The sequence below is a fragment of the Lithobates pipiens genome, unplaced genomic scaffold (genome assembly GCF_037356315.1).
Source record: "Lithobates pipiens isolate NorthernLeopardFrog02 unplaced genomic scaffold, aLitPip1_a1.2 Scaffold_8, whole genome shotgun sequence".
NCBI classification, from domain to species: Eukaryota; Metazoa; Chordata; class Amphibia; order Anura; family Ranidae; genus Lithobates; species Lithobates pipiens.
Window position 1 is genome coordinate 28,149,310 of NW_027507903.1, and position 72,089 is coordinate 28,221,398.

The 72,089-nt window shown below is 44.1% G+C and overlaps 1 long non-coding RNA gene across 1 annotated transcript; it reads right to left on the reverse strand.

Annotated features, from left to right (window-relative positions):
• Positions 1-40,082: 40,082 nt before the first annotated feature.
• On the reverse strand, positions 40,083-49,852 carry LOC143960573 (uncharacterized). Its single transcript, XR_013270345.1, has 2 exons — positions 49,491-49,852; positions 40,083-40,601 (listed from the first exon to the last, which is right to left on the reverse strand). It is a non-coding gene; the product is annotated as an uncharacterized LOC143960573 (long non-coding RNA).
• Positions 49,853-72,089: the final 22,237 nt, after the last annotated feature.

Here is a 72,089-nt window from a genome sequence, read left to right on the forward strand (position 1 = left end):
CCCTCCGGGTGATCAATGTGCATTGCAAGGTTTTTTAACCACTTCAGCCCCAGAAGAATTGGCTGCTCAATGACTAGGCCATTTTTTGCGATTCGGCACTGCGTTGCTTTAACTGACAATTGCGCGGTCGTGCAACGCTGTACCAAAATAGAATTGATGTCCTTTTTTCCCACAAATAGAGCTTTCTTTTGGTGGTATTTGATCATCTCTGCAGTTTTTATTTTTTGTGCTATACACAAAATAAGAGCGACAATTTTGAAAAAAAACACAATATTTAGTACTTTTTGCTGTGATAAATATCGCTATTTTTTTTTTAAAGCTATTTTCTTCCTCAGTTTAGGCCAACATGTAGCTAGAAGTGATTAACCCTTTGAAAGTATCTCACCATAAATGACATTTTTGTTGTAGGGGATGCCTAAAATCTGACTTGTATCTCAGTGGAGACTCCTGGGAAAATCAGTGAGCCAATCACATAAACAGGAGATTACATTTCTAGGGACGTTTTGTACACCAGCTGTATACACAGGGCCACTGATAAGGCAGTACAGCCAGCAGAGCCGTCTTTAAGGCAGGGCAAAAGGGGCAGCTGCCCTGGGCCCTGTCATTGTTGTGGGGCCAAAAGCAGCTGCCTCATACTTGCCAACTATCCCAGTTTAAATTCCCTTGTCCCTTGAATTTTTTGTCCCATGCTGTATTCCGATATCTCAGATGACTCACCTGCAGACCCTGTGTTTACATGTAAATAACCGGAATTCATATGTAAATAGCGGCGGCATTGCTATGCATACTAGTTCATTATGCCTTTGCCTTACAGGGTGCGTTTAAAAAAATATATATAATATTTGCCTTTACTTCCTCTTTAACAGCTGGCAACCAATCGCAATTGCTACCTGATCTGATACAGTAAATAGATTTTAAGTCTAGCTGCTATTTATTGTATGTTTTAGAGCAGATGGAGGGTGAAATTGCATTGGGGGGTGGGGGGGCCCAAGACATTTTTTTGCCCAGGGTCCAATTAATATTAAAGACGGCCCTGACAGCCAGCCCTCCTGTACCTGGGCCTGTGCTCCATCAGCTGAAAACGGGGGCCCGGAAGGCTGCTGAGCAGGAGGAATGGCTGTACTGCCTATGCTGACACTGATGAGTATGCTACAAGGGGCAGTCAGGACAGGCAAGGCAGAGGCTTGGGCGCTGCAATCTGTAACACAGAGTGGAAGCACAGAAACAAACTGTAGTAGTAGCAGGGACATGCAGTCAGGGAAGGCAGGTAACGCAGAGCCTCACCTGCTATGATCATAAAAAAAAAATGAAAAATAACAAAAAATTGAAAAAACAATCGAGCTCCGAATCTGACCTGGGGCCACGGAGAACCCAAATTCGGGGGTTAGGTAGCCAAAGTCCTACCCACCACTAGTCAAAATTTTCAGATCCTGCCACCTATTGTTCTGGAGATACGGGGCTCTTTGAGCAGCCAATCAGAAGCTACATACAGAGCGGCCATTTTAAACACAAGCTGCCACACACTGTTTGCAGCAGACTGAGAGGATGAGCTCACAGTGCCTCTCCTCACTTCTTGTCAGAGGCACTGAGCTCAATGGACAGCTTGGAGTCTTGGACCAATGGTAAAGTACTGTCCAATAAAAATCTAAAAGACACATGCTCCCTTCCAGCCCAGCCCTCTTAATGAGAAGGAAAAAACATGTGTTTATGTGTATAGGATTTACCCACAATCCCATGTTTTTCTCACACAGTTATGCGGGAGAATGAGAATCTGCTGCTGCAGAAAAAGTCCGGTTTTAATCAAGCTAAATCATATATTATTATGCTATATTTTATAAGATAATAATATATTATTTATCTATTTACTGTGAAATTACTGGTTGGAAGTTATAACTTCAAACTTCAGTAAATTGTCCGTTAAGCCACCTGCTTGAGTACAGATTTTGAAAATATAGTAAATTACCTGTAGCACTGCCTCCTGACGAGCAGGCGCTATAGTTTTTTCAAAGTTAACTTTCCTGAAACCACAGTTTGGTAAATGTTGGTAAATTTACTAAATTTATGGTTTCAGTACCAGTCCAGCTGGGTTGCACTGGGTTTCTCCTTGGCCGCAGGTGTCGCTGTCACCGCCAGCAAGGGTAAGAACGCAGTCTAGCTGGGTGTATTGAATGCCACGTTTCTTTTTCGGAACCAGCCCAGTGGGAGTGTTCTTCTGCTGTGCATTCTGGGAGGTGGTATTAAAGGTGCCAACATCACGTGTCCAAGGGGTTCCGGAGAAGATTTCCTGTCTGTTTGGTTCTGGTCCTCCTGACCAGCCCTCATGGCCCTCCTGGCCTGGGGTGCGGAACCATGCATTTCCAAGCCTCTGGGCTGGCTGGCCGAGGCGACGCAACTGCAGGGACAGGCCTGAGTGGATCTCGAGCCCTATTGATTCAAAGATGGTCCGGTGCCGTCTCATCTAAGGGAGAGGTCCGGCAACTGGAGAAACCCTAGGGGAGGACTCTTCAGGAGAAGGCCGTGCACAAGGCTGGCTTCTCTGAAGGAGCCTGGAGGCTCAGTTGAAGGACACTACATGGATATACACTTATATGGTATCACCGGATCAGCTAAGAGATACTGGTACCGTATGATAGCTCTTTAAATTTGTCTATGTCCCTCAGTTATTCAAGTATTCTACACTCAAGTCTGTGGCAGAGGCTTTCCTTAGCACCCTACCGGCTGCTAGGCCTAGTGAGAGGAGGTCTATCTGGGGGTTGTAAAATACAGCTGTGAAACGGTTATTCTCTGGATTTTTCTATAAGAGACTTTCTATTTTTTTGCAGTCCAAAGAACCTGAAATTATTCCTAACCCTCTACCCTAACCTGTGAAACTCTGTTTCTGCTTCAAATAAATACACCCAAAAGAAGATTCAGTGTCAGTTTTCACAGTTCTTTGAGTCATCTACCACGGGAAACCTTAGACAGAGAAGCACTCAAGAAGGTAACGGTAAGCCCAATAAAACCAGCAGCTCCTTCGAGGGTCAGTGCTACATACCCTAAAAACAATATATAATAATTATTTTATATTACTTATGGTAATTAACCCCTTACCAATCAGGCCAATTCTGACATTTCTCTCCTACATGTACTTTTTTTATTTATTTTTTGCTAAAAAAATTACTCAGAACCCTCAAACACTATGTATATTGTTTTAGCAGACACCCTAAGGAATAAAATGGTGGTCGTTACAAATTTTTATGTTACACGGTATTTGCACAGCAATTTTTCAAACGTGTTTTATTTGGAAAAAAAAAGTTTTATGAGTAAAAAAGCTTCTAGTTCACTTAGCTATTTTCTCTCTTTCTGTCTATCACAGAGGGGCACAGAATCTGCCCAGTACCTTGCTGAAGTGCACTGATGGTGGCTGGCTTTGTTAAAGGTAGGGTGCATGGAAGGCTAAAAGAGCAGGAGCTCCTTCTACATTTTATATTTTTTTCTTTCATGTTCCTATGCCCACTATGATCCATACTGGAGGGTCTGTACTCAGATGGAGCAGGGAGGGTGGTCTGCACTAGGGGGAGTTTAAGACTGTGTTCCCCACCTGCTTTAACCACTTTCAGACCGGATCAATTTGCTGGTCAAAGACCAGACCACTTTTTGCGATTCGGCACTGTGTCGCTTTAACTGACAATTGCGCGGTCATGCGACGTGGCTCCCAAACAAAATTGACGTCCTTTTTTTCCCACAAATAGAGCTTTCTTTTGGTGGTATTTGATCACCCCTGCGGTTTTTATTTTTTGCGCTATAAACAAAAATAGAGCGACAATTTTGAAAAAAACGCATTATTTTTTACTTTTTGTTATAATAAATATCCCCCAAAAATATATAAAAAAACATTTTTTTCCCTCAGTTTAGGCCGATACGTATTTTTCTACATATTTTTGGTAAAAAAAATCGCAATAAGCGATTATTGATTGGTTTGCGCAAAAGTTATAGCGTTTGCAAAATAGGGATAGTTTTATAGCATTTTTATTAATAATTTTTTATAATTTTTTTTTTTACTAGTAATGGCAACGATCAGCGATTTTTATTGTGACTGCGACATTGTGGGGGACCCATCGGACATTTTTGACACATTTTTGGGACCATTGTCATTTATACAGTAATTACTGCTATATAAATGCAGTGATTCCTGTGTAAATGACACTGGCAGTGAAGGGGTTAACCAGTGGGTGGCAGTGTAGGGGTTAAGTGTTCCTAGGGATGTGTTACTAACTGTGGGGGGGTTGGGCTTTCATTTAGTGAACACTGATCTCTGCTCCAATCACATGGAGCAGAGATCAGCGTCACTAGTTGCTAGGCAGAATGGAGAAATGTTGTTTACAACGGCACTTCTCCATTCGGCCGCTCCGTGAGACGATCGCGGGGATGCCCGCGGCGATCGAGTCCGCGGGTCCCGTGACTGGACTCACGGGGGTCCCGACCAGCGCGGGAGCGCGCCGCCGGCGGCGCACTCCCGAGGGCAGGGCAGCAAATTTAAAGGGACGTACATGTACGCCCATTTGCCTGCCCGTGCCATTCTGTCGACGTACATCGTCGTGCGCTGGTCGGCAAGTGGTTAAAGAGGTTGTAAACCCTCAAGGTGTTTCACCTTAATACATTCTATGCCTTAAGGTGAAAACCCTACCTTAGTGCAGCAGCCCCCCAGAACCCCCCTCCCCCTTTACTTACCCGAAGCAGATCGCTTCAACGATGAGGATGAACACAGCAGCTCCAGCCACTGTTTCAAGGTCCTTTTTGGATAGATTGATAGCAGCGAGAACCGTTGGTTCCCGTTGTTGTCAATCAAATCCAGTGACACGGGAGCCGGGGGGTGGGGCTGAGTCCTGCTGTCTGTGTCAATGGATGCAGCAGCAGGACTCGGCAGCATGCTAGCACATGTGCCCCTTGGAAAATGGGTCTCTGTGAAGGCACTCGAGAAGAGGAGGAGCCAGAAGTGGCGATGAGGGACCCCAGAGGAGAAGGATCGGGCCGCTCTGTGCAAAACCCTTGCACAGAAGAAATAAGTATAACATGCTCATTTGTGATTCTGTCACCAGAGGGAGAATCATAACCCCCTGCTTCTGGTGAAGTGTAAAATGTTCGTAGTTAGTTGTCTATATTTAATGTTTTCTTTTATGCCGCGTACACACGATCGGAATTTCGGCCAGCAGAATACAGATGAGAGTTTTTCATCGGAAAATGCGACCGTGTGTATGCTCCTTCGGAATTTAGCTGGCCGAATTCCCACCAGCAAAAATATGAGAGCATGTTCTAAATTTTCCCGACAGAAAAACTTTCTGTCAGAAATTCTGATCGTGTGTATGCAATTTCGATGCGCAAAAACTCACGCATGCTCAGATTCAACTACGAGACGGAAGCTATTGGTTACTGGCTATTGAACTTCCTTTTTCTAGTCCCGTCGTACGTGTTGTGGAAGTTGAAAAATATATATATTGCAAAAGATAACTTTAGAACATTGTCAACAACCTTAGCTGAGTCTCGCTCCTGTTCACTAGTGCATGAAGTATCCCTACTGTAATAAAAGCTGGCCTTCATGGGTTACTTAAGGGGAGGTAAGCAGAGAAGTGTCTCATATCACAGGATCCGGCTTTACTAGGAAAGGAAGGGCACTACCACCATCCTGAACAAACAGTTTCTTTGTGATCCTTGAATTGCTCCTGTGTTTTATTTCCTTGACTGTTTGCTTATCTTGTTCTGTCAACTGTCTGTCTGCTTTTTATCCCAAATTAAACCTGTCACTTGTCTCCTAGAAAACCTGCTGCCTTGACCATTTCTTGTTTTTTAGCATTTGGCCCTGCATGTTAAGTGATCTTTTTACTTTTTTCATTATTTATGGAGAATTTTGAATTGTTAGCAAGCACTATGCAAGTGAATATACAAATTTGTAATATACGATATCTATTAGGAGTGGCTCACCGCAGGGGTCTGGAGCATCCTGCGTTCACTGTTTCAGCAGTTGGGGCCCATCCATTAGGGGCGCACAGGCGTCGCCCCCCCACCCATGCATCTGGCCCCCAATCTACCTGCAGGATGCTGGACCATGGGGGGGGGGAGGATTTTTATTTTTTTTTAAGCACGTGATTAGAGCAAGAGGCTCTAATAGACTTTAAAAAAGGGTGGGCTCGGGGCGCAGAGCATTGCACTCCGAGCCCACCCAATTGTGTGGCAATAACGAATGAATATTCGCTATTGCCACACTGATCCTCCTCCTGGCCAATCAGGAAGCATCACCCAATTGGCTAAATGGGGAAGTATTCTGATTGGCCACTGAGGAGTTAGGAGGAGAAATCACGCTGGGGAAACCTGACCCATCAGCTGTCACGGAGGAGCGCTCTATAGGCTGTCATCTCCCTCTAGCCAGAGCTCAGTATGGAGCCAGGGATGCCTGTGTGCTGTGCCTGCTGTACCCATCCCCTGCCATCTGTCAAGATGAAGAGGGGAGACAAGGAGGCCAGGACATGGAGGGGGGAAGCCACCACCGGCGGGCCAGCACAAGATAAGTTTGCCGGCATCCGGGGGGGGGGGGTCTGTATGGTGACGAGCATGGGGACGAGCTGGAGCGACGGGGGGGAGGGGGGTATCCATGGTCAGGTCCGTCTACTGTATAACTAGGGGCTTCTGCGCTTTATGGGCAATAGAAGAGGGTAAATAAAACAGCGAATGAAAGAAGCAGCAATCACTGTATGAGTTGGCTCTCAATAATGTGAACTTAGAAACAAAGTGGGGGTGTGTTGCGCTTACAACCATATAATATGAAACAATAATGAATAAAATAAATAGCCCTACTACTGGCAAAGAATAAGTGCAAATACACTTATAAGCGATAAAATAGAAAGTGCAACCGTGCATTAATAAATAAACCAAGAAGTGGCTATGTGCATAATACACGTGAAATATGCTGCATACACCAAAACGCATATATTTAAAAAGACAGTGTAAAAAGTGTAGTATCTAAATTATTTCAGCAAATAGAGTAAATTGCACAAATAGTGACAGAAAAAATATATAATAAGATAAACAGTAAAAAACAAATCTAAATCAAAGTGACGGCAGTGAATCACACTAAAGTGTCCCATACATGATCCAATCGTGCAACTCGATAAAACACAATAATTAAAGTGCAACGTGCCGAGCCAACAATCCTCCGGTGATGATCCGTGCAAGTGATGCTAGTACTAAACAATTACCTCACCGCTGTAAGGCAAACAGCGAAAATAATTCAGGGCAACCAGGTGGCAAGGGATGATCAAGGGGATGGCTGCACAACAGGCTCTTGGAGACTCCTCCAACTTCCTCGTATGTAGTAAATGGTAGGCAAGCTCAAAGGGATAAGCCAGAGAAAACCACCATGGTGTAGTATTTTAAACACATAATATTTATTAAAAATATGAATAAACTACTCACAAGGGAAGTTAGGACAATACACAGTAACATCAACAGCAGACCGGAAATAAACGTCACTTCAGGGTTCCTTTGCGTTACGTCGTCAAGACTTCAACTGGGATGTTTTCAAAGGGGACCGGAAGTGTCTTATGAGTGTACTGGGCGGGTCAGCACCGCCCTCTATTAGCATAATTTCGCTGCGTGTAACTACTGGCACTGGCGGGAGCGAGCCAATTGGGGAAAGCGGGTGTGTTCCCGACTGGATTCGCCTCCCACCATGAGCACATATAGTACAGAATAGCTAGTACGGCATACAAACAAGGGGGAGGAGGGGGGAACGAAAAAAAGAAAGAAAAAGTTCTGTATTTAAAAGCCGCTGCCAAAACCAGAGTATAGATACATTTCGCCGGCAGCTAGCATACATATATTATGTCCATTGAGAGAAAGCGGGACCGATGTAAACTGTAGAGCTCGAACGGCGGCCATTTTCTTGAAGTTTTTTCAGACTACGTGGGCAGCCATTGTTCTGGTGGTTAATATATCACAAAGCTAGCATAGGAGCGGCCATTATTAAGGAAATAGGCAAAATAATTAGAAAGGATAAGGGATAAAATTGGCAGTAAACATAGAGGACTAAAAAATCTTCAAACAATATAGCAGAAACCAAAGGTCTGCCTTAGTAACACAGCCATAAGGGATGATTGATGGTTGAACAAAACATTGAACAGATTAAAAGTGACTTGGAGACACACAAAGAGTCTGCGGAATTTCTTACGCTGACCACACAGTTAAACAAAGACCTAATAAAGAAAGACAAGGAAGTCCAAACTAGAAAGAGTAAAAAATACACCAGAGATATGGGTGATTTTAAAAATGATCAGGTCTTCAGGTGGCAGAGCCAACTGGGCCGGATAGATCCGATCTCAGCCTACTCAACACCTGAGAGACCTGCGAGACTGGAGACTATGATACCTCCAGCCAACCCTGCTGTAGTGTCATATAAGCTACCTTCCACTAGTGGACAAACGAGTAATAAAATAAACGAGTCCCCAAGGACAAACAAACCGAATGAGGGACAGAATTATCCGAAACAATCAACACCCCAATATCCAGAGAGAAGGCCTTCACAAAATTCACATACACCTAAAAAGGGATGGAAAAAAACACACTGGAAAAAAACGAATAATAAGAAGGGGAATCAGGGTGATCAGTGGCATCATCCCCCTTATGAACAGCTTAGAGGCCCCTACCACCCTCCACATATAAGGAATCCTGCCCCCTACTACGACTACAATCATAGAGAAAGAGAGGATTGGGGACCATCATAACCTTATCATCGTCCATATGATCAATATCTAGTCCCTACTTATAACCATTATGCGCCGTTGAGAGACTATCGAGATGACGAAAGGGAAGATCATTACTACCAGACTTACTATCCCGATCCACATGAAAATAGGGCTTTTTTAGGAAGAGGCCCGGATCATCACCCTCCGAGAGTCAGAAGAGCGGGAGCGAGAGCACAAGCGAAAAAGAGAATGAAAGGAGAAGGAGTGTTTAACTTGAGCGGTATCTCGTTAACAACAGAGGAAATAGCGGTATTGGATAGAGGTCTTAAGTTTGCCCCTAAAAAGAATTTGGACTAATTCCAGACCTATGTAAATATTCAGAAGTATATAAGGGGTCTGAATATGAAAAAATATTTCATGAACAACCCCAGAAATATTCATGTCTCTGTGTCGAATGACATAAAACATAGCACCTTAAAGAATAAGTCTGTTTTTAATCCTCAAATTAGCAATAATAAATTTGTTGATGTTTTTAAAAAAATTGTCGTAGAAGATTTAAAAAGTTTAGATACCAAGAAGCAGATAGAACCTAACTATATGAAATGTGGAATGAAACGTCTTAGTGAGCGGAAAGACATAGTGATCCGCCCAGCTGATAAAGGAGGAGGTATTGTAATATTGTCCAAAACTCAATATAATGATAATATGGTAAAACTACTGAGTGATACTAAGACCTATAAACCATTACCAAAAAATCCGGTTTTTAGAGGAAGAAAGGAGCTTGAGCTAACAGTACATCTAGGTCTAAAAAAATCAGTCCTGAGTAAAAAAGAAGCTCAATACCTTATGCCAGAATCAGTAAGGACACCGATTATCTACTATCTACCAAAAATTCATAAGGACAGAACTAATCCCCCTCCTAGGCCTATAGTGAATGGTATAGATTCACTCACCTCAAGGATAGGATCTTATATAGACAATTTTTTACAGCCCACAGTACAGAAGACGAAAGCCTATCTCCGAGACACTAAGCATATCTTGCAGATTTTAGAGGAGTTTACGCATGATGGACCGTTTATTTTTGCAACGGCTGACGTAACCTCACTCTATACTATAATTCCTCATCATGAGGCGTGTGAGGCCGTTAAGTGGGGTTTGAGAAAATACTCTGAACTTATCTGTTCACAAAGGAAATATCTAGTTAAATGTCTTGATTTTTGTTTAAAAAACAATTACTTCTGGTTTAACCGGACGTTTTACCATCAAACAACGGGCGTCGCTATGGGGGCTAAATTTGCCCCTAGTGTCGCCGGATTGTTTATGGCCAGATGGGAAGAAAACGCAGTTTTCTCGGATGCACCCAAAGAATTGGTGATGTATAGGCGATATATTGATGTCCATCATAATTCTTTGGAAAGGTATTAGTACTAGCCTTAATCAGTTCCAACAAAGATTAAATGAGAACAACATGAATATCACGCTGACATGGAACTCAGACGAAAAAGAAATAATCTTCCTTGATTTGGTAATTACACAAGAGGATGGGAGAATACAAACTAAAACGCATTTTAAAAGCGTGAATAAAAATTGTTATCTCCCAATAACAAGTTGTCACCACCAGAACTGGCTCTTTAATATTCCCAAAGGACAATTTATGAGACTGCGGAGAAATTGCAGCAAAAAGGAAGCTTTTCTCGAACAAGCGAGTTCCATGGGATGGAGATTTCATGAGAAAGGTTATGGCGAGAGTGTAATTCAAGAGAAAATACTAGAAGTAGAAAAGATGGACCGCCAAGATCTTCTCAAGGATATGGATACACAATGTAGAATTAAAGATAAAAAAGTAGTAGAAGGAGCTATAGTTCTGGACTATAACAACCAATATAAAAGTATAGAAAAAATAATTAAAAAACATTGGCATATCCTTTTGAACGATAAAGATTTACACGAGGTTCTACCATCTAAACCGAAGTTTATTTATAGACGTGCCCCCAGCCTTAGAGACATGCTAGTTAAAAATATACCTGATCCCCCCGTGAACAACTTCACGTTCTTCACGGGGAAAGGGTTTTTTCCCTGCAAGAGGTGCTTTGCATGTACGAGAGCAAGCAAACCTAATAAAGTCTTCCAATATCTATCTACAAGCACTGGTAACACACATAAAGTAAGAGATTTTATCTGTTGTAATACAGTAGGTGCTGTTTATGTCTTAGAATGCAGCTGCGGCCTACAGTATGTAGGCCGCACAAAAAGGCCTTTGAGGATTAGGCTGAAGGAACATATACAGAATATTCAGAAGGGGTATGATAAACATAATGTCTCTAAACATTTCGCTATTCATCACAATAGAGACCCTAAGCATCTAAAATTTTGGGGCATTGTCCCCTACGTTAAACACTGGAGAGCGGGGCATAAAGTGAGGACTTTAAGTCAAATAGAGTCTAAATGGATATTCACCCTTGACACTTTTGCCCCCAGGGGACTGAACGTTGAGTTCGACTTGAACTGCTTTATTAGCGATTTCTAGCCCCCTATAGGTATCTTTCTCTCCTGTGAGCTGACCACGCTAGGCTTTTCTTATATATACAATTCTTTTCCTCATACTCACTCTATTTCATTCTTTAAGAGATTGCTTTTATAAGGATATTCCGACGTCTTTAAAAAAATAAAAAAATAAAATAATAATAATTTTTTTTTATTCTGCCCCTTTTAATGTATATGTTATTTTAACATCCTTTTCTGCAATTTGATCAATTTTAGGTTTCGTATATATTTATATTTTTTAATTTTATACTCATTTTATACGAGGATGTTTCTTTAACCACTTCCCACCCGGCCAATGTATATATACGGCGGGTGGGAGCCGCCTGCTCCTGATAGGACGTTCAGGAACGTCATTCAGGAGCAGCGGGATCGCGCGCGCGCGCGCGCCCGCGCAGCGGCGCGATCCCGATGTGCTCGTGTCACCCGGACACGGCACATCTCAGATCGGCAGGAGGGCTCTGTGATTGGCCCTCCTGATCACATGACGGCCGTGTCCAATCACGGCCGTCATGTGATGTAAACAAACAGCCGGTTGCTAGGCAATCGGCTCTCCTCTCCTCACACGGAAGTCACCGCTGAGAAGAGGAGAGCAGAACGCTGCAGCCGGCTGATGATCAGTGAGTATGGGCTGCTTTTCACAGCTTTTTACTCACTGATCATCAGTGTAGTGTAAACACACAACACACCACACAGTGAAAACACAGTCCCCACATATGTCCCCAAAACACACATGTCCCCAAAACATACATGTCCCCAAATAATAAAAACACATGTCCCTAATAATAAAAACATGTCCCCCACATATGTCCCACTAAAATCACATGTCCCAATGATTATCTGCACACATATGTACGTGATCACCTGCACACATATGTACATGATCATTTGCGTACATATGTCCGTGATCACACAAACCAATTATTATACACTTAACGGAATTTTTTTTACCAAAAACATGTAGCAGAATACATTTTGGCTTAAATTTATGACAAAATTTGATTTTATTGGATTTCTTTTCAAATAGAAAAAAGAAAATATTGTTTTTTTCCCAAATTTCCGCTTTTTTTGCGCTTATATCGCAAAAAAAAAAAACGGAGTCGTGAATAAATAACACCAAAATAAAGCTCTATTTGTGCGAACAAAATGATAACAATTTCATTTGGGTACAGTGTAGCATGACCGCGCAATTGTCACTGAAAGCGCTAGAGCGCTGAAAGCTGAAAATTGGGCTGGGAAGGAAGGGGGTGAAAGTGCCCTGTATTGAAGTGGTTAAGAAAATTGCGATGTTTTGGTGATCTTTGTAATGTGAACGTCATTTCCGTGTTTCTCTCCGCAAAAGTTTTTTTGGGTTTCAATAATATTTTTATTGAATTAATATTTTTTAATATTCTAGTTACCTAATATGCTTTTTATATGAATTCTTTAGCCAAAGCATGCTTGTGTGTATTTTAGGGATATACATGTGTATGCATTTTTTGGGATATATATGTGTATGCATTTACATATATATATGCATATGCGGTTTTATGTAACCGACAATTATCAATTTAACTTTATATTAGTGATCATCCCTTATGGCTGTGTTACTAAGGCAGACCTTTGGTTTCTGCTATATTGTTTGAAGATTTTTTAGTCCTCTATGTTCACTGCCAATTTTATCCCTTATCCTTTCTAATTATTTCGCCTATTGCCTTAATAATGGCTGCTCCTATGCTAGCTTTGTGATATATTAACCACCAGAACAATGGCTGCCCACGTAGTCTGAAAAAACTTCAAGAAAATGGCCGCCGTTCGAGCTCTACAGTTTACATCGGTCCCGCTTTCTCTCAATGGACATAATATATGTATGCTAGCTGCCGGCGAAATGTATCTATACTCTGGTTTTGGCAGCGGCTTTTAAATACAGAACTTTTTCTTTCTTTTTTTCGTTCCCCCCTCCTCCCCCTTGTTTGTATGCCGTACTAGCTATTCTGTACTATATGTGCTCATGGTGGGAGGCGAATCCAGTCGGGAACACACCCACTCGCCCCGATTGGCTCGCTCCCGCCAGTGCCAGTAGTTACACGCAGCGAAATTATGCTAATAGAGGGCGGCGCTGACCCGCCCAGTACACTCATAAGACACTTCCGGTCCCCTTTGAAAACATGCCAGTTGAAGTCTTGACGACGTAACGCGTAGGAACCCGGACGTGACGTTTATATCCGGTCTGCTGTTGATGTTACTGTGTATTGTCCTAACTTCCCTTGTGAGTAGTTTATTCATATTTTTAATAAATATTATGTGTTTAAAATACTACACCATGGTGGTTTTCTCTGGCTTATCCCTTTGAGCTTGCCTACCATTTACTACATACGAGGAAGTTGGAGGAGTCTCCAAGAGCCTGTTGTGCAGCCATCCCCTTGATCATCCCTTGCCACCTGGTTGCCCTGAATTATTTTCGCTGTTTGCCTTACAGCGGTGAGGTAATTGTTTAGTACTAGCATCACTTGCACGGATCATCACCGGAGGACTGTTGGCTCGGCACGTTGCACTTTAATTATTGTGTTTTATCGAGTTGCACGATTGGATCATGTATGGGACACTTTAGTGTGATTCACTGCCGTCACTTTGATTTAGATTTGTTTTTTTACTGTTTATCTTATTATATATTTTTTCTGTCACTATTTGTGCAATTTACTCTATTTGCTGAAATAATTTAGATACTACACTTTTTACACTGTCTTTTTAAATATATGCTTTTTGGTGTATGCAGCATATTTCACGTGTATTATGCACATAGCCACTTCTTGGTTTATTTATTAATGCACGGTTGCACTTTCTATTTTATCGCTTATAAGTGTATTTGCACTTATTCTTTGCCAGTAGTAGGGCTATTTATTTTATTCATTATTGTTTCATATTATATGGTTGTAAGTTAGCGCAACACACCCCCACTTTGTTTCCCAGGTCCGTCTACTGTCCTACCCCCTGACTGATGGAACACCAGCCGTCATTGCATTTCAGGTAAAATTTTGGTTGGAATTTTTGGCTTTATTTGGACCTGAAATGGACCAGAAGACGCACAGGACTCCTGTGCAATTCACTCCGCAGCCGTCCTGGGGAGATGTATAAACCGGCTCCATTGAGAGCCCGTCACAGTCTCCTGACATGTGAATTGGATGCAGGGAAACCCAGATCCAATTTGCAATAATGTGAACCCAGCCTAAGGCTCAGAATTGAAAGGTACAAAACAATACGAAAAAAAAAAAAGGAAGTAAAGAAAGAAATTAGGAACAAAGGAGTGAGCATAATAAAGATCACAAGAAAACTAGGATAAGCATAATAGTATTGTGGTACTTCAGGCCATCATTGCAAAATATATTTGTATTGTGAGGGGGTTAGCTCGGCAGCGGGTGTGTGTGACTCCCTGGATGGGTTCACAACACAAAATCAAGCACAGCAGACAGCGTGGTAGGTAAAAACAAAACAAAGGTGCAGTTTATTTATGCTACGTGCAGTGCAAAATATAACAGCAAAACAAAAAGAAACATGGAAAGAAATCCTGGTCAGCTTGACCGCTTACTACACAAGGAGATTCCCTGCCTAGCAACTGGGTGCAGCCTTGTGCTGCCCCAGTCCCTATCTCTCTGTTGTAGAAATTTGCCACACAGGTATGAACAGAACAGAACAGAACAGAACCCCGGTCACTGGTTCCAGGATGGAGCATCTACCTAAGCATGCTGTTTTTTTTGTAGTTTCTTAATGAACCCACTTACTTCAGCTGGGCTCATTAACCCTTCCCCTGTAGGACTCCCAGCACTCCCTCTAGTGGTATAAGTTGGCATAAAGCCTGAATCTAGGGCATACAGTATATGTTTTCCATCCTGGTTGCAATCAGGTGATTTTACCTGCCTGCTGTCACAGTATGTATTGTATATTTGCGAAAATAGACGGAAGAGATTCTGACTGCACAGGCCAGACAAGGAGTAGACGTTTGTATATAAAATCATAGAACTTTATTAGGTAGCAAAACTGTTCAAAAAACAATTCATACAAACAATTGTTAAAACCAGTTGAACAGTAGTGTTAATCTATTGTACTGTATATTTACACCAAGATATTAGTATACTTTGCGACTGTTAGTGCTGTACAAGATGGTCTCCATGTGTCAACGTGTTTTGCCAGATATAGCTTCAACAGGACTCATGAGACTATTATAGTACTTACCTAAGAAAGAACAACAATAATAGGTAGTCAATTGTGGCTGGGCTCTTTTTGATACTCCAGTGCCTGCCAAGGGGGCTGTTGTTCTGACACACGTTGACTTCATAAATGGCTCCCCCTCTGAAGTCATAGGGAAGTCCCCGTGCGTCATAGGGGGCGGGGTCACCGGAGAACGTCACGATGTGGCCCCGCCCTCGGTTATAAAACTGTCAAAGTGAAGATGCGTCATCTGGCGGGTGCCTCCCATGGAGGCGTGTCCACCGCATTTTTTTTCTTTTTCGGACCGTCGGCAGAGCAAGAGAAGAAGAAGTCTTTGTGGGACATTTTTATTTTTTTATTTTTTTAATAAAGGACTTGTCCCAAGCCGTGTTATGTCATTTTTGCCATTTTCACACTTTTTAGTGAAATGGTAGGGGTACATTTGTACCCCGTTACCATTTCACACAGGGGAGGAAGCCGAGATCTGGGGGTTCACTTGTTAAACGGGGCTTCCAGATTCCAATAAGCCCCCCGCTCGCAGACCCCCACAACCACTGGGCAAGGTTTGTGGTGATGAGGCCCTTGTCCCCATCAACATGGGGACATGTGCTTTGAGGGGCTCTTGTCCCCCCTCTTTTCCTGTGGCCTGCCATGTTGCATGCTCGGATAAGGGTCTGGTATGGATTTGTGGGGGGCCCCACGCCATTTTTTAAAAGAAAATTGGTGCGGGGTTCCCCTTAAAATCCATACCAGACCTGAAGGGTCTGGTATGGATTTTGAGGGGGACCCTTGTGCCATTTTTTTTTAAATTTGGGTGTGGGGTTCCCCTTAATATCCATACCAGACCTGAAGGGCCTGGTATGGAATTTGGGGGGACCCCCACGCAATTTTTTTTTTAATTTTGGTTCGGGGTTTACCTTAATATTCATAACAGACCCAAAGGGCCTGGTAATGGACTGTAGGAGAATCCCACGCCTTTTTTTCTGTGTATTTTATGTGTATTCCTGGGACCGACAATTCATTATAGCCACGAGTACTTTGAAATTACTTTTTGTCCTTTAGAAATGTCATTTTGCTCTCGGACTGTACTAAACACAGGAAACATGTGTCACTTTACAGGCATACTATAGACACCCCCTAGGTACAAAATTTAAAGGAATATTTGACTTTTATTGTTTCACTTTAAGCATTATTAAAATCACTGCTTCCAAAAAAACTGTCGTTTTTGAAACTTTTTTTGCATTGATACATGTCCCCTGGGGCATGGCCCAGGTACCCAAATACTTTTTATGACAATACCGTGCATATAAGCCTTAAAAATTAGCACTTTTGATTTCTCCCATAGACTTTTAAAGGGTGTTCCGCGGCTTTCGAATTTGCCGCGAACACCCCAAATTTTTTGATATTTAGCGAACACCCGATGTTCGAGTCGAACTTACGTTTGACTCGAACATCGGGCTCATCCCTAGTCTACACCAGCCCTTCTTAACCTTTTTACCCCAGAGGTACCCTTAAATTATTTTCAGGTCTCGGGTCCAATTAATTTTGGGTCAGTGGGAAAATAAACCCTACATTGATAGGTAATGAGAAGAAAGCCTACAGTGGCGGTCAGACTGCCCCCCTCTTGGAAACCTGTTAAAAGATGATATGTGTCATGCAGCTAGCTCTTCCAAGTTGTGTTGGTCCTGGAACTATGCATGCATCATAGAGCGACAGGTCAAGTAGCCACAGCCCAAGGAACCCCTAAACTCTGGAGGAACCTTAGATTTCCACTGAACCCTGGTTGAGAATGGCTGGTCTACATGTTTGGGGAAGCGTTTTGAGGCAGATCTGATATGGGCAGCCTGCAGTTTGTATTTTGTTTAAGCAAAACAGGTTTGAAATTATGTGTTTACCAATAAAAACTTAAAAAAAGGAATGGTGTCTAGTGTATGTTGGGGGAGACAGCAATATTTGAATGGGCAAATGTTAGGTGATAAACTTAAAATAAAAAACAGGAAATGTTTGTGTTTTTAATTTTTTTTTAACAAAAATATTGATAAATGTAATTATTTACTGTCAGAAAAGTAACTTCAACCTTAATCTCAGATATTAATATTGCTCCCTTTAACAGAAATTACTTCTTGAAGGAATAAAATAACTGGCCATTAAAACCCTTTATTAAAAAAACAGCTAATTACGGTCTCATCTCTCTGCTTAACTCTGATTTGAAACTTTATGCTAAAATGTTGGAGACTCGTTTAGCTAAAATTATTCCCTTGATCATACATATTGACTGAGTGGGATGTTGTGCAAAATGTGTTCGGGTGCAAGATGTTGGTGGATTTTCTTACATAAGCTGCCCATTTTAAACCCCTCGCAACATTTCAATATGATTTAAATCAGGGCTTTAAATAGGCCAGTCCATAACCTTCCATTTCTTCAACTTTGACAAGTGAAGAGAGAGCTTCCCTTGAGGTTCTGATCTAAACACCGCGATGACAGGGAGTGCAAGGCACAAGGGGGCCATGGATGCTGAGAGACCAGTTCACCGGTGGCTGCTATGAAAGGTGATCAGCAGGGTAGCTCTCATGCAGGGAGATGAGGGTCCCAGTAAGAACATGAGGAGACACTGTGGAAGAACAGGTTAAGCCTAGCAGCTGGTGGGAGGCTAACATTTGTTGAAGGCAAAAGCGTTGAAGGATATGGTCAGCAGTGAAGAACTGGAGTAGCGTTGAGGTCAGGAGTCAAGCTGAGGTCATACACAGGTGGTCAGTAAGACTAAAGATAACAGAGTGGTCAGGAGCTAGAGTCATGCACATGGAACAGTGGGTTTGAAGACAGCAGAGTAGTCAGAAGCCAAAGCCAGGTTCATACAGTGTTGATCAGTAAAAGCAGAAAAAGAGTCCATAAAGGAGCCAGAGTCACAACCAGGAATCACACAGAGTGGAATTCATAGGCAAGCTGAGACAGTAATAGGAAGTTATAATATACGCAAAGGATCACGACACATGGAGGCGTAGGTCATGGGCAATAGTGCCAGTTCTGGAATTTAGTGCATGCACAGATGTCTGCTCAATGCATCTGCACACATTTTTACGATAATGAGCGTGCACATACAGGGCACTGGCAGAGATTCCTAGCCTGCATATTGGCGCACATTTACCATTGTTCTGGATAGCGTCCTGACAAACAGCATCTTAAAAATGACCAACAGACCAACTCATCCCTATTTTAAATGGTCTCCCTTTTGTCTGTATGAGAGTGCTTTAATGATCCGATATACACCTCTAAAAAACAGTGGCTAGTCAAAACACCTGCATTGAACACCCCCCTACACAGAGACTGTAATTTATAAGAGACTTAATGATGTGCCAATTATTGTGTTAAAATAATCTTATTATTGGCTGAGAGATGTGAATTAAATATTTTACTGCACTTTCATGTTCTGCTAATCATCAACTTTTTCATTTTCTTTCCAAGTCAAAAAATCAAATCTTTTGTCAGAAAGGTTTTCCAGCATGCAGCTTTGCCAAAACAGCCTGTATTCCCGCTGTAATGATACATTTCATAAGTAATTAGGTGTCTGTAAATTAAAAATAGATTTAGAAAATGCATGCTTTTTTTCACAAGTTAACAAGTACTATATTAGGTAATTAATGTAATTGGAAAAAAGCTGTTATGTAAGATGAGTTTAGTATGGCTCATATGCATCCAGAAATAGACAGACCTGCGTTGCCCCAGTTTGGCTTACATGAACCTGTTTGATCTGATCTTATAACATCTATCTTTCTATAGAGCAGGGGTTTCCAAACTGCAGCCCGAGGGCCGGATGTGATCCTTTGCTTGCCTTTATCTGGAACTTTGGGGCGCTAATATTCCCACTGACACAAAGGATGGGGCACAATTAATCCTACGGACCCCAACGATGAAGCACTATTATTCCCACTGACACCAATGATGGGGCACTATTAATCCCACTAACACCAACGATGGGGCACTATTAATCCCATTGATACCAATGATGGGGGACTATAAATGTCACTGACACAAAAAATGGGGCACTTTTAATTCAACAAGGGGCCACTAATAATCCCACTGACTCCAACAATAAGCCACTATTCCTCCAACTGACACCAACAATGAGGCATTATTAATCCCACTGACACCAATAATGGGGCACTATTATTAACACTGACACCAAGGATGGGGCACTCTTTCTCCCACTGACACCAACAATGGGGCACTATTCCTCCCACTAATACTAACAATGGGACACTATTCCCCCCCCTAATACCAAAGAGGCATTGTTTACTCCCAGGAAAATTTCTACTTCTGTTGGCCACAGTACAGCCCCCATAAAGTTTGGAGGACAGTAAACTGGCCCTTTGTTTAGGAAGTTTGGAGACCCCTGCTATAGAGTCATTTTCCATATTTTTTCAGCTTTGTGCCCAAGCAGATATTTTCATTATTAGTATTAGGGATGAGCTTCGTGTTTGAGTCGAACATACGTTCGACTCGAACATCGGCTGTTCGCCCGTTCGGCGAATTCCGAACATTATGGGCCGTTCGCGCCAAATTCGTGTGGCGATCATGGCCCACAATGCACTGCGTCATCGCAGTGCATTGCTGGCTCATGATTGGCCAAGCATGCACTGTGACCCCGCATGCTTGGCCAATCACAGCGCCAGCAGCGAGGAGAGCCATGATTGGCCACATCAGGCTGTGTAGTACACGCCCCACACTATATAAGGCCGCCAGCGCGGCGGCCTTGTGTAGTGTGTTGGCGTCTGAAGCAGTTAGTGGGTGTTCTGTGTACCTTCAACACAGTATACACCAATCGTTAGCGGCTGATTTTTCGATCTTGCTCTTCTGTAGTGGTTGTTGTCTGCGTGCCCTGACCGCAGTATACACCGCTATATTCACCTCACCTATATAGCTAGCGATATATCTATCTTTTATAATAGAGCTAGCAGTCAGTAGTGTTAGGAGCTTGTGCGTGCTGTCTGCGTGCTCTGTACCCAGTACACACCGCTATATCCACCTACATAGCTCTTCTCTATTTGAGCCATCTGCCATCTGCAGGAGTTATTGGAAGTTGTGTGTGCCTCCAGCACAGCACAGTATACATCTGTATATACCCCTTTATCTCTGGTTTTCTATAATAAAGGCATCTGCAGGAGTTAGTGGGTGTTTTGTGCCTCCAGCACAATATACACCTGTATCTACCCTTTATTGCTGTTCTCTAATAGAGCCATCTGCAGGGCTCAGTGGGTGTTGTGTGCCTCCAGTACAGTATACCCCTTTATCTCTGGTGTTCTATAATAAAGGCATCTGCAGGAGTTAGTGGGTGTTGTGTGCCTCCAGCACAATATACACTACCCAACTGCTGTTTTATCCAACTCCCTTCAGGCCATTACCATGTCTGGAAGGCCAGCAAGGAGAGGCAGACAGGCGCGAGCCGATAAAAGAGGGCAAGCAGGCTCTGTGTCTAGAGACAACAGTGCTGGTCGTGGACGCGGTGCATTGTCATCAGCACGTGGCCATGGGACACGCTTGTCCTTCTTTTCGGCAGCTGGACATGTTGAACCGCAACATGCCAACGACTTGGTAGAGTGGATGACCAAGCCCTCTTCATCCTCCTCATCCTCTCTCACCCAGTCTCAGGGTACTAGCAAAGCAGCTGCCAACGCATCGTCTTCCCTCCCCTCAATGTCATCATCAGTGACTCCTTCCCTAGACCCACCACGTCCTCCTGAGGAGTCTCCTGAACTCTTTGAGCACAGTGTTGGGTACATGCTCCAGGAGGATGCCCAGTGTTTTGTAGGCTCTGATGATGACACTCAGCTAGAGGAAGGCAGTAGCGTGAATGCAGAGAGAGGGGATGCTCAAGAAGGACAGCAATCTGGCAGTCATGTTCCACAAGCTGCAGCATACTGCCAGGTTTGCTACAGCGATGAAGAGGGAGGGGATGATGAGGGCACTGACTCCACGTGGGTGCCTGGTAGGAGAGAGGAAGAGGAGGAGGAGGCACATGTCCAACGAGGCAGGATGCCCTCCGGGGGCCAGCTTAGGGGCAGCACACCGACTGAATCACACCGCAGAGCTCCGCCTGTGCAGGGCGCTGCCTCTGCGCGTTATTCTAAAAGTTCTTTGGTGTGGGCCTTTTTTGAGACGAGTGCATCAGATCGCACCACTGCTATTTGCAACATATGTCTCAAGCGTATCTCGCGTGGCCAAAACATCAGCCGCTTGGGCACCACATGCTTGACCAGACATATGTTGACCTGCCATGCAGCTCGTTGGCAAGCGTACCTCAAAGACCCACACCAAAGAACAAAGCGGACCTCTCCTTGCTCCTCATCAGCTGGCATCTCCAACCCCACTAGACCTTCAGTCCTCTCTGAAACCTGCTCTGAGAGGAATGAAGGTGTAGAATTAGGTGTGTCACAGCCAAGTGCTTCCGGGCACTCTGCTAGCAGTACACCCACGTCCGATTATAGCAGGCAAATGTCCCTGCCCCAGCTGCTGGACCGGCAAAATAAGTTCACTCCCAGCCATCCACATGCCCAGCGGTTGAATGCTAGCTTGGCTTAATTGCTAGCACTTTGACTGCTGCCTTTTCAGTTGGTAGACTCGGCCCCCTTCCGTGAGTTTGTACAATGTGCGGTTCCTCAGTGGCAGGTCCTCAAACGCCACTTTTTCTCACGGAAGGCGATTCCGGCTCTCTACCGGCATGTGGAAGGCAATGTCCTTGCCTCGCTGGACAGGGCGGTCAGCGGTAAGGTGCATATTACCGCTGACTCATGGTCCAGCAGGCATGGACAAGGATGTTACCTGTCTTTCACGGCCCATTGGGTCACTCTTCTGGCAGCTGGGAAGGATGCAGGACAAGGTGCAGTAGTGTTGGAGGTTGTTCCGCCACCACGCCTCCAAAATGCTACTATTGGTTGTGACACACCTCTCTCCTCCACCCCCTCCTCTTCTTCTTCCTCCATGGCCTCTTCCAGTGCTCTGTCCTCAGAACCAGCGGTGCTCCGTAGGCATTCCAGGGGCTACGCAAGTACGCAGGCAAAACGATACCATGCCGTGCTTGCGCTGGTTTGTTTGGGGGACAGGAGCCACACTGGGGCAGATGTTTTGTCAGCTCTGCAGGGGCAGGCCGAGAGGTGGTTGATGCCACGCCAGCTTAAGCCAGGAATGGTGGTTTGCGACAATGGCACCAACCTCCTCTCCGCCCTCCGACAGGGACAACTGACCCATGTGCCCTGTGTAGCTCACGTCCTTAACCTGGTGGTGCAGTGGTTCTTGGGCAGGTACCCGGGCTTACAGGATGTCCTGAAGCAGGCCAGGAAAGTCTGTGTGCATTTCCGCCGATCATTTAATGCCTGTGCTCCGCTGGCTGAGCTCCAAAAGGAGTTGAACCTGCCCAAGAACAGCCTTATATGTGACATGCCCACCAGGTGGAATTCAACGTTTGGCCATGCTGCAGCGGCTGCACACGCAGCAGAGGGCCATCAATGAGTACCTGTGCGACTACGGCACCAGGACAGGGTCAGGGGAGCTCAGTTTTTTCTCACCACGCCAGTGGGGCATGATCAGGGATGCATGCACTGTCCTGTCACCGTTTGAGGAGGCCACAAGGATGGTGAGCAGTGACAGTGCATGCATCAGTGACACTGTACCTCTTGTCCACCTCTTGGAGCATACGCTGCATGGAATAATGGACAGGGCACTTGAGGCAGAACAGAGGCAGGAAGAGGAGGACTTCCTTGCCTCTCAAGGCCCCCTTTATCCAGATAGTGTTCCTGCTGTGCCACCCATCACACAGGAAGAGGATGAGGAGGAGGAAGAGGAGGAGGAGGATGATTGTGTCAGCATGGAGGTGGGGGCTGGCACTCAGCATCAGCAGCAGCAGCAGTCTTGTAGGGATGATTTACAGTCCCAAGAAACACGTGGAATTGTACGTGGCAGGGAGGAGGTAGCTGCGGATCATGTTGTCCTTAGTGACCCAGAGGACTCCGGACTGAATGCCTCAGCTAACCTACGCTGCATGGCCTCCCTGATCCTGCAAAGCCTGCGGAAGGATCCTCGTATTCTTCGGATCAAGGAGAGGGACCATTACTGGCTGGCCACTCTCCTTGATCCTTGGTACAAGGGTAAGGTTGCCGACCTTATCTTGCCATCGCAGAGGGAGCAGAGGATGAGACATCTCCGGGAGGCCTTGCAGAAAGGTCTGTGCAACGCGTTCCCAGAGACTGGGAGGTTACAAACTCCTGGTCCTGGACAACGTGTTGCTGAGGCATCGGTCAGAAGGAGCGGTGGAGAAGGTGGCCATCTGACTGATGCTTTCAGACAATTTTTTAGTCCGCAGCCCCAAGGTATGATCGGTTCCAGCAACCATCGCCAGCGTCTGATTTACATGGTGCAGGAATACCTAGGGGCAAGGTCAGACTTGGACCCCTTTCCCACCGAAAATCCTCTGGCTTACTGGGTTTTGAGGATGGATCACTGGCCAGAGCTTGCACAGTATGCAATTGAGCTACTGGCCTGTCCTGCATCCAGCGTTCTTTCGGAACACACCTTCAGTGCTGCTGGTGGCTTTGTTACCGATCACAGGGTGCGCCTGTCCACCGAATCAGTTGATCGACTGACCTTCATCAAGATGAATCAGTCTTGGATCACCCACAGCTACCAAGCACCTGAAGCTGATGTAACCGAATACTTTTTTTTGAAATATCACATCCCTTCAAGACTGCCTATGCTGATGCTGAGTGACTGTCCTGTTATGTTGATTGTCTATCCTCTTCCTCCTCCGCTGATATGTTGGAGGAACATTTCTGGTTCTGGGTGATGCCATCAGCCCAATTTTTCTGCCCCTGTTTAGGGATGAGCCGAACACCCCCCGGTTCGGTTCGCACCAGAACTTGCGAACGACCCCCGCGTTCGGTACGAACGTTAGAACCCCATTGAAGTCTATGGGACTCGAACGTTCGAATTGGAAAGTGCTAATTTTAACGGCTAATATGCAAGATACTGTCCTAAAAAGGGTTTGGGGACCTGCCTCCTGCCTCAGGGGACATGGGTCACTGCAAAAAAAAGTTTTAAAAACTGCCATTTTGGCGGGAGCACTGATTTTAATGACGATTAAAGTGAAAAAAAAAGTGAAATATTCCTTTAAATATGGTGCCTGGGGGGTGTCTGTAGTATGCCTGTGAAGTGCCACGTGTTTCCCGTGTTTAGAACAGTCCCTGCACAAAATGACATTAAACGGAAATAACACCATTTAAAACTGCTTGCGGTTTTAATGTTATATCTGGTTCCTGCAATATGGTTGAAAATCATTGAGAAACATGGCATGGGTAGCCCTCCCTGCCCATTACCAGCCTATTTGGGTCTTGTACGCATATTAAGGGGAACCCCGTACCCATATTAAAAAAAGGAAATGCGTGTGGCCCCCAGGCCCTATATACTCAGAACAGCAGTATACAGGCGGTGCAAACAAGACAAGGACTGTGTAGGTTTGTTGTGTTAAGTTGAATCTGTTTGTCATTTTCAACCGGTACATTTTTAAAGTGTAGCTCCAGTCAAAAAAACTATCTTTAAGCTTTTTGGAAAACATAGGGAAGGGTTATCACCCCTGTATAATTTGTTTTGTCGTCCATCTTTTTTCATCTCACTTGCTGCTGTCTCCTTGCGTTTGCAAGTAGGAGATGTTTGTAAGTTGGATGTTTGAAAGTAGGGGCCTGCCCTATATTATAGCGGTATGTACTGGGTACAGAGCACGCAGACAGCACGCACTATCTCCTAACACTACTGACTGCAAGCTCTATTATTAACCACTTGTTAGCCCAATGTTTGCATAAAGTGAAAGATGAAGTTATGCTGAGTAAATAGATATCAAACATGTCACTCTTCAAAATTGCACATGCCCGTGGAATGGCGCCAAACGTCGCTACTTAAAAAATCCCCATAGGCGACGCTTTAATTTTTTTTTTACTGGTTACATGTTTTGAGTTGCAGAGGAGGTCTAGGACTAGAATTATTGCTCTCGCTCTAACATTCTCGGCGATACCTCACATGTGTGGCACATGCGAGCACATGGGGACATGGGAGCTTTAATTTTTATTTTATTTTTTTATTGTTCATTTTACTTTATTTATGTTAGTTTGACATTTTTTTCCCCAAAAATATATTTTTGATCACTTTTATTCCTATTACAAGAAATGTAAACATCCCTTGTAATAGGAATATGGGGTGACAGGTCCTCTTTACAGTGAAATCTGGGGGGTCAATATGACCCCACATCTCACCTCTAGGCTGGGAAGCCTGAAATAAAAAATAAAAAAAAGATTCTGGCTTTGATCGTACTGGCGAGTTGGTAGAAGCACCGGAGGGCGGTGAGGGGTGGGGGGGGCGTCTATGGCTGGGTATTTCAGGGTATCACCGAGTATGGCTGGGTATCTCTGAGTATGGCTGGGTATGGCAATTTATGGCAGGGTATTACAGAGTATTGGCGGGGTATTGGCGGGGTACTACAGAGTAATAGCAGGGTACTGCAGAGTATTGGGGGGTACTGCAGAGTAATGGCAGGGTACTGCAGAGTATTGGGGGTACTGCAGAGTAATGGCGGGTACTGCAGAGTAACGGCGGGTACTGCAGAGTATTGGGGGGTACTGCAGAGTAATGGGGGTTACTGCAGAGTAATGGGGGGTACTGCAGAGTAATGGCAGGGTACTGCACTGCAGAGTAATGGCAGGGTACTGCAGAGTATTGGGGGTACTGCAGAGTAATGGCGGGTACTGCAGAGTAATGGCGGGTACTGCAGAGTATTGGGGGGTACTGCAGAGTAATGGGGGTTACTGCAGAGTAATGGGGGGTACTGCAGAGTAATGGCAGGGTACTGCACTGCAGAGTAAAGGCAGGGTACTGCAGAGTATTGGGGGTACTGCAGAGTAATGGCGGGTACTGCAGAGTAATGGCGGGTACTGCAGAGTATTGGGGGGTACTGCAGAGTAATGGGGGTTACTGCAGAGTAATGGGGGGTACTGCAGAGTAATGGCAGGGTACTGCACTGCAGAGTAATGGCAGGGTACTGCAGAGTATTGGGGGTACTGCAGAGTAATGGCGGGTACTGCAGAGTAATGGCGGGTACTGCAGAGTATTGGGGGGTACTGCAGAGTAATGGGGGTTACTGCAGAGTAATGGGGGTTACTGCAGAGTAATGGCAGGGTACTGCACTGCAGAGTAATGGCAGGGTACTGCAGAGTATTGGGGGTACTGCAGAGTAATGGCGGGTACTGCAGAGTAATGGCGGGTACTGCAGAGTATTGGGGGGTACTGCAGAGTAATGGGGGTTACTGCAGAGTAATGGGGGGTACTGCAGAGTAATGGCAGGGTACTGCACTGCAGAGTAATGGCAGGGTACTGCACTGCAGAGTAATGGCGGGGTACTGCAGAGTAATGGCAGGGTACTGCAGAGTATGCACTGGTATTGCAGAGTATTGGCAGGGAATTGAGGGGTTAAATTCGGTGAGCAGCGATGTGGGCACTGCAGATGCAGCCCACATCGCTGCTGACACCGATCTCTTTCCCCTCCGCTGTACCGATCGGTACAGAGAGGGGAGGGAGGAACAGGCGTCATAACATGACGCCGGTTTGTTTCCAAGTGATCACTCCGTCATTTGACGGAGCAATCACGTGGTAAACGGTCGCTATGAGCGGCCGTTTACCGTGATCCGTGATGCGACCCGGCGGTCACGGATGCTCTCGAGTGCGCACACCTCGGGGCACGCGAGAGCAGAATTCTGGGAGGCCGTTAATTAACGGCCTCTCAGAGTTAAACAACCCCCCTGAAGCCATTAATCGGCAATGGGCAGTTGTTAAGTGGTTAAAGCTAGATCACTAGCTATATAGGTGAGGTGAATATAGTGGTGTATACTGCAGTCAGGGCACAGACAACAACCACTACACAGCAGCAAGATAGGAAATCAGCCAAAAACGATTGGTGTGTACTGTGTTGAAGGTACACAGAACACCCACTGCTTCAGATGCTAAGTAACACACTACATGAAGCCGCCTCAAAGGCGGCCTTATATAGTGTGGGGCGTGCACTACACAGCCTGAGCTATGATTGGCCACAGGCAGGATGCCTGTGGCCAATCATGGCTCTCCTCGCTGCCGGCGCTGCGATTGGCCAAGCATGCGGGGTCACAGTGCATGCTTGGCCAATCATGGGGCAGCAATGCACTGCGCCACCGCAGTGCATTGTGGTCCGCGCGCGCGTCACTCGAATTTTGACGCGAACGGCCCAAACGTTCGGAATTCGCCGAAAGGCCGAACAGCCAATGTTCGAGTCGAACGTACGTTCGACTCGAACACGAAGCTCATCCCTACCCCTGTTTAACAGGGGCGTTTAATTACAATTTTTGATGCAATGCTTTGCAGTAGGGCTAATTCCTGCAATAAAACTAGAGTATATGGGAGAGGTTGCAGTGTGGTGGCACCAGTGCCTAAGGCCCAATTTTTCTGCCCCTGTTTAACAGGGGCGTTTAATTACAATTTTTGATGCAATGCTTTGCAGCAGGGCTAATTCCTGCAATAAAACTAGAGTATATGGGAGAGGTTGCAGTGTGGTGGCACCAGCACCAGTGCCTAAGGCCCAATTTTTCTGCCCCTGTTTAACAGGGGCGTTTAATTACAATTTTTGATGCAATGCTTTGGAGCAGGGCTAATTCCTGCAATAAAACTAGAGTATATGGGAGAGGTTGCAGTGTCGTGGCACCAGCACCAGTGCCTAAGGCCCAATTTTTCTGCCCCTGTTTAACAGGGACATGTAATTAAAATTCTTGATATAATATTTCACAGGAGGGCCCGTTCCTGTGCCCACCCAGAGTAACTGTGACGACTTATAGTGTTGTGGCACCAGCACCACAACCACCAAAGGTCAATTTTTCTACCACTGTTCAACAATGGCATGTAATTACAATTCTTGATATAATCGTTCACAGCAGGGCGCTCCAGCGCCCACCAAGAGTCACTTTCAGGGCTTACAATGTTGTGGCAAAACCAACACCTTGTTCCGCCATTTCTGCAGAGCATATAGGGCAGGCCCCTACTTTCAAACATCCAACTTACAAACATCTCCTACTTCCAAACGGAAGGAGACAACAGCAAGTGAGATGAAAAAAGATGGACGACAAAACAAATTATACATGGGTGATAACCCTTCCCTATGTTTTCCAAAAAGCTTAAAAATAGTTTTTTTGACTGGAGCTACACTTTAAAAATGTACCAGTTGAAAATTACAAACAGATTCAACTTAACACAACAAACCTACACAGTCCCTGTCTTGTTTGCACCGCCTGTATACTGCTGTTCTGAGTATATAGGGCCTGGGGGCCACACGCATTTCCTTTTTTTAATATGGGTACGGGATTCCCCTTAATATGCGTACAAGACCCAAAGGGGCTGGTAATGGGCAGGGAGGGCTACCCATGCCATTTTTCTCAATGATTTTCAACCATATTGCAGGAACCAGATATAACATTAAAACCGCAAGCAGTTTTAAATGATGTTATTTCCGTTTAATGTCATTTTGTGTAGGGACTGTTCTAAACACGGGAAACACGTGGTACTTCACAGGCATACTACAGACACCCCCCAGGCACCATATTTAAAAGAATATTTCACTTTTTTTTTTCACTTTAATCGTCATTAAAATCAGTGCTCCCGCCAAAACGGCCATTTTTAAAAACATTTTAGGCATTGACCCATGTCCCCTGGGGCAGGAGCCAGGTCCCCAAACCCTTTTTAGGACAGTATCTTGCATATTAGCCGTTAAAATTAGCACTTTTAACTTCGGACGTTCAAGTCCCATAGACTTCAATGGGGTTCTAAAGTTCGTACGAATTTGGGGTCCGTTCGAAAGTTCTGGTGCGAACCGAACCGGGGGGTGTTCGGCTCATCCCTAATTAGTATAATCTCCTTCATTGCAAGTTCTAAATCTGCTCTTTGGTCCAGGAGCATGGAGTTAGATGTGGCCTGGGCTGCACACCCATTTCTGGTGAATCACAAACAGTTCTCCAAAGATTTTCATTGAGTGCATGGAAACAAACAAAGAAAGTGTATAGGTTGTTTTAATTTAATATGGTGAAAGTAATATAAGCCATGCCTTACATTTTCAGACTGCCCACAAGTGGTCTGTAGGTGAAGACTGTTGAATCGACTGCCTGGCAAATTGTTTCTAGCGTGATCTCCTGTAATGCTTCCTGAGGTCTAGTTTCACTCACCTTGGAATTCTGAGATGTTGCCAGGGTCATTTTAAAACATAGGTGAGCCCAGAGCAGATATCTCATGGGTGGGCTATCATGCCATATTTTCTTTTACTAAAAAAACTTTATTGAAACAGCATGTGATATGCAGAAGTTAGTTTTAATGCATACAGAGTAAATCAAATAAAGCTTCAAATGAAAAACGAATTTAACATATCCACGCAGAGGTTGCATAGGTCATATAGATGCACAGGTTAAGATGAAGATTTTTCCAGATCAGCATGGAGACTGAGTTAAACATAAAATGTGAGGGGTCGTGTAGCATTGTCCCATAGTTTACAGCCATAGATCGTGGGCATCAGTAGATAGTCAACAAGCTAACGTCCATGGTTTTTAGTAAAGACAGTGGTTTGTGAACAAGGAAAGAGAGGTGGGGAAGAGACTGAGAAACAGAGGAGGAAAAGACCTGCAGAGGAACAGAAAGAAGGGGAGGGTAAGGGAACCTTGGCACAGGGGACATTGGCTTATTCCCGAAAACTGGGAGGCAGAAGGAAAATTGGTGGGCCCCTGGATCATAGTTGGATCAACCATGTAGTAAAGAGAGAGACCACCTGATAATCCAGCCAGGGTTTCCATATTGAGAGAAAGAGTTAACTGGCACTCAGGGGCCTGAACCACACAGGTTATGGGGTTCCAGAATGCATGTTTGATGCAGAAGAAACTGGTTGTTCAGTGTTGTCTGATACTAGTAAGTGCTGGTATGGGTCCTGGAGCTCAGAGGCTTCGTAATGATTTGGAAGAAGTGAAAACTTCAATACTAGGTCCATATTTTATCAGCAGTAAGCTCACTGGTTGAGCAAGTATGAGGAGCTCTTATGACTTGGGGATTTTCAATAGTTCAGGGCTCCTTTCTCCTTAGGGAGTCTATGTGGCTGCAAGAGATCAGGAAGTGTGCACACACTAGAGATGTGTGATAATCTGTGTGGAAGTAGATGAATGACCTCCTGAGTGGATCAAGTTAGCCTGGAGGTTGAAGTTCTGCATATTACTTTTACTTTATTATTTATTATTATTTTTATTTAAGAAGAATGCTGAAAAACCCCATGTGCAGGAAACTATCTGTGTCTGTAACACTTTCTTTTTAAAAAGTGGTAAAAGAAAGCACTAAATGGAAAGAACAGGCAAGTGACTGAGTCCTGGAAGCATTGCCTTGAAAAAAATATGCTACAACAGATAAAAGACAACTATACTTTTAGCGAAGTTGTCTTTTAAGCATATCCACACTCAGGGAAGCCCACACACTAAAATACTTATCTTCATCCCTGCTCTCAACTTCTTCTCTGTGCAGCCTTTTTACTATATAAAAAAAAAAACATCTCATCCATGTCCTGTTAATAGTGTGTGCTGCATGCCCATTAGGCCCTTTAGAAGTTCTCTACTCATGGAACCTCCCAGCTATCCAGACCAGCAATATATGGACCATTAAACATAGCTATTTCTTCCAGAAAGGGGACTCTAGACTTTTACTTTTCTTCTATATCTATGTGTTAAAGCAAGCTTCTGGTAATTTTTTTACGTTTTCCTTAATATCAACAGCAGACACCCCAATGAGCCTACATGCCACATTTGATTCCTATATAAAGCTCCTGAAGCCCTGAAAGCACAGGTAAGAGTATTATATGAACTGGGAGAGTTCATGGTCAGAGCCAAGTAAAATTAAGCTGGTTGGGTTTGATGTAACAGCAATTTATAATATAGCTCAAAAATTTAATTCAAGAGGTATACTTGAATGAAAATAATCTTTTTAATGTGTGTTGACAAAACCTCTAGGCAATTTAAGAGATTTAGGAAACCATTAGGTGGGTTAAGGCTACAGAAGCTTGTAAGCGCTCAGGGGCATTACCAGGAGATAGATGCAACACAAAAAAACAAGAACCTCTTTCAGTAAGAAGAAAATGTAGAAAACTGTGGAAAATAATTGTAGCACATACAAATGTTGGGTTGGTTACCGGCCTTCACTTTAATATTTAAGACAAACAGAAAGTGCTTCCCTTAGGCTTTATGTCCCAGTCACTTTGTTAGCATTGGGGAACTGCATGCTATTGTTTTTTTTTACTGTTACTCATGTAGGCTAATGGCTGGAAGCCAAACTACTTAACCAGGGCCCCACTTACAAAAGGATAATGACCTTTGCACTTCCCAGTGACACCTGTATGGGCACCGACCACAAAGGCATTTTTATAGATTGAGTGCTGAGTCTCTTAAGGCCTCACATGCTATGGTACCAGGCCCAGTCCCAAGGAGGGTTCTGTAACCAAGTGGGCTTTAGGATAGGGACCCAGCCGCTCAGTAGGGTATGCCAAATGCCAGGCTACCCCTACCTATGGAACATCCACCACAGTTCCCTCTCCCAAGCTGGCTTCGCCTCCTTCTTATTACTCCTCACTTCATAACCTAAATGGCTAACTTGTAATAATTTCCCAGTTCACCAATACACTGTAGACTCACACTCTCTCTTTCCTCAAGTAAAACAGACCAGCCTTTGTCTCTGAACCATATGTAGAAGCACCCTGTTCTAGTTAGGTTGTAAGTCTAAATTCAGTTGATGGCTTCACTGTTGTCAGTGGAGCAGTGATCTATTGTGTCTGTCTGGTCAAGGCTGTCTAAGCTGGGTGTTTGATTTTTCCTACCTCCTTCTTTTGAGAAGCTTCCAGAATATAGGGCAGAGAGGATCAAGTATTCAGTGATGAAAATGTATAATGCCTCAGCCAATCCCTGGAGGGGGGGTCCAGAAGGTATATGAGGAGGTCATATATGTTTGGGGAGGCCTGGTCAGACTGTTCTTCCTCTGCTAGGGGGTTCCTGTTCTCCTGGGTCTGCTGCCCCTCTAGGTAGCTAGTTTGACTTGATGGACTGTGTCTTTTTTCAACCTGACTATATAACTATATGTGACTGGAGTTGCTCTTTGGGCCTCAGAAGGTGCTGGGCTGAGGGCATAGAGAAAATTGCTAAAGAATTTTTGATAAAGTGCACAGTCTTGGAGTCCTGGTCTGGAGAGCGTTCTTTTATCTCCCTCACAGAGGAACTATGTAATGGTGCTACTGGTGTGAGCCCACAGGCGAGCAGGTGACACGGGATCCCCCAGGGCGTGGAATCTAAGGGCCAGCTGGTATTCTGCCAGGGACCCCCTCACGAGAGTTTGGGCTTAGCTGCGTGCTGACCCTAGGTCACGACCCCCAGGTTCACTCTGCTCGCAGAGGAGAGTACCAGAAGAAACTGTCAGACATGGGTGAAGCAACAGAGAACCGGATAGCGAGCCAAGGTCAGGGCAAGCAGCAGACAATGTAATCAGGAGAACTAGCCTAATTCGGTACACAAGAGATCAGTTCACAAGGGGTCAGGTAAAACAGGTTACACGCAGGGTGCTCAGGAACAAGTGTTGCTCAAGCAACCAGAAATTGGTCTGAGAGGAATTTAAATAGAGAAGCACATGGGAGCCTGGACAGGAAGTAGCAGGAAGGAAGGATATAAAAGGTAGCAGGTGAAGCCGGCAACACCCATAGATGCTGAGTGCAGCAAGAGCTGAACACAAGCATGTGGAACCACAGGAATCAGCCAACCTACAGCAGTAAAAGATAAGACACAGATCAGCACCGCAGTTGATCTGCGACAAACTAACTCTGGAAACTGGGTGGCAGACAGCTTATAGCATATTGTGAGTAAGACCTGGGTTTGGGACTTTGATGTGTGTCTGCACCATAGATTTTGTGTTAAGAAGTTTGTCCTTCTGTTGATTGCTAATATAATTGCACCCCAAAGAACTCCAACTTCAGCCTATTCCCGGTAGAGCACCCAGCTTTCCTCAGATAGAACAATACTCTGTCCCTAATGCCACTTCCCACTTAAGGGTTCATTATGACCCAGATCCTACTATTTATGGCATATCTTCAAACTATTTTCCAGACCTTAATTTTACAAGATAGGAGACCACAGCAGAAAAAAGAACCTACTCTTCATGCTCTCAGAAGCACCCTATCCTCAGCTGGTTCCCGGTGGCGCATCTATCTCTCCTTAGACACTTCAGTTAACTTCACTTCCCAGATGGGGCCCATCATGACCCATATCATGCTATTTATGAAATGTCTGCACACTATTTTCCAGACCTTATGGTTTCCCAAGATGGGAGAACACAGCAGGAAGAGGAACCATCCTTTTATGCACCCAGAAGCACCCTATCCTCAGCTTGTTCCTGGTGGCGCACCTAGTGTATATTTCTTCAGACAGAACAGGGCTCTGTCCCTAACTCCACTTGCCACTTAAGGGCACATTATGACCCAGATCATGCTATTTATGTCACATTTGCACAATATTTTCCAGACCTTACGGTTTCCCAAAATAGGGAGAACACAGCAGGAAGAAGAACCTTCTCTTCATGCAGCTGGAAGCACCCTATCCTCAGCCCATTCCTTGTGGAACACCTACCTTTTCTTAAACAGCATGGGGCTCTGTCCCTAACACCACTTACCACGTAAGGGCCCATTATGACGCAGATCATGCTATTTGTAGCACGTTTGCACACTATTGTCCAGGCTTTACATTTTCCCAAGATGGGAGACCACAACAGGAAGAATAACCTTCTCGTCATGCACCTGGAGGGACCCTATTCTCAGCTTGTTCCTGTTGGAACACCTATCATTCGTTAGACAAAACAGGGCTCTGTCTCTAACTCCACTTCCCACTTTAGGGCCCATTGTGACCCAGATCATGTTATTTGTGTCACATGTACATGCTATTTTCCAGACCTTATGGTTTTCCAAAATGGGGGATCACAGCAGGAAGAAGAAGAACCTACTCTTCAGGCACGTGAAAGCACCCTATTCTCAGCCCATTCCTGTTGGAACACTCATCTTTCCTTACACAGAACAGGGCTCTGTCCCTAGCTACACTTCCCACTTAAGGGCCCATTGTGACCCAGATTATGCTATATATGGCACATGTACATGCTGTTTTTCAGACCTTATGGTTTCCCAAGATGGGAGACCACAGCAGAAAGAAGAACCTACTCTTCATGTACCTGGAGGTGCCCTATTCTCTGCCTTGATGGAACACCTATATTTTCTTAGACAGAACAGGGCTCTGCCCCTAACTCCACTTCCCACTTAAGGGTCTATCATGATGCAGATCATGCTATTTATGGCACTTTTGCACACAAAGATGGCTGCCAAAATCTATCGGGAACTTTGTGTTCAATCAGACCCAAAATGGTACTGGGAATCCATAACAGAGGACATATTAGCCCCTTAGTGCCAACATTAAAGTGGCAGTCACCTGACCAAATTATTGACATTGTTTTACAAAAGAAACAGCTACCAGGACAAAGCTTTAAAGTACCTGCCCGACACCACTTGGCAAAAAGACCAATGGTAAAATGCTAGTACCCAACACCCTCTTACAAGCTACCAAGGCTTGGCCAAACTAACCTTAAATAGAACTGTATTGTCTGTCCTTTTGTTGTAAAGTGTTGCACAAACTGTTGGCGCTATATAAATCCTGTATAATAATAAACGGTATTGATGTCCTTCTAAAATTATAATAAAATAATGTTGATGGCATTGCCCCTTGGATATAAATACAATTATTACAACACAGAATAAAATGTTCGTTGGATAGCTATGGTGAAAGATGGGGAATCCTGCTTCACATTGTCATTGAGAAATTTTACATTTTACCTTGGAGAACTCTCATTGCTAAGCAAATCCCTATACTCTGGCTAATTCAGATTTTCTGCAGATTACCTTTCTGTCAACAAAATGAGAAAAAAACAAAAGTTACTCTGTAAAAATGTAGCTGCTGCATAATAGAAGTTAATCTAAACAAGCCTGAGGGTTTTTTTTGTGATGTCCTCTATCTCTATAAAAGTCAGAGGCAAATAAATTTGCTTGAACTGCATCCCCTTTATTAGCCTGAAGTTATGTAGTAAGATTGTTAATGGTTAGTGATTAAAGACTCGACAGTTAATTGAAAGTAAGCAGGATGAAGGATAACACAACATTGTAAATTGGATTTTTAGAGTTTTTCTTGGTAATGTGAAGTTAAATCTGGGATAAAATATTTACTTATGACATCATAATAGCTGACAGTTGCAGAAAATCATTCAGTACCATAAAACCTGTGCCCTTGTGCATTAATAGTCATTTTATAGGTCCATTGTATGACTTCTTGTGTTAGATTAGAGTCAGATTAAAGTCAAGCAGGGCCCTAGGCTGGGTAAATACTTTAGGCTTCCACCATTGATTTACGTTCCCAGGATATACAGTACCTCACAAAAGTGAGTACACCCCTCACATTTTTGTAAATATCTTTTCATGTGACAACACTGAAGAAATTACACTTTGCTACAATGTAAAGTAGTGAGTATACATTTGGCGTTTCTAGCACCAAGTGACCCCGAGATACATGGCTCTAAAGTCAGGTCGCAAAATATTTTCGAATGCGGTTGAAATAGTTTCGAATGCGGTTGAAATAATTTTGAATCATGTTGAAATCATTTTGAATTCGGTAGAAATATTTTCGAATTTGGTTGAAATATTTTCGAATGCGACTGATTTTTTGAATTCGGTAGAAAATGAAACGAAATCTGAAAACGAATTTAACGAATATAACTAAACGAAATTAATTAATTAATGAATTAAAACGAAACTAAACTAAACAAATTTTTTTCCTTTTGCACATGTCTAGTTTGCTACTGACTCTTTAGACTTTTGGCAAGCCATTCCATCTCTACACTTATGTAGCACTGACCCCCGAAGGAGCTGCTGATTTGAATTGGGCCTACACTTTACTGAGAAACCCCCCTTCTGAATGACTCTGTCCCCTTGGCACAGCTGTGGTGCAATAATAATACAGTACAGTGTAAACAGTATAATGTACCTGTGTCTATCCCTCAGGATCCTCTGGCTCCACCTGGTGGGGAAAGACAGTAAAACACACACATGTACTCTTAAACAGGAATACTTTTACTGAAAATATAGCAAATAGGTGGTTACAGAGTTTGCACTGTTGTTCCAACGTAGAACGTCAGCACAACATAAGTCAACAGGCAAATACAATAAATAACATGCAAGTATGTTACCATCTAGACCTGGGAGCTCCCCTTATTTAAAGTCTACATGAGGCCTCACTTAATGCATTTCTTCCTTTATCTTCTTTCTTCGCTAGCTTAAATAGTTCCTCAAATAATTGTAATCCAAAGGGGTAAGTAGAGAAAGTTAACTTAGAACACTCCAGGTGTAACTCCAGAAACTTGTAGTCACACTTAGGTACTAAAGTGAAATGGGCCTCAAGCCTATTAAGTGTCAGTTGCTCAGTTGAACTTCCGTGGAACAACAGGTCCCAGCAAGGCCTATGAGTAAGTCTAAGTATGTGTAATAGATTAAACAGTGGGCCTCAACCCGCTCACCAATCGGATCAGAGCTCTGAGTGATGTCTTGAGTCCTACAACTGCAGCTTACTTCCGCTGACTAGGCCAGATACTCCATGTCACTCCACCAAAGGGATCCGGCTCTCCGCTGCTCCGATCCCCGTCTGTCACCAGCTCTTGGCTCCGTCAAGTCCCCCAGCAAACAGTCCGGTTTGCACTCCGCGGTGACTATCTACCGATGCGTCCGAGAACCTTACACACAGTTCCGCACAAGCAGGCAACGTGGTTCCAAGAGACCAAAATATGGCCACTGCAGTCCCTTTTATACCCTACCCAGCATGCACTGCATATCAAAGTGTTCATGGGTAGGTCACACAGACTCCTGGGTAGATGAGGTCAAATGACCAAAGTAAACAGTCACTTCCTGTTATCTTTCCAACACCATAGAAAAGGAAAATAGCTAAAGTCCATTTCCAGTTTTGGTCCCTAGATGGCATCCAATACTAGTGAATAACATTGTCCATAGATTTACATTGTACTTCACATTAATTGCATTAATACACAATTATATCCCCGCTACACTTATATCCGTCCAACCACTATAAGCAGTCACCAGCAGCGCACCTATCTGAGATTTGTTCTGGCTGGTGGCGATGTGAACTTGCATCTCCAGGTAAACTGAAGATTACTCCTTGGCAGGGGGGGGTGTCCTGTTCATTAGGGGTGCACAGGCGCCGCCCCCCCCGTCCATCACCACCTCCACTATCCATGCATCCGGCCACCTTTCAGGACACAGGCGCCTGGATTCCAATGCGGAGGGGCTAGTATTTTAAAACACCGATTAGAGCCAGAGGCTCTAATAGGCTTCAATATAGGGAGGGGTTGGGTTGCAGAGAGTGCACTCTGAGCCCACCCAGGCGTGTTACAACAGCGAATCGATTTGTATCTGATCTGTGTATGTACTCTTGATATAGCAATGTTTGAAAGTTTCTTATCATATGTTATTGTAATTTAATGTCTGATGGATTTATTTTATCTTTGATAGTGAGACCTGTTCCTTCCAACTACCGCCAAGTCCTGACGAAGCAAAACAGCGAAACGTGTTGATGCACAGGGGCTCACTGCCATTTATTTGGTGCCAACTTTCTTGTTTATACTAGATACTCATTACTATCATATGCCTATCGTATGTTTTCAATTCTTTTTTACTTTACCAGTTTGATATGACTTATTGTTAATAAAATATATTTTTGTGCTATATCATTGTCCATCTTGCCTGTAAAGTCCGAATTAGGGCCCTGTGGCCCTTTACCCTTTCTCTTCTTTAACAGCGAATCGATATTTGCTGTTGTAGCACTGATCCTCCTCCCAGCCAATCAGGAAGCGTCTTTTGACACCGGTCACCTGATTGGCTGAAAGGCCAGGTGATCCTATTGGATGCATAGGAGGAGGAGGGGAGGAGCTGGAAGCCGCCATGGAGGAGAGGACACTCGGAGCAGAGCCGCTGCTCCACACTGCCTGCCACTCGCCACAATGGGGTAAGTGCCGGACCGACCGGAAAACAACTGGGGGGTGGGTGCTGCTCGGAGAAATGGGTGGTTGTTGCCTCCCCCCAGAAAAAAAAAACACCAGCCACCACTGCTCCTTGTTGACACAGAGGATTCGCTTGTTTTTTGATAAAGAAGATACCACAAAGGAGAAGAGTGCAAGTAGAATTCCAGCTAAAACCTGACTAATCTTTAAAATGCTTTCTCACCCCTCATAACACCTATGCTGACCAACTTGTGTGTAGGCAAGTGTATTCTGCTTTCTCCACTTCAGGTGGTGCTCAACCGCAACAGCATTGCAGAGGGAGAGGAAGCCAAAAGGAACTTAATTCCTCCATGGTTTCTTGGGTCACAAGTGGCAGCTATCCGATTGGATGCTGGTGCCCTATGTGACTCTAGTGGCCATCTTGGATCAAGCAGAGACCCAGGCTCCCAGGTTTGGCGCACATTTTGCGAGTGGAACAGGTCACCTGTCTGTCAGGGACAGTGCTTACCATCAGGGAGAAGTTCCAAATGAGTAGGGAAAATGCAGGACACACCATCCTCCTGGAAGACCTGCCAGGTCGCAGTTCACCCTGCGAGACAGACACTGTTGGCACATCAGAGACCTTCTTTCCATCTCTGCTGCAACACGTGAGTGTTCCCAGTCTGGTGCCTTCCCGCTGGGATTGTTGTGTATTGCTAAACTTCATTTTCAATACAGTTCTGTTTTTTGCTACTGGCCCCTGAGTGTTTTCTGCCACCGAACCACGTTGCACCCACTCACATGTACAAGAACAATGTACAGAGATAAAATTATATTTCTCCCGCTCTACAAGACTCTGGTCCGGCCGTACCTGGAGTATGCTGTCCAGTTCTGGGCACCAGTCCTCAGGAAGGATGTACTGGAAATGGAGCGAGTACAAAGAAGGGCAACAAAGCTAATAAAGGGTCTGGAGGATATTAGTTATGAGGAAAGGTTGCGAGCACTGAACTTATTCTCTCTGGAGAAGAGACGTTTGAGAGGGGATATGATTTCAATTTACAAATACCGTACTGGTGACCCCACAATAGGGATAAAACTTTTTCGCAGAAGGGAGAGACAAAACAAGTGGGCACTCATTAAAATGAGAAGAAAAGAGGTTTAACCTTAAACTATGTAGAGGGTTCTTTACTGTAAGAGCGGCAAGGATGTCATATTCCCTTCCACAGGCGGTGGTCTCAGCGGGGGGGGGGGCATCGATAGTTTAAAAAAAACTATTAGATAAGCACCTGAACGACCGCAACATACAGGGATATACAATGTAATACTGACATATAATCACACACATAGGATGGATTTGATGGACTTGTGTCTTTTTTCGACCTCACCTACTATGTAACTATGTAATGTAATGAATGAATGAAATACTTGTATAGCGCACAATGCGAACTGAATCGCCTCTAATAACACTGTAGTATTATTTAATGGTTAATAATGGGCACCATTTAGTATTACTGCAGTAACAATTTGTTTCTGGGAAAAATCTAATTCTGAACCCAACAAAGAAAGGTCACATTCAACATGGTAGCGACATTCTTTAATTCAGTCTTTGTCAGCTTAATGTAAAAATGTGATCCTCCGACTTCACCGTCACCATTCCTTTCTCTTCAATTCCATCCTGCCAAATACATTTCATCTTTTAAGTGTCAGTCTCATTGATGAAAGCCATATTGCTTTGTTCTGGCGATCTCTGACGGCCTGAGCGGCGCAGGTTTACCTTGCATGATGTGCTCCTCACTGTCACGGATTAAGGTGCTAAGGCCGCGCCGTGTCTGATGCTCCAGCTTTATGCATTGGAAAGATAGCAAGAGGGCAGAGAAATTTATCCATGACAGAAAGTCGCAATCCAGTAATTGAAAATCTCCCATGCACTCACCAGACCGTCTGACTCTCCGACTAAACAGTTCTGATTTCATAAACCTGAAAGAGGAAGATAGGCAAGAACTCCGTGTCATGCAAATGGAATGAATAAAAAAAAAAAAAAATGACTGCTTATACAATCCTTATTTAACCACTTCAGCCCCGGAAGATTTGGCTGCTGAATGACCAGGCCATTTTTTTTGTGATGCGGCACTGCGTCGCTTTAACTGACAATTGCGCAGTCGTGCAGTGCTGCACCCAAACAAAATTGATGTCCTTTTTTCCAACAAATAGAGCTTTCTTTTGGTGGTGTTTGATCATCTCTACCATTTTTATTTTTTGCACAATAAACAAGACGGTCAATTTTGAAAAAAAAAAACACAATAGTTTGTACTTTTTCCTATAATAAATATCCCCATTTTTTTTAAAAAAGCTATTTTTTTCTCAGTTTAGGCCGATATGTATTCTTCTACATATTTTTAGTAATGAAATTCATTCTCTGCAGCTATTACCTTTTGTACCACCACCCCCTCCCTTTAGAATGTAAGCTCTACGAGCAGGGCCCTCCTGTACCTTTTGTATTGTACTGTAATTGTACCCTATACATTGTAAAGCGCTGCGCAAACTGTTGGCGCTATATAAATCGATAATAATAATAATAATAAAATAAAAAAATCTCAATAAGTGTATATTGATTGGTTTGCACAAAAGTTATAGGGTCTACAAAATAGGGGATAGATTTATGGCATTTTTATTATTATTATTATTTTTTTACTAGTAATGGCAGCGATCTGCAATTTTTATTAGGACTGCGACATTATGGCGGACACTTTTTACACATTTTCGGGACTGTTGGCATTTATACAGCGAACGGTGCTATAAAAATGCACTGATCACTGTAAAAATGTCACTGGCAGGGAAGGGGTTAACACTAGGGGGCGATCAAGGGGTAAAAGAGGAAGTAAACCCTGATGAATTTACTTCCTCTTTCATTCCCTGCAAAGGCAAAGCATAATGGACTACTATGCATCGCATAGTAGTCCATTATATGTCACTTACCTGACACAAGTCACCGCTGTCCCCTGTAGTCCGGCGCATCCATCTTCTCGGTGGGGTCTCGCAGCTCCACCGCTGTCATTCGGCAAAGCCGCGATGACGTCACTCCTGCGCATGCGCACGGGAGCCGACACGCGCGGCAGCTCCGTCGTTGGAAATGCCACGCTCAGTGCGCCTGCGCGCCGCTGTCTACGGCGCGATGCCTGTCTTCGGGCAAATATCTCCGAAACAGTATAGGTTCAGGAGATATTTCTTGGACCTACAGGTAAGCCTTAATCTAGGCTTACCTGTAGGTCAAAGTGTGTTGTAAGGGTTTACAACCACTTTAACTGTGTTCCCTGTGTATGTTTCTAACTGTAGGGGGAGGGGACTGACTATAGGAGATGACAGATGTGATTCCTAGCTATTAGGAACTCACAATCTGTCATCTCCTCATAGAACAGGGATTTGTGTGTTTACACACACACACACACACACACACACACGTCCCTGTTCTGCCTCTCGTGCCCACGGTTGCTTGTGGCTGGCGGACATCAAGACCGTCGGTCATAAGCATCGGCACCCCGACAGTGCAGCGACTATCCCACTTAAAGGAGCCGACGTACAGCTACGACGGCTCGCAGGATTGTGCCGACCTGCCGCAGTATAATGATGGTGACTGGTCGGCAAGAGGTTAAATCCAAACTCCTGCTTTAAAGGGAATCTATCAGGAGGCAAACGGCCTGTGTGTTAAGCCTTTGATGGAAGCAGCCATTCCCTGTAGAGCAGGGGGTAGGCAACCCGGGGCCCTCCAGCTGTTGTGGAACTACATTTCCCATGAGGCATTGCAAGGCTGGCAGTTACAATTACTCCCAGGGGCATGATGCGACAGCTGGAGGGCCCCAGGTTGCCTAACCCTGCTGTAGAGCATACTAATTCTAGGGTAATGGAACTAAACATATTAAAGTGGAATTTAAAGTAGAACTGTAAGCAAAAAATGTTTTATTTATTTTTTGGATAGAGCCAATTGGGACACATTGGGGAGATTTCCCTTCACTTCCTGGCCCATAGCCAAAACAGGAAGTTGGAGGAAATCCTTGCACAACTAGTGTCCCCAGTAGCATATCATCCATGTGTGCAATATGTGGAAGGCGAGGCACTGTGCACTGACACACATTACACATATGGAGAAACTTCTGCTGCTCTGCCTGTTCTCCAAAATGATCCCCTCTGCTCTTATGTGCCCATCCCCCATGCAGCACCGATCCTCTGTGGCTCCCCTGCAGCTGCTGGCTTCTCTTCCTCTCCCTTTCAAGTGCTGTAAAGGAACCACAGGGGGATTTACCGCTAAAGTAGATATCCACAGTGCCCTGACCACCCCCCCCCTTTGTACTGCACACCCCATTACTGATGCCCCTGTGCCCCATCTCTGCAGTGCTGCTAACCAGCTCCCCCTCCTGCCAGCTGCAGCTGGGGCATGAGATCAGCAAAGCATTAAGGATGGAGAGCGGGGGAAGGGGGAGAGCAGGGGGGCGGGGGGGGCTGTTAAACATGTCATGCTTACCATCTATTTTCTTAATGAACACAGTGAGCGAACAGTACCAATCTCGCATGAATTCATCCATCACTGAAGTATAGTAAACTGTGTTTACTACGATTCAACATGCTTATTTAATTAAACCCCCTCCCCCCCCTGTTTTTGCAGGGAAACAAAATCCTGACATCCCCCTGACAGGACAAAACTCTGCATTGTTTATATGTGCAAAGCTTCATTCAGCCTGTCTCCTCGCCGATCAGTGGGTGTCAGCGGGTATCCGTTGGCCAGCACCTGCTTGTAGGTAGCCTCCTCACATAGAGTTAACTGTGACAGGACAGGAAGAAATGATGGAAATGTAGGTTTTTGTGTGGATTATCGCAGACTGAACTCATGTACACATCAGGATGCTTACCCACTGCCACGGGTCGAAGAATGCCTAATGGCCTTAGTATTTTTCTACTATAGACCTGGCCAGCAGATACTGGCGGGTCCCAGTAAAGGAAGACAGCCGTGAAAAAACAGTCTTTATTACCTTTATTACTCTGGGACTGTACGAGTTCAATTGTGTGCCTTTCAGCCTGACTAATGCCCCCAGCACTTTCCAAAGGTTAATGGAATGTTGCTTGGGAGACTTGAACTTTGACTTCCTTCTGATTTACTCGGATGACATCATCATCTTGAAATATTGAAATATTGGGCGAAGAATAGAAAACCAGACTACAGGGAGTGAAGAAGGCTCTCATCAACCTTGTGTCATCCTTGTGGAATAAGTTGGAAAGACATAATGCACTCTTGTACTGAAAGACACACTTACCAGGAGAACCACAGATTATCCATCAACTGATCATCCCTCGAAGGCCTTAGAGGTCTGTCAGGCCTTTCACAGTACTGGAGGTAACTTTTGTGCCGAACGGACAGAGGCTTTTGTTCGTAAGTACGTTTTTTGTCCTGGACTGACTAAGTCGGTCCTGAAGGTGTGTCAGAAGTGTCAGAGTTGTGCCACTCACAAGGGAAAAGCAGAGAAAACCACCCCTCTGGTGGTGAGCACAGGAGAGCCCTTTGAATTACTGACCATGGACTTTCTGACAGTGGCTGAAACATCTAAGTTCCGCTATGCCTTGGTGTTTTTGGACAACTTTTCTAAGTTTGCCATAGTCATGCCAACCAAGGATCTGACTGCCATTACCACAGATAAACTGTTCTGGAAACATGTGGTGCAACCCTATGGGTGCCCCAAGAGGATTTTGTCTGACCAAGGCCCAAACTTTGAGTCTCAGGTGTTTTCTGAACTATGTCACCTTAGTGGCATACAGAAATATTATACCAGCCCCTATCATCCCCAAGGGAATGGTGTCTATGAGCACTTTAATTGAACACTGTTGGGGTTGATTCACACCTTGGAGCAAGAGCAACGAGAAAGATGGACATACAGTATGTCGGTGATGTTGTCTGGGTTTATAATCAGACAGTGCATAGAGCAACTGGTTATACTCCCCATTTTTTTATGTTTGGCCATTGCGACCGTTTACCTGTGGATTTATTGTTGGGAACTATAGAGCCCACCACATCAAGGATCCCTGATTAGTGGGTCCAAGACCATTGGCATTGCCTAACCTGAGCTAAACAAATGGTGCTGGGGAGGCATCGGGATCTGGCTAACGAAAGTACTGTCAACTTGCTGCCACTAAAACCAGGAGACAGGGTCTTGGTCTGCAACCCAAGACACATTAGAGGAAACAAGCTGGAGCCCAATTGGGAGCCCTACCCATATCAGGTTGAGAAGCAACCTTTTCCTGGACGGCCTGTGTATGATGTTGTTTAAAAGAAGCTGAATAGGCCTTGCAAGAGACTGCACCATAACCTACTTCGCCCATGTGTGTTCACTGCAGATTCACTGTCAGCTGAACCTGTTCCTGATTTTCCTCCATTTGCTAAATGGGACAAATGCCCGGGAGATCCTCAATAGTGATTCAGCAGAGTGGTACCTACCCCCTCTGCCACCAGTAGAGGAGTTATCCTCAGCTGAAAGAGCTACAGATAATCAAGCTTCGTCCACTCCTGTTGAAGCCGAGCCTCTTGTGGATGAACAGTCACCTGTTGGTTCTGATGCAGAGGAGGAACGGTACCCTGTGTCCCCAGAGGGAGATGGACAGTTGCAAGTTCCGGAGCCTTGCTTACCCAGGCGCACTACCAGGGGACTGAAACCTGTCAAGTATTCTGATTATGTGACTTGAACTGTTATGACTTGTTATGCTATTGCTCTATTTAATTGCTTTTACCTAGGTAAATGCCGAGGACTGCATTCTTTAAGCGGGGGGGATGGAGGTAGCCTCCTCACATACAGTTAACTGTGACAGGACAGTCTTGCTGGCTGAGAGGAAAAGTGGGACTACAATTTTATCATACTTACTTTCTCATCCAGAAATGTCATATTATATTTGTGTTTTCCTGCTGTTTTGTGAAATCTTGTTAAGGCTGTAACTGTTCTCTAAATTGTCTCCAGCAGCCCTATTTTAGAAGCCTCTTGTTCTGATTGGTACCAAGTTATCTCAAGATTTTGTCCACCATTTTCTGTTAGCTTCCATATAAAAGAGAGCCCAGCCACCATTTTGAGAGACGTGTGTGTGGAATGAGTGAGGGAAAGGTATGCTTCCTGTGAGGGAACGCTAGGCCTTATTCAGGGAGAATGTTCCAGCCTGCAGGGACAGAACAGGGATCCTCAGGAGTCCTGCCTATCAGCACTGCGTCTGTGCTTGTGATATAAGATCATCTGAGACAGTGTATTTTGCTGTTAAATCATCTCTGCTGCATCTGTGAAACCTGCTTATGGACTCCACCCTATGGCAAGCAATCAAAATGTGCCTGAAGAGAGGAATTAATATCTACAGTGCCAGTTTACTGAGATTTATACTGTATCTTTGGTGATTGGACTTTGAATCTATGCCTTGTATGCTAACAAGAGAAATGTTTACTCCACTTTTGTAAATATAATTTTCTACTGCTGCTGCTTATCCGGCAAATAAAGTTACTTCATTTACAATACCATGTGGTGTGTTACCCTCTATAATACAGCCACGCTAATTCCCCAGCTTACACGCTGATCAGCTTCTGCTGTGACTAATCCCAGCAGAGGCGGTGCGCCAGCGGTGTGTGTGCGCGCTCCCTACCCGGAAGTGCAGATTCACATATACATATAAATATATATATATATATATATATATATATATATATATATATATATATATATATATATATATATATATATATATATATATATACTCAGTAGAAGTAAATCTGCTATGGGGCAGTCGGCAAGCAGTTAATGTAGTACAGCACTCTTTAACTGCTTGCCGACCAGCCACTGCACATATACTTCAGCAGGTTGGCTCTCCTGCACGAACCAGCGTACCTCTACGTAGCTCCATGCATGTGAGATTATGGCTGGCCGCAATCATTGTACACAGAGGCAGAACGGGGATCTCAAAAGACGAGGGGTAAACAAGACGAATCCCCTTTCTAACAGGAGACATCTCAGAGATCTGCTGTTCCCAGTGATCAGGAACAGTGATCTCTGTCATGTGCCTGAAAGCCCACCCCCCTACAGTTATAACACACAAAGGGAACACAGTTAAAGTGGATGTAAACCCAAAAGTCACACTGAAATGAATGGGAGGCCATTTTCAGGCGCTTTACAGGTGATATTTCTAGCGCTAAAATGCCTGAAAACCGCCTCAGTGTGAAAGGGGTCTTAAAGTGGATGTAAACCCAATGTCATCCTTTCTAAACTACTGCCATAGGGGTTAGCTATAAGGATATACATGCCTCCTGCATGTATCTTTACCTGCCAAATGTCTCCCCTCTGTCTGCTATGAGACCCGAAAAACTGCAGATTCTGTGGGTGGGTCTGTTGTCTGGAGCTCGGTGGGTGGAGTCGTTATGTCAGTAGACTCCCCGCCCACCTCTACACTCCCCTTGTCAACATGCATTTTCTCCTGTGTATTTCTTACACTGAACTTCTGTTAGGATCTCTAACATCCAGTGAAAAGACAGGAAAGTAACCACATGACTTCAGCATGCCCAAATATGCTGAGGTGGGGAACATCCAATCCTTGCAGTGCAGCAGAAGAAAAGAGTGGGGGGGAATTAAAAAATAATGCATGTCTCTTAGGCTAGTGCAGGAGATATGTAAATCACCTGTCACTCACAGCAAGGGGGAGGATTTGACAAAGTTTTTCTCTGTCAAGATTTATCTGACTGAACAATAAAAGAGGATTGCTCAGAGCTGGATTAACTCTTTGTGGCAAGACTGGGCTCAAATGATAGGAAATCTTATACTTTAACACCTTTGATCGCCCTCTAGTGTTAACCCCCTCCCTGCCAGTGTCATTTAAACATTGATCAGTGCATTTTTATAGCACTGACAGGGGCGTAACTATAGGGGGTGCAGCAGTCACGACCGCAACTGGGCCCTGTAATGCAGGGGGCCCATGCAGCCCCCTCTACATATGGCCGGCAGCAGCATAGGCAGCTAGGGGTACCAGTGCACCATGCACACGGGTGGCTGGAGGTGGAGGGTGACTAGCAGAGCTCCATGCTCTACTATTGCACTGGCTGCTCTTTAGTTGTGCATTGCCCGCATGACCTGTGTCCTCGGTCGGCTCCTCAGAGTACCCCTCTCCTGCTCCATGCATTGCCGCTCAGTCCGATGTCTGTTCTCCCCAGCCAGAGTCCCCCCCGAGTCAGGCCCATACTGCACTGCATACTTCTCCCAGGTAAACAAACTTTAAGCACACAGATGCAGTGCAGCCCTATGAGAGACAGCTCCCCGGAGGACACTGCAGGCTTGTCTGCCAGCCCCCCTCCTCCCCCGTCATACACAGATGATGAAAGGTCTTTCTAGGAGATATGCTGATCGCCCGTCCAGCACACTGGATGGAGCCTAGGCCAACATGGATGAGTGCGTGGCCTACAGCTTGGTCATGGTGAGTGAGAGGACCCCATCCCCCACACATCATTACATACCCCCTCCATCTCCCCCTGGGGACAGGGACCCCTTCTCACATGGGGACAGAGACCCCCACCTCTCCTGGGGACAGGAACCCCTTCTCACCTAGGAGCAGTAACTTCATCTGCCCTGGAGAAAAGGACCTCATCTCTTCTGGGAATGGGGACCCCATTCGGCCTAGGGACAGTCCCCCAATGTGGCACCTAAAAATTAAAAAAAAAATAATAAAAAAAAAACTACTGATATCAGTGGTGGAACTACAGGGCTCCCAAAGGTCATACCTGTGACCACGTCCTGGAGTTCCACCGCCGGACTTGGAGGGAAGGGCCCTGGCTGGGGTTCAGGGGGGCCCTTCATGGTTTCTTGCTTGGGGGCCCTGAAGGTTCTAGTTACGCCACTGAGCACTGAACAATGTAATTATGTCACTGGTCCCCAAAAACTGTAATTTGGGGTCAGATTGGTCCACCGCAATGTTGCAGTCCTGCTAAAAACCACAGATCACCTCCATTACCAGTAAAAAATAAAATAAAATAAATAAAAGTCCATAAATCTATCCCGTGGTTTGTAGACCCGATAACTTTTGCGCAAACCAATCAATATACGCATATTATTTTTTAAAAGTAAATAAATCTATCCCGTGGTTTGTAGACGTGATCACTTTTGTGCAAACTAATCAGTATACGCATATTGCGATTTTATTTTTCTTTTTTACCAAAAATATGTAGAAGAATACATATTGGCCTAAATTTATGAATACATTTGTTTTTTTGTATTTGTTTTATAACAGAAAGTAATTTTTTTTTTTTTTTTTTTATTTGTTACTCTTTTTTTGTTTATAGCGCAAAAAATAAAAAAAATGCAGAGGTGATCAAATACCACGAAAAGAAAGCTCTATTTGTGGAAAAAAACCAAAACATTATTTTCGTTTGGGTACAGCGTTGCACGACTGCGCAATTGTCAGTTAAAGCAACGCAGTGCATGCAAGAAAATGGCCTGGTCAGGAAGGGTGTAAATCCTTCCGAGGCTGAAGTGGCTAAATTATTCATCTACCAGCATGTCTTTGGAGCAAGGGAGGAAAACCAGAGTACCCAGAGGAAACCCACACAAGCACAAGGAAAGCACGCAAACTCCATGCAGGTAATGGAAAAAAAAAAAAAAACTCTTGTTTTTTAATAATCACACCTTACCTTATATGTGTATATTTTATAGTAATACAGCAGAGCGCTGGAACTATCAAAGGTGAAAAAAATACATATTTCAGGATATTGTGTACTAAGACCGCGAAGGGAAACCGCTGACAGAAGCAGGAAACAGAATAAAATATATTGGCTTCAATAAGCATGTGCTATCAGAAGGTTTAAATAACAAGTACCTCGAGATCAGCTTTTCCCGAGCTCTTTGAAGACACCTCTCCAATGCAGCAGTCATCAGCATGTTGCTGACCTGGAGCAAATGTAGGGCCTCTAGATACTCCATAGAAAGGTTTGTTATATTCATCCATTTTACAATGCATGTAATAATAGCTGCAGATCCCACCACTCCTGTACTTAATTGAGCCATAGGGGTTTTATCTTTTAACAGAACAGGATACATCACTTGCAAAAGTCAATATGTGCCTCTCAGCTGCTGTAGTTCTTATTTGCTTTACAAGGCCGGGCTCACCAAAAACCTGTTCTCCGGCTTTTCCCTGGAACGGTTCTGTCAGGCGGTGCTCTTCAGCAAATATTAACAAGAGCTGTGCGCTTTTGATTCTGGTCATGTATTTTTTGTGCAACTTTTTTGCTAAAGAAATGCTTTGAATGTTTTAACAGAGGAAGAGGAGCAACAGCAAAAAAGACCATGAAGTTCAAAGATCGAAATATTTTTGGATACCCTATATTGTCAAAATATTGGGACACCTGCCTTTATACGCACATGAACTTTAACGGCATCCCGGTCTTATGCCCCGTACACACGATCGGACTTTCCGCCCAACAAAATCGTGGATTTTTGTTTCGAAGGTTGTTGGCTCCAACTTGTCTTGCATACACACGGTCACAAAAATGTTGGCCAACAATTCTGAACGTGGAAAAGGCGTACGACGGAAGTTTAATAGCCAGTGCGGCTCCTTCTGCTTGATTCTGAGCATCCGTGAACTTTTGTGTGACGGACTTGTGTACACACGATCGAACTTTCCGACAACAAAGCCAATCAGGAAAGGGGGAGGGGACGAGCGAGCGCCAATTAGGGAAGAGGGGCGCCCCCGGGACTGTGACGTCATAAGGTGCGGGGTCACAGGGTGACATCACGCGATGACCCCACCCCTTATGCCTATACAAGTCGTCGCGCACCGTGTCCACAGCATTACAGCGGGAGAGAGCGTTGTTTCAACATCTGAAGGACAGAAGAAGGAAGAAGAGGGTGACGACGACGAAGGAGAAAGCCGGGCCACAGCTAGCAAAAGAGCAGCGAAAGAGCAGAAGATAGTGGAGGAGCCCGGCAGAAGAACCAGAGAGCGGGAGAAGAGGCCAGAGAGTGGAAGAAGAACCGGAAAGCACAGAGAAGTCAGAAGAGACCCCCAAAGTCAGAAGAAGACCCCCGGAGCTGCCTAATAAACTACTTTAAAAACCTGTGAAGTGTGTTTTGTTATTGACACTTTTTCCCCCAGGTGAATGGGTAGGGGTATGATGTACCCCATACTTATTCACGAGGGTGGTGAGCCGGGATCTGACGGCCCCCTTATTAAATGGCCAGGGTTGTCGGGAAGAGGCCCTTGTCCTAATCAGGATGGTTTTAATTTTCTTTCTACGTTTTCCGAAGACTTGTGGAAAAAAATGAACCATTAAAAAGACTCATTATGCCCCATAGAGTAGACATTGGGGTGTTTGCTTTCCAAAATGGGGTCATTTTGTGGGTAATTCTACTGTCCTAGTGCTCCAGGGCCTTCACTGATGTAATAGTTCATTAGGAAATTAGATGTGTAATTTATGCTCCTAGAACCCCTGATGGTGCTCCCTTTCTTTCTTTCTTTCTTTCAGTCACTAGGTTTTCTTTAGGCACATACTTTGTGTTTTGTGCATGGGAATTAATTTGTTTTTCTTTTCCCTTTTCAGCCACATATTGTGGTTGATTTGTGTCAATCACTGTCCTCAATAAAAAAAATTGTCATTTGCTAAAACATCCCATCCCGGCACCCTTGCTTTATTACTGGTTTTAATCTATAATCGTAAGTAACTGAGGCTATGTTAGCCCTATATATTGGGGATTTTGTTTAACCCATTATTTTTAATTATTTAAATAAATGAATTAATAATTTTTTGATTGCTAGGTCTTTGTTCGCCCCCTGCAGCCATAAATGCAGTACGGAGCTAGAGGCTGGTTTGGGGTCCCCTTCTCCCATTGTGGTGCTCGCTTGGGGGGGTACGTATCTGTGACGGCTTGGGGGTACCTATCTGTGGTGCAATTTTGGACCTACCAGTCATGGGGGGGGGGGGGGGGGTTACTGACCATGCTTTACATTCTGAATCTATAACAAAGATATTTAAGCTTGTAACTGTATTGTAACCTTATACTGTCCTTTTGTGTTTTTTAGAATTTTCACTTTTGGTACAGGCATATATCATTTCCCTGAGGAAGCCAATGGTTTGGCGAAAACTTGTAGTAGTTGATACCTTGTACTATTGGCCTTTATAAGAGCTAGGCCTGCTTTTTCCTCTAAGTTTACAAATTGAATTTCATGTGTAATGTACCCGTTTATATCATTGTATGCTGAATTTTTGATGTTCTTTGTTTGTCTTTTTTGTATTTTGTATCTACAATAAAATATATTGTTATCATTTTTATTTGTTATTTGGCACTCTTTGGCACCACCCTAATCCCCTCTCTCTATCCCTGGCCACATAATTTTGTTTAAATAATTGAGATGAGCTGCCGAATATCATGAGGTTTTTCTAGCCACAGCCCCCTTTCTTGTGCTCCCTGTATGTTGGGCATTTGTATGTGGCCAGGCTGTGTAAAAGTCACACATATGTGGTATTGTCATACTCAGGAGGAGTAGTAGAATAGACGTTGGGGTGTTTGCTTTCCAAAATGGGGTCATTATATGGGTAATTCCACTGTCCTGGTGCTCTGGAACCTTCACAAATGTAATAGGTCGTTAGGAAAATAGAGGTGTCATTTATGCTCCTAGAACACCTGACGGCACTCCCTGCATGTTGGGCCTCTGTATGTGGCCAGGCTGTGTAAAAGTCACACACATGTGGTATCATCAAACTCAGGAGGAGTAGCAGAATGTTTTTGGGGTGTAATTGGAAGTATGCATATGTTGCGTGTGAGAAAAAACTTGTTATGATAATTTTGTGTAAAAAAAATTATAACAATTCTTAATTTTCCCAAGAATTGTGGGAAAAAATTACAACTTCAAAAAACTCATTAAACTCTTACTAAATACCTTTGACTGTCTACTTTTCAATAAGGGGTCATTTGGGGGGTATTTGTACTTTCCTGACATTTCAGGGCCTCAAGAAATGAAATAGGCTGTCAGTGCATCAGGTGTGATCAATTTTCAATGATTGGCACCACAGCTTGTAGACTCTATACCTTTCACAGAAACCAAAGAATATCCACTAATTTGGGTTATTTTTACCAAAGAGATGTAGCCGTATAAATTTTGGCCTGAATTTTTGAACAAAAAATGACTTATTTGCAAAATGTTATCATAGAAACTAAAAAAAAAGTATTTTTATTTTTTCATTTTTCGCTGTTTTTTCACTTATGTCGCAAAAAATAAAAAATAAACCAGTGGTGATTAAATACCACCAAAATACATTTATTTGTATGAAAAAAATTATAAAAATGTTGTTTGAGTACAGTGTTGCATGACTGAAAGCTAAAAATTGGTCTGGGCAGGAAGGGTGTATAAATGTCCTGCATTGAAGTGGTTAAAAATCTGGGAAAAAAAAACATTTCCTGTATATAATATTTAAGATAGTCGTGCTTTTTTTCTATTACAATGGATGCTTAATAGGAATAAAAGTGATCCAAACATTTTTTTTTCTTTATTGTGAAGCAAACAACAAATAGGACAAAATAACAGAAACAGTCAATGTGCATAACTATTCACCCCCCTAAAGTCAATACTTTGTAGAGCCACTTTTTGCAGCTATCACAGCTCCAAGTCTATGAGCTTGCCACATCTTTCCACTGGGGATTTTGCCCATTCCTCCTGGCAAAACTGCTCCAGCTCCTTCAAGTTGGATGGTTTGCGCTTGTGAACAGCAATCTTTAAGTCTGACCACAGATATTCTATTGGATTGAGGTCTGGGGTTTGACTAGGCCATTCCAACACATTTACATGTTTCCCCATAAATCACTCAAGTGTTGCTTTAGCAGTGTGTTTGGGGTCATTGTCCTGCTGGAAGGTGAACCTCCTTCCTAGCCTCAAATCACACACAGAGTGGTACAGGTTTTGCTCAAGAATATCCCTGTATTTATCACCATCCATCTTTCCCTCAGCTCTGACTGGATTCCCAGTCCCAACTGCTGAAAAACATCCTCACAGCATGATGCTGCCACCACCATGTTTCACAGTGGGGATGGTGTTCTTTGGGTGATGTGATGTGTTGGGTTTGCACCAGACATAGCGTTTTCTTTGATGGCCAAAAAGTTCAATTTTAGTCTCATCAGACCAGAGCACCTTCCTCCATACATTTTGGGAGTCTCTCACATGCTTTTTTGCAAACTCATAACGTGCCATTTTGTTTTTTTGCTGAAAGTAATGGCTTTCTTCTGACCACTCTGCCATAAAGTCCAACTCTATGGAGTGTACGACTTATTGTCATCCTATGTACAGATACTGCAGTCTCTGCTGTGGAACTCTGCAGCTCCTTCAGGGTTACCTTAAGTCTCTGTGCTGCCTCTCTGATTAATGCACCCCTTTCCCGGCCCGTGAGTTTTGGTGTGCGGCCGTCTCTTGCCAGGTTTGCTGTTGTGCCATGTTCTTTCCATTTGGTTATGATAGATTTGATGGTGCTCCTAGGGATCATAAAAGATTTGGATATTTTTTTATAACCTAACCCTGACTTGTACTTCTCAACAACATTGTCCCTTACTTGTTTGGAGTGTTTCTTGGTCATCATGGCAGTGTTTGGTTAGTGGTGCCTCTTGCTTAAGTGTTGTAGCCTCTGGGGCCTTTCAAAAAGGTGTGTATATGTAATGACAGATCATGTGACACTAAAGCCTCATACACACGATAGGACTTTGTACATACTTTCCCTTGGATTTTTGTACAAAGGGCGTCGGCCCTGAACTTGTATTGCATACACACAGCAGGACTTTTTCAGCAAACTTTCACCAAATCACGTGGTTTTTCTGCTCTTTACCGCCACCTTTGGTCAACTTCTGTATTGTTGTCTCATCTTTTGCATTGGTTCTGAGCATGCCTGTTTGTACTTTGTACAAAAGTCCTATGGTTTTCTGTACACACGATCAGACTTTGCTCCATCGGACTTTTGTTGCCAGAAAGTTTGTCTGTTCGCACAGCCAACAAAAGTCCGATGAAAACCAAAAAAGTTTGTCCGATGGAGCATACACACGGTCGGATGTTGCTCCAAAACAGCTAATTTGCATGTTTGTTGTCAAAAAGTCTGATCGTGTGTACGGGCCTTTAGATTGCACACAGGTGGTCATCCTTTCACTAATTAGGTGACTTCTGAAGCTTTTTTTTTTTTTTTTTTTTTGCACCGGAGCTTTTTATGGGCTTCATAACAAAGAGGGTGAATACATACACACATTCCAATTATCAGTTTTTTATTTCTGAAATTTTTATTTTTAAAAATTGTTGTTTTATGTATATATTTACTAATTTTACTTCATCAACTTAGACTATTGTGTTCTGATCCATCACATATAATTCAGATTTAAAAAAAATTAACTAAAGGCTGTAATGTAACAAAATAGATAAAAAGCCTAAGTATAATGTTTGGGGGTTCTAAGTAAGTTTCTAGCAAAAAAATAATAATAATAATCAGATTTTAACTTGTAAACAACAAGTTTGAAAGATAGGTCTGGTCCTTAAGTGGTTAAATAAAAAAGTACTAATTTCAGACAGCTATCAATAACAATATGCTTCACATATGTGACTGTGATTTCACGTTACAAGCGCTAGTTACCTGTAGCTGGAATTCGATGAAAACACATGTCTTCCTCTGGTATGGCGTCTGCAATGCATTACAGCGCACTCCCCGACCCTTTAAGGAGACGACGTCTTAAATTACAAACAAGCTATGCCTAAAGAAGCCTTTGAAGATTTGGTAAAGGAAATAAACGGAATGGTATTTTAGTATTTGTTTTCATTCGGCATTCCGCTAAGTTGTATGGGGCGCTGGCAAGTAAATATTGCGCAGTCCTTTTAAAATAATCTGTACATGTAAACAGAACAATGCTTATAGCAATAACAAATACGGTTTATGGCATTCAGACCGGTGGAAGACGTCTACTGTGAAGCCGAAAGAAATAGGAAGAAAAGGAAAACATTTAAACCGCATTTTTCTGGGATTCGTTTCTAAATGTAAGGATTTAACCGCTTCAGCCCCGGACCATTTGGCTGGCCAAAGACCAGACCACTTTTTGTGATTCGGCACTGCGTCGCTTTAACTGACAATTGCGTGGTCGTGCAACGTGGCTCCCAAACAAGATTGACGTCCTTTCTTTTGGTGGTATTTGATCACCTCTGCGGTTTTTATTTTTTTGCGCTATAAACAAAAAATTTCGACAGTTTTGAAAAAAAACGCATTATTTTTTACTTTTTGCTTTAATAAATATCCCCAAAAAATATATAAAGAAACATTTTTTTCCTCAGTTTAGGCTGATACGTATTCTTCTACATATTTTTGGTAAAAAAAAAATAGGTTTTAATTTTCTTTCCACGTTTTCCAATAACTTGTGGAAAAAAATTAACCATTCAAAAGACTCATTATGCCTTATAGAATAGACGTTGGGGTGTTTGCTTTCCAAAATGGGGTCATTATGTGGGTAATTCCATTGTCCTGGTGCTCTGGGGACTTCACAAATGTAATAGATCAGAAATTAGATGTGTAATTTATGCTCCTAGAACCCGTGATGGTGCTCCCTGTATGTTGGGCCTCTGTATGTGGCCAGGCTGTGTAAAAGTCACAAACATGTGGTATCACCATACTTGGGAGGAGTAGCAGAATGTATTTTGGGGTGTAATTGGAAGTATGCATATGTTGCGTGTGAGAAATAACTCAGAGATCAGTGACACTGTCACTGTCACTAGGCAGAACGGGGAGATGCTTGTTTACATTAGCATCTCCCAGTTCTTTCTCTCCATGAGGTGATCGCGGGTATCCCCGCGGATATCGAGTCCACGCGACTTATGATTCATCTCACAGAGCTCACGGAGGGCACGCGCATGTGCCGCTGGTGACGGGCGCGTGACTGCTATGCAAGTCCCGCGAGATCACATAGTATAACGTGATTTCGCGCAGCGGAGCCAACCTTCCGCAGTAAAACTGCGGCGGCTGGTCCGTAAGCGGTTAAAAAAAAAGGCTTGAGCCATATGAATAGACCAGGGGTGTCAAACTCACTCAGTGTGGGCAGCATCAGCATTTTGGTTGCCCTTAAAGGGCCAGTTGTATCTGTCTCTTTATCATATTAACTGATTGCCTCTGCATTTGATTTTTACTGGTTTTAATAATAAGTCATTGTAACCCCTCACATATACCCAGTGAAGTGATTGGCTGCAGGTAATACACCAAGATGAAGGAACTCTTCCTATATAAGTTGTACCTGTTTATCTGCTGCAATCTTTCCCCCACATCTCTTCAAAGTGCAGAATTTACACAGGATCTCTCAGCTCTGAAAAGCAGGGGGAGGAGAGATGTAGTTACATCAGTGAGGAAAGCAAAAGTGTCAGTTACAGGAGTTGTGACACACTATAACAATGCTGGAAAGAGGAGTGCATATAAGGGTCACCTTTTATTTATATGGTTCAAACCTTTATTTCCAAACTAAAAAAAAAAACTGGTGCTGATAAAGCAGATATTTCACCTTCTAGTTCTACTTTTCATTGCTTTTCTCCTCTTTTTCTTACAATAGGAGATAGCTGAGAATGACGTATCCCCACCCGCCTGCAGCCTCCAGAGTTACACACTTCATGCATCCCAGAAGTCTTCAAGGCAATCAAGGAGCGTCACTAGTAGGCTGGCTGCAACCACCGGATGCTGTGTGATACCCCCCACCATTAGGTCCATATGACTTACAGGCCCAGTGGCAAAAGGGTTAATGGCATCCCAGTCTTAGTCCGTAGGATTCAATATTGAGTTGGCCCATCCTTTGCATTTATAACAGCTTTAACTCTCCTGGGAAGGCTGTCCACAAGGTTTAGTAGTGTGTCTATGGGAATGTTTGACCCTTCTGCCAGAAGTGCATTTGTGAGGTCAGGCACTGATGTTGGACAAGAAGGCCTGGCTCACAGTCTCCGCTCTAATTCATCACAAAGGTGTTCTGTCGGGTTGAGGTCAGGACTCTGTGCAGGCCAGTCAAGTTCCTCCACCCCAAACTCGCTCATCCATATCTTTATGGACCTTGCTTTGTGCACTAGTGCGCAGTCATGTTGGAACAGGAAGGGGCCACCCCCAGACATTTGCCACAAAGTTGGAAGCATGAAATTATCCAAAATGTCTTGACATTCGGAAAGCCAGCCACCAGCTGAAAAAAAAACAATACCGGGGTTATGGTTGATATCTTCCCAGAGGAGTTGAAGAGTTGAAGCTGTTACATATCAATGCTGATATTTTCAGCCATAATCCCGGTAAACCATTTCAAAGCCGCAACGTAGATATACGTATTGTGGTCTTGAAGTGGTTAAATTGCTGATAAATCTCATTTAATTGCCATTTTTTTTTCTTTTTTTTTCCAATAAAAACAGCCCACAGACCCCTTCAACGATCCCCCACATACTTTGAGGGACCTTTAGAGGGGTCTTTCTTTTCTTTTTTTTTTACTAGAGGCCAGAAGGGAAATGCCATTTACCTGCAATTTTAACAATTTTTACTTGGCGAATGTCAGTGCTTTAAAAAAATCACTGCCCTCCAGCCAGATGAAATTAGTTATTTTTTTTTGACAACTCTTTGCTTATTAGGCCAGAAAATGCGCATTTTTGACAGATTCAGTTCCTCTGACTTTAGTAGAGTTCTGGTTCGGAATCTTTGAAGTTTGAGGAACACCGCTCAAATAGAACCCAGGGCAGTTCAGCTAACACCCATAGTTAGAAAAACCTTCATTTCAAATTTGATACACTTCTGTTAATGAGAGGTTAGGCGATAATGAATTATCTGTATCAGTGGCAAAACTCGACTCGCCAAGCGCGTGTTTCCAGCATATCCAGTAAAGGTAAAGAAAAGTTGATAGTCTGCATTCTTCTAAACAGTAAGTTTGTGTTGGGTTACTAATGATGTGCTTTTTCACTCTTGTTTAAAGCGGTTGTATAGCCAAATTTTTTACTTTGACCTACAGGTAACCCTATAATAAGGCTTACCTGTAGTTAAAAAGAATATCTCCTAAACCTGCACGGTTTAGGAGATATTCCCCTCGCAATGAGCCACTGACTTCAGCGGCACATGTGCACGGGGGATTCTTGGCTGAAAGTCCGGCAGACGGTAGACCCTGCCGGGAAGAAAACTGATGACATCACAGCTCCAGCCACTCAGCGCCGGAGCCGCGATACCTGGAAGACACGCTGAGGAAACATGTCAGCTCCCTTGGCGTGGACCGAGTGAGATGCCGGCGCCTCGTTCTAAAGGCCCATACACACGATCAGACTTTTTGACAACAAACATGCAAATTAGCTGTTTTGGAGCAACATCCGACCGTGTGTACGCTCCATCGGACAAACTTTTTTGGTTTTCATCGGACTTTTGTTGGCTGTGCGAACGGACAAACTTTCTGGCAACAAAAGTCCGATGGAGCAAAGTCTGATCGTGTGTACAGAAAACCATAGGACTTTTGTACAAAGTACAAACAGGCATGCTCAGAACCAATGCAAAAGATCAGACAACAATACAGAAGTTGACCAAAGGTGACGGTAAAGAGCAGAAAAACCACATGATTTGGTGAAAGTTGGCTGAAAAAGTCCTGCCTTGTGTATGCAATACAAGTTCAGGGCCGACGCCCTTTGTACAAAAATCCAAGGGAAAGTTTGTACAAAGTCCTATCGTGTGTATGAGGCTTAAGGTAAGTATAGCATACTAGCTCATTATGCCATTTCCCTTAAGCCTCATACACACGATAGGACTTTGTACAAACTTTCCCTTGGATTTTTGTACAAAGGGCGTCGGCTCTGAACTTGTATTGCATACACACGGCAGGACTTTTTCAGCCAACTTTCACCAAATCACGTGTTTTTTCTACTCTTTACCGCCACCTTTGGTCAACTTCTGTATTGTTGTCTGATCTTTTGCATTGGTTCTGAGCATGCCTGTTTGTACTTGTGTACAGAAAACCATAGGACTTTTGTACAAAGATCAGACTTTGCTCCATCGGACTTTTGTTGCCAGAAAGTTTGTCCATTCGCACAGCCAACAAAAGTCTGATGAAAACCAAAAAAGTTTGTCCGATGGAGCGTACACACGGTCGGATGTTGCTCCAAAACAGCTAATTTGTATGTTTGTTGTCAAAAAGTCTGATCGTGTGTATGGGCCTTTAGAGGTGTAAAAAAAAAAAAAGTCAGCGGGTTTACTCCCGCTTTAAGCTAAACTCCAGGATGGGCTATGTTTTTTTTAATTTCTTTAAGATAAAGATCCTTCCCTCGCTTGCAACAAAAAATCAGCGGACCCAACCACTTCAATTCCGGGCAGTTTTACACCCATTCCTACCAAGGCCAATTTTAAGCTTTCATTGTGATGATATGAATATTTAAATATAAAAATATCACCATATAATATAAAGGATGACCAAATGATTAAAGTGGTTGTAAACCCTTACATTACAGACCACTTTGACCTACAGGTAAGCCTAGATTAAGGTTTACCTGTAGGTCCACGAAATATCTCCTAAACCAGGGATATGCAATTAGCGGACCTCCAGCTGTTGCAAAACTACAAGTCCCATCATGCCTCTGCCTCTGAGTGTCATGCTTGTGGCTGTCAGTGTCTTGCTATGCCTCATGGGACTTGTAGTTCTGCAACAGCTGGAGATCCGCTAATTGCATATCCCTGTCCTAAACCTACACGGTTTAGGAGATATTTGCAAAAAGACAGGCACTGCTGTCTACGTCGCATGCGCCGTAGATAGCGGCGCGCAGGCGCACTGAGCATGCCGCTGCTAACAGCGATATGCCGTTAGTGGAGGCTCCTATGTGCATGCGCGGGAGTGACGTCGTCGTGGCTCTGGCCAATCACAGCACCCGGAGCCACGATGCCCGGAAAGAAGATGGACACTCCGTGGAAGAGGGGACAGCGGTGACATTGCTGGCTCCTGTGTCAGGTAAGTGGGCTACTATGCTTTACCTTTGCAGGGAAACAGAAGAAGTAAACCCATCAGGGTTTACTTTCTCTTTAAGCCCTATTCTGACAACGTGGTAACAAAATATAAGTGATAATAGTGCTCTATAATCAACCATCTATATGCACAGTAAAACAAAAATAAATAAATAAATAATCTATATATAGATATATTGCAATACACTATACTAGGGCTCCATGCAAAAAGATTCCAGTGCCTAAATATATAAAGCAACAGTATCAAAATAGGGAGATTTGATGATGCCTCCAAATAAATACATAAATTGTCCACAAATGCTGGTGAGTTTGTACGGCGAGAAACTATCCGGAGAATGATTTTAAAAACAATGAGTCACTGGCAGTTCATCCTAAAACAGCTCCTCCTACTGGCTTATAATCCGCCAGGGGCAAACAGCTGTTTTATCCTGCTACTTCTCTTGTTAATCCTCATAAAGGTATGGATATTAACATAAAACAAGAGAAATACATCATTGCGCAGTGAACCAAAACTCTTAAAAGGTATGAAGGAAAATTACAGTGTATCCACTCACATCTACCAAGATTAAACAAGGCTTATATGCAAACAGTCAGATGCCTAGCGCAATATATCCTAACACCGCATCCACAGTGCTTACTGACATGCGCACTGGATGTCGACACTGGCTTCCCCCAACGCGTTGCGTCACATGTCACGTGACTGTTCCAAGGGTCTGATTACCCCTGGCGGATTACAAGCTAGTAGGCAGAGCTGTTTTAGGACGAACTGCCAGTGATTCATTGTTGTTTGTAAAATCATTCTCTGGATAGTTTCTCGTCGTACAAACTCATCAGCATCATCAGCCCATAAAAAATGTATATAAAATGCAGCGCTTATGAGAACACAAACTCTCCAGGATGACGCTTAAGGGTGAGCATTCAGCTGCTGAATGATAAATGGTGAAGAAAAAAATAGTATGCTGATACACACTAAAAATAATGGTGCGTGAATAATAACACAACAAAAATTCATATATAACATAAACAAATACTAAAAAATGCTTATGTAAATAAAACATAGGCTACAAATAGTGAAAAGTCCTTGGTGAACAAAGAGCATATCTAAAAACTCCTCTAAATGGTGCTGTATAGTCTATTGAAAGAAGCATTGGAGGATGTTTCTTCAGGTGGTGGTAAGAGAGTGAGAGCAAACTTCTCCATGCAACAATCACAGGTGTGCATATAGAACAACAGAGAGAATGAATCCTCTTATCCCCAACACGTGGACACACTCGCCGTATGGCGGTGGGTCAAACAGGCAAACATTTGTTTCCAGCAGACTCTCCGACCGGGACCTTTTGTGGTATGATGGTATATACCCACACCTGCATCCGAGAGGGTGGATGGTGAATATTTCACACCAGGAACGCAAGATGACAGGCGTGCCTAGTCCTCAGATCAAGAACTAGCTAACAGGTGTATATAATACTCCACACGGCCTCCAATCAGCATCGCAAATCATGAGGGAAAAGAAAGGGAAAAAAAATATTTATTAAAAAACAAAAAAATGTACAGACAGTCAATCATGATGCGTACCTGAAGTGATCACATAAACTAAAAAGAACAGCGTGGTATAAGAAGCACAATAGGCTATAAACCCAACAGTGAAAATTATAGCGCTAACCTTAAAAAAGTCAACAAAGCTGCTACACACGAACATGACAAAATTTATATACAAAAAGAAACTATAATGTAGCGCTAAAACAATAATAAATAATGAAAAATAACGAGAAGCAAAATTACATGGTGAAGTGACTAACACCAAAAAATATTTGAATGTATCTATAATATTAAAGTCCCAAGAGTGAAATCAATCCCGGTCCCGGACCCTTACCACGTGATCAGCTGTCAGCCAATGACAGCTGATCACATGATGTAAACGAAAGTTTGTGAGGAGAGCTATCAGCGCGAGGAGAAAAAAAACCAATCACCGGCTTATGTGCAAGGGGCATCGGTCTCTAAGAGGAAGAGGCAATTCTACCTCATCTGTGCCACCAGTACCCCCTGCTAGTGCCACTTGCCATTGCCATATGCCAGTGCCCACCAGTGCCACCTATCAATGCCCACAAGTGCCACCTATCAATGCCCACCGGTGGTGCGAGGAAGAGGAAATTCTGCCTCATCTGTGCCACCAGTATCCCCTGCCAGTGCCACCTGCCATTGCTACAAGTCAGTGCCCACCAGTGCCACCTATCAATGCCCACAAGTGCAACCTATCAATGCCCACCAGTGGTGCCAATCAGTACCACCTAGCTGTGCTGCCTCTCAGTGTAACCAACCAGTGCTGATCAGTGCCCATTATTGTCACCCATCAGTGCCCATCACTGCCGCCCATCAGTGGCCATCACTGCCACCTATCAGTGCCCATCACTGCCGCCTCTTCAGTGTACATCAATAAAGGAGAAAAATTACCCGTTTGCAAAATTTTATAACAAAATAGAAAAAAATATTAAAAAGTTTTTTTTTTAAATTCGGTCTTTTTAAAAAAAAAATTAACAAAAAAAAAAAAACGCAGAGGTGATCAATTACCACCAAAAGAAAGCTCTATTTGTGGGAAACAAATGAGAAAAATTTCATTTGGGTGCAGTGTTGTATAACTGCACAATTGTCATTCAAAATGCATGAGCGCTGAAAGCTGAAAATTGGTCTGGACAGGAGGGGGGTTTAAGTGCCCAGTAAGCAAGTGGTTAAAGGGGCACTTTGTATATTTTTCACTTGCAGTGCTGAGCATAACTTGTGTTTAGACTTTTATTTCAGTACTAAGTCACGGACCTTACTTGGCACACTGGCCCCTTTTCAACGTGCGCCATCACAAGGGGCCTCCTGCTCTCCAAGGCAAGCCATAGATACAGAGGTTGTCTTCTTCAGCTGTTCTCAAGTCACTACCAAAGACAAGGACCCTCATCCCAAGCCACCTGGCAGTCTCACAACAGGTGTGTGAACCGTCACTCCAAGACCGCTCCAGTGGACACAGAACACTTATGCCGCGTACACACGATCGGACTATCCGGCGGACCAGAGTCCGTCAGACAATACGCCCGTGTGTGGGCTCCGGCTGACTTTTTGTTCCCAAAAGTCCGGCGGACTTAGAAAAAAAGTATTTTTCTCAAAATCCGCCCGTCTGTGTGCTAGTCCGCCGGACTTTTGAAATGAACGGACTTGCTCACACACTGAAAATTCTGTTCATTTTGAATGCTGCTCCAGGTATACGGGAATAGCGAATTAAGTGAATGTCGCCGGTATGGATTTAAAGGGGAAGCCCTACACCGAAAAAACGGCGTGGGGATCCCCCCCAAAGTCTATTACAGACCCTTATCCAAGCACGCAGCTCGGCCCCCCACCCCAAAGCACCTTGTCCCCATGTTGATGAGGAAAAGGGCCTCTTCCCGACAACCCTGGCCGTTGGTTGTCGGGGTCTGCGAGCAGGGGGACTTATCGGAATCCGGGAGCCCCCTTTAATAAGGGGGCCCCCAGATACCGCCCCCACCCTATGTGAATGAGTATGGGATACGGTGTACCCCTACCCATTCACCTGGTGAAAAAAGTATAAATAAAAAAACAACACAAGTTTTTAAAATAATTTATTAGACAGCTCCGGTGGTCTTCCGTTTTGGGGGGGTCTTCTCGTCGGACTCCTCCGCTATCTTCTGCTCTTTTCCTAGTGGAAGAGCCTAGCTTTCTTCTTCATCGCCGGCGCCGCCGTCCGGGGGTCTTCTTCCGACTTCGGGGTCTTGTCCCGCCCCCCCTTCCCCAAAGCACCCCCCATGTTGAGGGCATGCAGCCTGGTATGGCTCAGGAGGGGGGTTCGCTCACTCGTCCCCACTCCCTTTCCTGACCGGCCGGGCTGTGTGCTCGGATAAGGGCCTGTAATGGACTTTGGGGGGGACCCCCATGCCGTTTTTCGGTGTAGGGCTTCCCCTTTAAGTCCATACCAGGTGACGGGGCTAGCGAGGTGTCAATCTCGCCGATAGAGGCAGCGACATTGACTTCCTTCACTAGTTCCATCTCTCAAAATGAACGGACTTTTCTCTGTGTGCGGGCAAGTCCGTTCATTTCAAAATTCCAGCGGACTCCCGCCATAGTCCGGCGGGTTGTCCGCCGGAAAAGTCCGGTCGTGTGTGGGCAGGTCCGGTCAGAAAAATCCGGCGGACCTCCACTGCAAAGTCCGGTGGATAGTCTGATCGTGTGTACGAGGCATAAAACAAGCCTCAAATCTTCAACAGAGTCCTACAACATTATGGTATATGCAGGTTCTTGTCAAGATAGCCACATTCCTAAAATAAAGGAATGTTCGCAAGGGAATGGTTAATTACAAAAATAAGGTCTTTATTAATCACTTAAGGACCAGGCCTCTTTTTTAGATTTGTTGTTTTATAAGTTAAAAACATTTTTTTTGATAGAAAATTATGTAGAACCCCCACATATTATACATTTTTTTCTAACACCCTAGAGAATAAAATAGCGGTCGTTGCAATACTTTCAGTCACACCTTATTTGCTCAGCGGTCTTACAAGCGCACTTTTTTTGAAAAAATTACACTTTTTAAAAAAAAAATAAGACAAAAGTAAAGTTAGCCCAATTTTTTTATATATTCTGAAAGATAATAAAAGATAATTTTACGCTGAGTAATTGATACCCAACATGTCATAGCAGTAAACAAAATGTATTTTTTTCTCAAAATTGTCGCTCTGTTTGTTTGTTTACAGCGCAAAAAAAAATGCAGAGGTTATCAAATACCACCAAAAGAAAGCTCTATTTGTGGGAAAAAAAGGCATACATTTAATTTGGGTACAGCGTCGCACGACCGCACAATTGTAAGTTAAAGTGACGCAAGTGTTAGTAAAGCGTAAACATTTTTTTTTTCTCCATAAAATTTCTTTTATTAATAGAAACAGGTAGTACATAGAATAACATACACAGAACACTGGCACGAGTACAGAAATAAAAAAAAAATCCTGGTCAGCACTGTAATAATATAAGTAACATTACTAGTCCTGTACTGATCAGCAAGTACATTTCCTGGAACTGAAACGTGTGGACTCGAGAAGCAAGCGAACTCCTGTATGGTGGCTACATACAGTATAGGGTCTCGAGTATATGTTGCGCATCAACAGTTGGTGAAAAGAAGCGTTTTGGTGTATGTGGGGCTGATAAGGTCGATGACCCGTGCCAAAAACTCATCATTTGAGGTTGTGTGTAGGTAATTTGGAGGAAAGTACAGTAGCGAAGGTGGTGAGTAGACAGCTCAGACGGATTGGGAGGGATGGGGAGAGGGGGGACAGGTATTGGTTAAGGGGTAGACGAACTAGGGAAAAAAAAGGGGGGGGATAATGGTCAAGGGGGGGAGGAGGGGGGGTGTTTGTCTCTGACTCCCCGGTAACTGGTCTCGGATGGTAGACTCTTCTGTTCGGTTAACTGAAGGAATAGGGTGTGGGACCGGATGCCTAGAGTTCGGTTAGTGTAGGAAAGGTATGAGGAGGAGGAGATCGGTATGTTTTGGGAGTTGTTGACGAGATAGATTATACGAGTTTTCGATGGTCTATCCATGGATTCTTAAGCGTCCCAGGTGATCTAAGTGGTAGAACCACTTAGAGTATCAAATACAGTTGTTGTTTGGAAGGATATCCAGCCAGCCCATTTTTTACTAAATTTGGTAGGGGCGTCATGGACCGTATGTATAAGCTTTTCTAAGTCAGCAGTTTTCTGGACTCTGGTAATCCATTCTTTGAGTGATGGGGTGCGTGAGGATTTCCAGTGTAGGGGTATACATTGTTTAGCAGCATTTATGAGGTGCATTGCTAAGGACTTATGATATGTTTTGTGAGGAAGCATCGAGTGGTGAAGGAGAAATTGTGCTGGTGTGAATGGAATGTCAAGACCGGTAATTGTGGAGATAGTGTGATGGACAGCTTTCCAAAATGTCTGAAGGGATGGGCACTCCCACCATATGTGAAGTAGGGTACCCTTCGACTGTTGGCATCTCCAGCAAGCATCGGAAACGGTCAGGTTAAATTTGTTAAGGAGAGAAAGTATGCGATACCATCTGGACTGAATTTTATATCCATTTTCCTGTGCATACACATTTCTCGAGCCCTTGTGGATGTTCAGGAAAATTCGCTCCCAGTTCTCTTCTGAGATCGGGATCGCCAGATCCTTTTCCCATTGTTTGCATGCCTTACTGTCGTTTGCATTTAAGTTTTCATACAAGAGATTGTGGGTGAGAGAGATAAGATGAGACTGGGGCATCCGTTGCATACATAGTCTCTCGAAAGGAGATAGTTGTCTTGAGTGTTGTGCATTTTTATCTGTGGATTTAAGGTATTGTGTGAGGAGTAAGTAGTCCCACGGGGGGATGGGCGGGCGTTCCACTGTCAGAGAGAGTTGATGAGCTGAAAGGAGTTTGCCTCAACGGTATATTTGATGTGCTCTAGGGCACATGTCTGGCCAGTATTTAGTCAGGTAACTTTCGTGCATGCCTGGGGGAAAGTCAGGGTTCAGTTTTATTGGCGTCATAGGACCCGGAGTCGAGGATAGATGCGTTTTCCTACATGTTTGGTGAAAATAAGTTAAAGTTGGACCAATCAAGGGGTGTTTGTACACAGCCTGTGGGATGTGGTTTGTATCCAAGGGAGGGCGTTCAAGTGTAGGTCAGTGAAGGAAGCTTCTAGATTGACCCAATCTTTGCGGGCTGAATGGAAATTCCAATCAAGTATTTTTGTGAGATGTACCACTGTGTTGTAGTTAGAGAGATTAGGAAGTCCTATTCCTCCGAGATGTTTCGGACGAGTAAGTGTGAGAAAATGTATCCTGGGTGTGCGGCCACCCCAGAGGAATTTGGAGCAGATACTGTTATATGTTCAGAAATAGGAGGGGGGAATCCTTATGGGGATAGTTTGCAAAATGTATAGTAATCTAGGTAATGCATTCATTTTGAGAACTGCAGCCCTACTGAACCAAGAGATTGTTGGTTTATTCCATACTTTGAAGTCAGATTCTAACTTGGAAAGGAGGGGAAGGTGGTTTTTGGTATATAGGTCGGAAAGTTGCGCGGGGAGTTGAATCCCTAAATAAGTGATTGCTTCTTGTTTCCATTGGAAGGGAAAATTAGCCTTGCATTGATCTACTATGTGTTGCGAGAGGGATATTTTAAGGGCAAAGGACTTTGAAAAGTTGATTTTGAGATTGGATAGATCCTGGAATTTTTGGAATGTCCGTAATAGGATAGGAAGAGAGGTTATAGGGTTCGTTAAAAATAGTAATATGTCGTCTGCAAATGCGGCATATTTATATTCTTTGGTAGGTGCCTGGACGCCTTGGATGTCCGGATTGAGTGTAAGCTGTCTGAGAAGGGGCTCAAGTGTGAGGACAAAAAGAATGGGGGATAGTGGGCAGCCTTGTCTCGTTCCATTACCGATGAGGAAGGCATTCGACAGGGTGCGATTGACTCTTATCTTGGCGGTTGGGTTCGTGTATAGTGAAAGAACCATTTCTATCATGTGAGGTCCTAGACCTATCGCTGCAAGCACTGCTGCCATATAATCCCATGCTACCCTGTCGAATGCCTTCTCCGCATCTAGTGAAAGGAAAAAGCTCTTCTGTTTGGTTCGAGAGATAAGATGGTGTAGGTTGATGGCTTTAACAGTATTATCCCTGGCCTCACGACCAGGGATAAAGCCCACCTGGTCTTGTGATATGAGAGAAGGAAGGTAGGGAAGTAGTCTATTAGCCAATATTTTTTAAATATTTTTAAGTCAACGTTCAAAAGTAAAAACAGGCGGTAATTACATGGGAGAGTGGGGTCTTTATCTTCCTTGGGAATAACTACTACATGGGCCTCTAGCATACCTCATGTGAGGGGGTTAGAGGGGGAGATGGAGTTGAAAGCTTGCAGAAATGGTGTTTCTAAGATTTCAGAAAAGGTTTTATAGTAAGTGGTAGGGAGGCCATCTGGGCCCGGGCTCTTGCCCGCTTTTGATTGTTTCAGGGCTTCTTTCTATTCCTGTTCTGTGATCGGCGAGTCAAGGCTTGTGGCAACATCAGCTAAGATTTTGCCTGGGGCAAAGCGTTCTAGGAATGAGTGTATATCAGGCTTGTATTAGGCTTGGAAGATGGGGCAGCAATCTATTGGCCAGAATCTTTGCAAAAAGTTTCAAATCAGTATTTAAAAGTGCAATGGGACGGTAACTGCCAGACTGAGCTGGATCTTTCCCTTCCCAGGGAGTTAAGACCAGTTACCAAGCGTGGCGTGAGTAAAGTACAGAACATCTTGTAGACTGTCAGGCCCTGTTGCCTTTTTTGGTTTGGACTGGGCAAGAGTCTTACATAACTCCTCCTTTGTGATAGAAGACTTTCATTGGTCTCAGTCAGCGGCAGAAAGAGAGGGCATGCTAGAGGATGCAATGTAGGTGTGAATGTTTGCGGAAAGAACTAATGAAGTTTCTGGGGAAGGCGTTAGGTCTAGGTTATATAGACCATGGAAGAAAGAGTGCAATTCAGCGGCAATAGTGTCCGATGTAGACCATTTTTTTCCCCGAGGATGAGGTTATATGTGAGATATAAGTCTGGGTACAAGGTCCATGAAGCACTCTCACAAGACGAGTGCCGGGTTTGTTTGAAAATTCTTGCATAGTACGATGTGACCAAGCCAATTTCTGTTTTGTTTTATGAAAAAGGAGAGAATTTAGTTATTCACGGGTCTTAACCGCGCAGGCAATTCTGGCTTTGTGGGCACTCTTAAGGCGCCGGAGGCGGCCAAGTAGGGTGTCAAACTGCTTGGTCCTTTCCTGCTTCAAACGTGCTCATATCTTGATCAAGGTGCTCCTAGTTACGGGCTTGTGGGCTTCCCAGACCACCAATGGGTTATTATCCACTAAATCCTCATTAAAAGAAAAATATTCTGAGAGAGCAGCTTCCAATATTTGATGGACTTTGGGGGTTTAGAGAAGAGCCTTATTAAGAAGCCAAGATGGAGGACTCCAAACCGTATGGCCCATTTGTAAGGTGAGGTGTATGGGAGCATGGTCCGATAGGAGTATGTCTCCAATATGGGACGATTAAACCCATGGTAGCTCTCTGTGAGGGATCAGGAGATAATCCAAGCATGAATAGGTTTGATGTGCAGAGGAGAAAAAGGAATATTCCCCATCACGTGGATGTGAGAGATGCCGAGGGTCAATAAGTTGTAAAAGGTAGAGTTCTGCCTTTAGGCATTTCAGGCAGGAATAGGAAAGATGGGACATACCCCTGGAGACATCTAGGACTGGGTACATGGCAAAATGTACATCCCCACCAAAGCTCATTATCCCCTCCTGAAACTCCAAGAAAACAGGTATTAGGCTTCGTAAGAAGAGGAGATGATCCACATTACGGAAATATACATTGGCAAGAGTAACCATTAATTCACCAATTTTCCCCTTTACAAAAGGAAACGGCCCATAGGATCCTGCATAAGACCATGGCACCATTTTCGCCAGCAAGATGCTCACTCCGTTTGATTTTGGAATTGGGGAAGGACTGGTATGCTGTAGGGAAACCTCTGTTGGATAGACGAGGGACATGTTTGAGCTTGAAGTGCGTTTCTTGGAGGAAGACTACCTGTGACTTGCTTTTTTTCAGGTCTGTTAGGAGTCCAGAACGCTTTTCGGGGATACCAAGGCTACTGACATTGAAAGGGGTTAATTTAATGGTGCTCAATGCCATTCCGGTGCACAGGTATAGCCACCAAAGGAAAGGAGAAAGGAACCCGGAAGCGGGACCACAGGGGGAGGGGGGAGAAGAGGGACAATAGAAAGAAAAAAAAGGGGGGAGAGAAGCGGAAAAGGAGAGGGAGAGGAAAGCTAGAGGGGACAATCACACAAGAAGGAGAGGACAGAAAAAGAGGGGGAGGAAGAAAGGTAACGAAAATGGGAAGTGTGCTAAAGGTAACACATACCAAATCCCCTCACATAACACAAATGCACTCCACAGAGGGAAGACCCTAACTTGGGTGGTGGTAAGGTCAGGAGGTGCAACAGCAGAGGTGCATCGACTGGAAAACCACAACAAGGGTAGGAATCAAACACCTCATTCAGAAAGGTAAGCCCTGCAGAGAAAAGGGCTTCCAACACTAATTGTTTCTGCAAATACAAATATATAGTCGAAATAGATTACTGTACCTGACAAAGTGACTGATGCCCAGCTGAACCCTGGGCCCCAGGTAGTGAACTCCAGCCGGTCCCTGCGACCCCGATAGGATCAGAACTGGGAGACAGAAAATCTGATGTACATAGGTAAGGCATATGGGCATGTATCCACCCTGTAAGATGCATCCGCTGCAAGCAAATAGGAAGGGAGCCCTGGGGAACTGCCCACACCACCACCAGGAGGCCCAGTAAAATAGACACCCATGTCGATCAAATCATCCCATACCTTTGGCAAGAACCAAGCAGTGTTAAGGAATTTACTCTGTGAGTTCCACGCCACAGCCACACCAAAAATCAGTGGGGGACCAACAGGTCCCGAGAAAAACATTTTCTGTGACTCTGAGACTTACTCTGGTCTCGCCGGTCTAAGAAAAAATAATAATTAAAAAAGGGAGGGTGAGGAAATGGCCTGTCTCTGGGGCGGGGAACTCACCAGCGGACAAACAGTGATACAAAGAAATAAAAAAGGCATGAACACTGAAAATAAGCAGGTAACCCACGGCAGAAACTAGTTAGCCAGAGCCCCTGGAGACCTGACGGATTAAGGAAATAGAGTACAAATGCTTATGGGTCCATGATGTCCATCTCTTTTTGTTTATTTCTGAGCAACTATCACATTAAACACTGGTGTATGTATTAAAAGATAGGTCTAGAACTCATGAATGTCACAAAAACCAATGACCCAATTGTGAGTTCAAGGTCTAGAAGATTGGACCGAGACATCATCGCTGCATTTTGAGCTGCAACTACCAACTAGTGAAAAAACTGAAATCTCACTCAAGAAACACAACAATGGGGTAGCCTCAGTATATTAGTCTTCTGAGGTGGCTGGGATGCGTCTGGGTGGTTCATTGCTGGGTGCATGGGATCACTCCCTGCGGTTCCTCTGCGGTCTTGGAGAAGGTGGGCCCTGGGGATCGTACTATAGCCAGTCAGGCACATGGATCGCTGGTCTATCAAGGAATTGGAACAGTGGTTGAAGCTGGTCAGGAGAGTAAGTAGAAAGAGGAATCTTGCTTTTAGACAATGAGGTGAAAAGGATGACTCCACCGATAGGTGGCCCCTGTGTCCCGGACGACTTCCAGTAATGGGCGAAGCATGCCCCACATCATACGGGTCTGTCTAGAGACATCTGGGTATACTCACACAACAGCGCCATCATAGTCAATAGGCCTTTGAAACCGTGCTCTGCGTAGAATCTCCTCCTTGAAGGGGTAGGCCAAGGGCCTGGCACCCGATGAACCCGTTCCAGCT